General features: G+C 39.1%; 3 protein-coding genes across 3 annotated transcripts; all 3 read left to right on the top strand.

Annotated features, from left to right (window-relative positions):
• The first annotated feature begins 39,209 nt into the window (after nt 1-39,209).
• LOC106655954 lies at nt 39,210-43,061 on the top strand. Its single transcript, XM_014376564.2, has 9 exons — nt 39,210-39,317; nt 39,408-39,642; nt 39,729-39,989; nt 40,071-40,463; nt 40,719-40,735; nt 41,330-41,443; nt 41,515-41,749; nt 41,812-42,078; nt 42,199-43,061. Exons 1-9 carry the CDS (start codon nt 39,210-39,212, stop codon nt 42,603-42,605), a joined length of 2,037 nt encoding a protein of 678 aa, XP_014232050.2. The 3' UTR covers nt 42,606-43,061.
• A 253-nt stretch (nt 43,062-43,314) lies between these two features.
• Nucleotides 43,315-44,977, top strand: LOC106656101 (pancreatic triacylglycerol lipase-like). The gene is made up of 4 exons (XM_014376772.2): nt 43,315-43,403; nt 43,460-43,810; nt 43,902-44,144; nt 44,216-44,977. Exons 1-4 carry the CDS (start codon nt 43,355-43,357, stop codon nt 44,620-44,622), a joined length of 1,050 nt encoding a protein of 349 aa, XP_014232258.1. The 5' UTR covers nt 43,315-43,354; the 3' UTR covers nt 44,623-44,977.
• Nucleotides 44,978-53,241: 8,264 nt separating this feature from the next.
• LOC106656126 (omega-conotoxin-like protein 1) lies at nt 53,242-54,331 on the top strand. The gene is made up of 3 exons (XM_014376812.1): nt 53,242-53,353; nt 53,702-53,809; nt 53,984-54,331. The coding sequence occupies exons 2-3, from the start codon at nt 53,711-53,713 to the stop codon at nt 54,125-54,127; spliced, it is 243 nt and encodes an 80-aa protein (XP_014232298.1). The 5' UTR covers nt 53,242-53,353; nt 53,702-53,710; the 3' UTR covers nt 54,128-54,331.
• Nucleotides 54,332-72,089: the final 17,758 nt, after the last annotated feature.

Raw genomic sequence — 72,089 nt, forward strand, 5'->3', positions numbered from 1 at the left:
TTCGCCCGCGTCGATTTATGTGTTTTACCAGCTCAAGATGTTTATGCATTTCTGCTTGTCTTTTTTCTACGATGAGTCAGAAACTTGATTTATTTGTGTTTAGAAATTAAGTATTTTTATTTATCTCGTTGAAATGCTAAAGCTGCTGAAAAAAGGTGAGATGTTTTTAAGAATGTTTGTTCTTACCCTCGCATCAAGGAGTTCAATTACAAAAGATTGACCTCATCAGGGCAACTTTGGTATTAATGGAGGAAATCCGGGTCGCGTTGCCTATAGTGAAAATTTATAGCTTTCTCATAACAGGAACTCTTCTTCGTGCGTTTCAGATTTAAGTTGCTTTCCAACCCCCATCGTCTGTCTCTTCAATTTTTCCTTTCTCTTCGCCTTGCTATTCGTACATCTACATGTTAGGCACATATACTTTATTTCGACGACCCCCCAGTTAGGTATTAAATGCGTATTTTGAAACCCGCTCATTTTTCATTTCTTACATATCTTGTGATGCTGTCTTTTTCCTCGTTTTTGTCACGTTTTTATTTATAATGAAATTAATTTATTTCAAATTACTTTGAATTTTTTATTTTATGGACTATTAAAATAAAATGTTTTTTTTTTTTTTACAGATTGTTTGGCGATGAAACCATACACAAAAAAATCAAATTGAAAACACGGAACAATGGAAGAAAAGTTCAATACATAGAACAAATTCAATTTTAATACTTAAAAATGTTGTAGTTTTAAAGTTAAATAAAATGTATAGGAATGATAAAAAAATTAATTATCATTTAATCCAATCCCTTAGTTTGTACCTTAATACATCTAGACAAAGTATATTTAGCTAACTTTAAAATACATTAGAATCTTAAAAAAAATACAATCTAGTGAGAATAAATGAGTAAGAGTGTCTGACTAGAAATCAAGCAAACCTTTTTGGTATATGTTTCTGCAAAGTCTTGGACACGAATGTGTTTGCTTACAGTTAAATGTATGGGCGTCTATACACAAATGCACTGGAACAGAGGAGAACTCATGAGAGGCTCGTACGATTTTGCGTGTTGCTAGTTTCGTGAAATTCTCTGTGTACATCATACAGGAATACACCGACGTCGCACACATAGATTCGTGGTAAATATGTAATGTTTATAATACATATAGATATAGACGTGCATAGATTGTATTCGCTGAGCTCGAAACAAGCTCGGCAGCGCTACGTCGCGTATCCCTTTCTCTGATGATGCACACACATACACGCGGCTGCGAATCTACATGTTATACGTACGTACGATTACAACAGTCCGAACAGAAATGTGCAATTTTCGAAGCTCCTAAATGCATAATAACGACAGAGAAGGGGCAGAGAGAGGGAGGGAGACAAAGAGAGAAAGAGAAAGAGCGAGAGATACACAGATATAGAACGAGTAAGCGCGCACAGTAGCGTATTAACGTACACATACGCGTACGTTTACGCACTCGGTATACGGCTTACTGGTTAATTAGCGCGAAATTTTCGCTCGTCGATGCGTGATGCGTAATCTTTGCGCGAGGGCTTCCACTCGCTCTGTCTCTCCCTCTCCCTCTCCTGCAGCTCTGTACCTGCAGCTGCATGAACAGACGTACACACACATAGGCTAGCGCGATGGAAAATTCACTTTTTGGGGACGAATCTCTATGGGTTATAGTATACTCTTGTGTTTGCGCGCGCGCGTGTGTATATATATACGCGCCGGCACAGCCTCGAGTCATAGTGGTGGTGGTAGTATACAGTCAGCGCGGTTTTCAAAGTGCAGCACAAATGCATCGGTTTACAGTTATACCGTATATATAAAGTCGGGCGAATTTTCAAATGAGACGCGGGCGCGTACTAATGCGCCCTGCTGATTATACCGGCGGTGGCGCGGCCGCTGCTACTGCCCCGGCCTCTTTTTACAGAAAATAATGTCATTTAGAAATGGCTTGACTGCGGTCATTGGCCATTCAAAAGATTTCCGTGTCCATCGGTTAATGGCTAATGGTAGATAGAGCTCGACGAATTTATTTATATCCGCGTGCCCCCCGAAATCAGGCTATTTTTCCTAATTATCCAATTGAGAAGCTGCAGTCGATCTAAAAAAGGGCCCGATAAATATTTACATCGACGATAATTCACGGGATTTCTTGATAAAACACGATTCTTTTATAAAGAAATAAAGTATTACTTCACGCTACGCCAGCGTAAATCTGTAGCAAAAAACGAGTAAGTTGATGTGCTTCGTAAAAGAAGGGCCACTATACGTAAGGGTGGCTTGTGGGCAGATCGGTTTATCTTGCCTCGGCACCCCCACCCGTGTCACCGCCATTTATATTCTCTCCTTCTACGTATAGTCCTATGGTCGTTGTTATGCTCTCCCACGGGCATGTGGACGCATCATTAAAGCAACCGAGGATTTTTCGCCTCTAATATCCACGCGGTCTTATGTCGTTTTTCCTACTATTCGCACCGGTCACGCGTGTTTCCCGCTCCTTAAGGGACACGTGCTTTTTCTTACACGGCCTGTGCTTGGCGTATATGGTTTCACATCGACCATTCGTGGTATTGCCTCCGCTACCAATAATTGCCGCAAATATCGTTTGTTTTTATACTATCACTTTAATCTTTATCTCGGCATCCAGGTAATTACGCTGTGTTCGCTATTGTTTTGTAATGGCTTCTAGAAGTTCATGATAATGAGTGTGAAAATCGTTGTTAAGCGTTGAAGGTATAATATTGGGGATGAGGTGAAAAGTAAGAGCATTCCAGCTAGAAATTGCTTTTTCTTCATTTATCATTGAACTATTCGTTTTTGTTGTATGATTTTGAAAAATTATGTAGTATCTTAAACTCAAAAAGAATAAAAATGAATAAACATTTTTAGATAAAATTGAAATCAATTTTTAATTCTCAAAATATTTTCGTCAAAGCCTGAGATGAAGTTGATTATTCATTTTCCAAGCATGAATAGTTTTTATATGGACAAATTGAATTAAAATCCAAGAATCTTGATGAAAATTTCAAATTGTATAAAACTTTCCTGAAAAATAAAAGATAGGCTATAATAATTTATTCACATATCTGTTAAATCGTAAGTAAACAATTCACCATCAAAAAGGAACCTAGAAATAAATCAAGCAAGAAAGTATATACCCGATTCTTAGTTGTAAATGAGATTCACTCGACCCTCCGCATAAAAAGATGAGTCTCCCGGACAAGATCTCTTGGCAAACAAGTCCAATCCGGTCGATCCAGTCTAGACCAACGCGAAGCCGTCCGTATTTCTTTATGAATATCTAGTCGTTTGTTCGCGATGGTCTTTGCGTTGTATTATTGTCGTCTAGTCTGACCAGCTGTGCTGGACCCCACCTGGACTAGGAGCGGACAGGTCGGACCCCCAGTGGTCTATCTTGTTTTCGGATGCTGTAGGCCCCTCTTTTCTCTATCCTAGATACGCAAAACTGGACCCCCTCAGACAAAAACTAGGCCCTTATATGGAAAATGAATTTGTAGCTAAGCGTCGCGAGAGAAATTCCAACGGTCAGTTCAGTGCGAGAAGTTTACTGAGTAAGATCTATTTCAATCTTTTTGCTCGGAGTTGCAGAAATATCTCAAAGCACCGAGAAAAAAGTGGAAAGAAGAAATTTTTCAGTAAGAAGAGTAAGAGTGAGCATTTGAAAAATTGTGATATTTTACTTTTAGTTTTAGTCTTATAGGTGGGTTGAACATAGGGTCGCAATTATAGATACCTTTTAAGAAAAGAATTATTAATAGTGAGTGAAGTTGTGTGAGTGAAGGCAAAACCAATACATTGCCGTAAAGATACAGCTCCTCGGGGTAGTCATTGGCAATGAGCTTGTTGAACGACGAGCTCTAATTTGTAAAATATACAGCATCCGCGAATTCGTCGCGGATCTATCGCGGGAGCGTATAAACTCATCGATTATTGCTATGAACATGTGCGTGCATTCAACTATATACAGACAAATAATTCTATTGATCAAAACGTTTCTGCGATGCAGCAACGCAGTTCTATCTGTGTGTATAATGAGTGTGCGCGTGTGTGTGTGTACAGGCTGCGCAAGTTGCTGCCGTATTATAAGGCTCGCGAGTAATTTCGTTAGTTTACATCAATCGAGGTTTAATATTTGGCTCTGCGCTCGCGTTAGCATATAATACATTATGAAATAAACTATGCAGGCTGCATACTGCTGCTCGGCTTACATATGTACGCGTGTGTGGGTGTGTATTCGTATGGAACTATGCGCAGCTCGAATCCGACGCTACACGCAGTTTTATACCCGCGCAACTGTATGCGTGCATGCGTGCGTGTGCGCCGCAAGTTCGCGAGCTCGCGAATATTATGCAAGCCAGCTAGTATTAAATAAATAGATATGTTGTGTTTCCGTTCGGTCCTAATATAGCGGCTGCAGCAGCGCCGGCCGCCGATCATAATGTACGAGAGTGCGTTTGATTTCGTATATGCTTGTAATAATTACTGCGTGGCACATAGAACGCACGCGCGTGTAATTGCGGCTCGGTGCCTCTGCCGTCATCGATGACTCTGCGCCGCTGCTGCTCTGGATTTGTCATAAGGCTCGCAGAGCGATGCACGTTATTAAACGTAAGTTTTTCTGCAAAATATCATAATGATGATTATTATTTCAGCATCTATATGTGCACACGCGTGTACAGGGGCTGCTGCGTAGCGCTGGCTATATAGCTGAACTCGCGTCAAGCGTCTAACTACGGTTGCATTGTGAGCGGCGCGGCTCAGGCGGCGTGGGCGAGTATAAAATGATTGAGTTTCACTGTTCAACGAGCTCGCGCGCGCCTGCAAGAGTGAGGTAGAGAGAGAGAGAAAGCTAGTGGCATGAATATTTCCATGCATACGCACATAAGCTTTGTCGGCGATGGCCTGTACGTGTGCCCGTGTGGTAGTTCACCGACGGCCCTTTCGAGAGTCTGAGAGTATCCGCTATACATACATACTATGCATTTTCGTGACTGTGTGCAGCTGTGCTGCGCATGTACTCGCTCAACTTGTAATACATCTTTTCTGGATAATTAATTAGAAGTAGAGTTTAACGAGCGAACTTTCGAGAGAATTAATTATTTTCGGATTATGTTGCAGCGGAACTGGCGCAGTCTAAGCGCGCTGCCCTTTTTATAAATATATGGAAAAAAGTCTAATTGAATAGCCGTTATAGCGGCCCGCATATATACACTAGGTATTTCGGCGTGAATATTTTTTCCGAGCTATTTATCGCGATGCGTGGCACGAAATAATCTTCGCTCGAACTTTTTCAAGCGATAAAAAGAAACGAAAAAGCGGCGCCGTCGGAGATCGAAATGCAACGAGTTATAGAAAACTCAGTCGATGCATTTCGATATTCAGAAGCAGCCGGAGGCGGGGAGATTATCGGGCGAGCGAAGGTGCGAGATATGCCCCGTGCCGGAACAATAGTTGATAAAAACGAGAGGAAAAATAAATTATGGCGCTACGAAGAAGAAGAAGAACGCCGATAAATGTAAAGCTCGAAAGCCAATAGGGATGGTTACGTAATCGCCCTGGCGGCATGTAGTTATTTTTAAATGCAAGGATATCGAGCGGAACTTACCTCAAATTCCTACAATCGTATGCGCTTCTTTTAATCGGCCTGTGCTTCGCACATCTGTACGCGCTTATACTCCGTGTGTGTATAGGAAAAAGTTGCCGATAAAAGTATTCGAGCTTGCTGTGTTTATTATTTCTACTAGCTCGATGCACTCGCGTATTTTTTCGCTTCTTTCGTACTTTTTGTAATATCGTATGGAATAACGATCGACGGATGAGATTTTATTTTCAATCGTGATTTTTAAAAATGAAAAATACAATTTTGTATTATGTATAGTATGCAGTATGATAATCGACTCATATTTGAGAATTAATTTAGTACATTCATGTAGATCGAAATCATCGTATCATTAGGGGAAAAAATCATACCCGCACTGATCGTTTGATTTGCGCAAAGCAGCAAGTATTACGCAAACGCAATTGAATATTTATCAACATTCGAGGTTCAGTGGCATTACTGTACTATACTCTCAAGTGGGCTTTTACAAAGCATTGTTAGTAGCACGTTGCTATCTCATTGCTCTCTGATCTTATGCGCCGCGGCAGTTCTACACTTGTCCGCGCAAACGCTCGAAACAAATGGGAGAAAGAGAGAAAGAAAGAGAGACGCACATACATCAGCGTGCAGCCTTAAAATTACTGCAGTAATGGGTGCTTTCCATTCGAGCCTTCAAATTAGTAGCACGAACAATCGCTCGATGCACTCGCTCTTCTCTTCCGTTATACGTGTGTGCGAGCTTGCACGTTTACGGCGCTGCACACACGCACACGTAGAAAGGCTTAAGCCCCTCGAGCGCTCCAGAGGAGAGAAAAAGAAAGTGTGGTAGCCGCCGTCGCACGCGCGTAGCCTGCGCAACTTCAAGGTGAAAAGCGAGAGTGAGGTCAGTAGTGTGGGAGGGTGTGGGGAAGAAAAAGAATTCTGCAAGAGGCGCGCCACCGCCGCCGCCGCCGGTGCTGCTGCTTTATACACACGATATAAGCTCTATCTCTCGACGTTCTTTTTCTCGACCGCATGTGCCTTGGCCTGAGCTGTACCGAGCACGAATACATCTATGTCTATATATGTGCGCACACCACCACGACAATTTCCTCTTTTCTCTGTTCTCAGGGGCACGTCGGCGTGTTTTCTGCAAATTACTTGTTGCGCTCTCAGCTACTGCCACCACTGCTCTTTTCGTTTCTGCGTTTGCCCGACTTTTTTCTACCCGACGCTGGAGCCGTGTTGATCAAGCGTTTCTTTGATACGTATTTTTAACGATTGATTTGATGCCGTATAATTTGCCCTCGCTTTTCATGTCTCTCGCGCGCGCATTCTCGTCTTTCATTATTCTGTTGTCTATTTGAATTTGAAATTGCATTTTATTAACTTTCAAAGAGATGAGACGATGTTATATATCCATTACTTGTTGTTTTCTTTCTATTCATTGCGGTGTTCCCGAACGGTGAACATTTCTTATTATTCTATGATATAAAATCTATAATGACAAATGGGTTTCAAATCCTTTGGCAAATCAAATCAACTAATATCTATACATCAGCCGATGGGGTAATCGGTCGATCAAACACGCATCGAGATTCATTATTGGTCAAAGGGTACATATTCGTTTGATTTAAAAGAAAATTCACCGTTACAGGCGAAAGTCAGTGAGTAAATATTTTACATCGTTATTAGCAGTTCGTGCGCCCGATGCACAAAGTGCGGACGGATAATCCAAAATCTTTAAATACAACGGATAAGACTTCATTCTATCTCCTCCAAAACCCTTTACGTATGCACATGGATTATCGGAAATTCAAAGTTCATATTCACAACTGTCGAGCTGCACGGAGCAAGGAGGTGGGCGCGCAAACTGCGCACCGTTCGTATTCCGTCTTCATTTTGCTCGCGCAGGAATCTGCTTGGGAAAAAGCAAGTATGCGCTCTCTGCACGTATACGTCGTTCGGTAGTATTGTAGTGCACGCAAAGCTCGCCGAACTATATACGGAACAAGAGAAAGAGAGCTCACATCCGAGCGAAATTCATTAACTCTTTTCTCTCTCTGGGAGAGCGTGTAATGTTCTCCGGACATTAACTTTGCAGGTATATACGATTATAATACTCCGTATGTGCATGTAGTTATACAGTCGTCCTCCTAGTTAGGATGTATAGGTAGATATAGAAGCTGAGTACTTGGCTCGTGCAGCATATATAGAGAGAAAGAGAGAGAGAGAGAGAGAAACGTGCTGTATGGATTCGACCTAGGGGGTATTTTCTCGAAAGTTCGACGTCGGCAACATCGTCACCGAACGAGAGAACGAGAATATAGAGTGAGAGAGAGAGAAGCGTCGCACGGCCAATCGCAGTAACGCCGTTGCCGCCTCGTCCCTCCTCCTCCCACACAAGCTCGTCGCGTCTCCGCAGTTCTACTATAGATTCATATCAGCATAGGTAGTGAAAAGGTAGGCACATAGGGATTCAGCACATAAGTTCGACTCAGCGCCGCATATATACGGAGAGAGAGGAGCAAGTAGAACGTGCAGCGAGATAAGGCTCGACCGAGAATCGCTTTTAATCCAATAGCGTTCCTTAATAATCCAATATAACTGCGCGTGGGCCCGCGATTCCGAAAGCTAAAACCTCCTTCCAGCCTCTCTTCCCCCCGGAGTCGTGTGCGCAGGGCTCTGCGGAGCCTCTCTCCTAGGCCAGCGCGCGTTTCTAAGCAAAGTGGATATAGGCAAACGAGCGCCTATATATACTGCACAAATACGTGAGATGAAAATGTAGAAAGGAGAGAGTCTACGTATGTATAGCCGTAGACTCGGAGCTTCTCTCAGTTCTCTTTCTCTCCCTCTCATCTTTTCGGCTGCCATGTTTGCCACCCCGCCTTCTCTTAATATCACTGCGCGCACTATTGCTGCAGGCCACCCCCTTTTCCTTCGACGCGGTCCACGGGGGTTTTAGTGAGCGCGCTAGCTGCTCTATTCAAAGGCAAAAACAGGCTAGCCCCCCATCCCCCCCGATCCCCCCCTTTCCTCGCTTCTGCTGCCGCTGCTGCTTCTCGACCCCCCTGCGCCTAGAACAGCTTCGTATACCTATAGAGAAAGGCGGGTTAGGATATAGAAAAGTTGCTGCTGCTGATGCCGCTGCTTCTATTATACGAAACGTAACGTCGTTCGCTTGGAAAATAACTATGCACGCGGGCTAGATGTGCGCCACACACACACACACACACATACCCCTTCTATTCTGCGCTATTACAAATGCTTACCCCCAGCAGCAGCAGCAGCTATTCGAACTAGGAATTTAACAAGTTTAGCTTAAATGAGCATTTCTCCATGTTCCTATACGTACTTGCTCGCATTGAGCTAGGAAAGTATATGAAAGTACGCATTATATCGCGTTTTATTATATAATGTTCCGCCGACAATGTATATATACATGTATGTGTATTGTCTGCAGTTCATACATCACGTACACAGCTCGTGCATGCACACACACATACATATCGCCTGCTTATATGATACATGGAAGATTATGAAATTATTAGTTCGTAAAGAGAGAAGAGAAAGAGGGAGAGGAAGGTAGATAGGTATAGGGACACTCGCCCGCCGTGCCCATGCTACTTTGAGCTTTAGCATTATATTTCGAGGTATAATAATATGCCGCTACCGCCGCCGCTGCTGCTGCTGATCCAGTTTGGCGCACAGCAGCGATATTTTCCAACTTTGTTGCGGTCGCTCGATCTCGCTATGTATATGCACCATACATGGCGCCGTATACGTGCATACAACTTTCATGAACGAAGCTTAGAGGGGGAGGGAGAGTTGTTGCTTCTGCGTTGCTGCTGCTGCTGCTGCTGTTGTTGCGGCCTGTACCGAAGTTATTTTGCATAATCTGCAGTCCGTGCGCGCAGCAGCGAGAAAGAGGAGATGCGGCTCAAAAGACTTTGCAGCACGAATTAGCGATGATGAGAGTTCCCAATGAAGGAGTTCGTATATTTCGACTTTTTCAACGAGAGCTCGAAAGTTTTGATTGCTTCTGAAACTATCTCCGCCAATTCATCCTGAATTTCTAATGCCTCGTAAAATGAGCAACAATTTCATGCGGACTAGTTGTCATCGCGTGATTCTTTTTCGATCGTTTCACTTTTCCTACCACTAATGCGCGAAAAAATTATTCGTAAATTTTTCCATTCGTAGATTTAATTAAAATGACGGTAATTTACCACCTTGGAACAACGTATAAACTGGCCGCAAAATAGCGCGGACAGTTTTACCGTTAATTCTCGATGGAAGCAGAATTGAAAAAAAATTGCGTTCGGCCGGAGTTAGTGAGTCTTGTTACTTGCGACTGATTTTTCACGGATGAACTAGTGTGTGACTCGCTGTCGGACAGCGCACGGCAAAATAGAGTTTTTTTTTGTCAATCTGCCTGTGATATTATACTAGTAAAATTGACGCACGCTTCAATAAAACCTTCAAACAGCGTGTGTTACATTTTTATACATATACACACCCGCACGGACACGCTCGTGCGTGCCCACGCACACAACGCACACTTGTAAGCCGAGCACTTATGAATGGGTTATGTTCGCGGTGAAACGAATAACATCAATTTTTCGCATTACTCAAAAAAAAAAAGGGAGAAAAAAAAATACATAAATGTCCATGAGAGATAGAAATACGATGCGTGCATGCACATGAATATTTCGAGAATATGCAATGCGCGCGCGCGCGCTATCTGATTTCGTTGCGCCATGTAAAACGAGTCTTTTTTTTTCAGTTTCCAACGCGAATAACATTAGAATCGAGTTGATGAGACATAAGCGCTCACGGAATATATCAATGGAAGTAAAAATGTTGCCTCGAATCGTTAATCTTTTCGTTCGTTCTCGCCTACGGCTGCAGGTCCTCGTTTAAACAGCAAACGGAATCGCACAAATTGAAGCAAATATTCGTACGCTTATTATCCGTTTCCAGGCGAGCAGCATAAATCGCAGCGGCGGCGGCGGCCAGCTGGGTCGCTGCGCTGTAAGAACGAAGCGGCGAATATGCGATTGGTGCACATGCACACACGTACATACGCGCGCCGTCTATGCCGAAGCGAACGAGCGAGAGAGAGAGACGCAGTGCAAGAGAGAGAAGAGCAATGTGACATTTTGTCGAAACCACGGGAAACTGCAGCTTGTAATGATAACGAAGTCGTCTGTCCGTCGCGTCTATGTGTATTGGTGTATGTCCCGGAGGGTCGCTGCTACTCGCTAGTCGCGTAATTTCGCACGAGAGGGTGGACTCTCTCGCAACAGAAGCAGCAGCACATATATTCGCGACTGTGCACGACACACAGACACACACACACACACACACACACACACATGGACACATAATCTATATGAGAGAACGAGTGAGAGAGAGAGACTGTATTACGCCACTGCTGCTGCTACTGCTGCTGCTGCTGCTATTGCTGCTACTGTGCCTGAAGGAACTGAACCGTCTCGAATTTTGCTATTCCGGAATACTAATGGCCTGTACATGTATATGTGTTCGCTGTGCCTGGACCTTCGTTTGCATTGATATATCGTCGCCTCGCGCTACTGCTACTGCTGCTGCTCATTTCCAACTCGAAATATGCACAACTCGCGTCTGTGTGTAGCTAGAGCCGTGCTCTTGTGTGGGNGGGGGGGTGAGACATTCACGAAAACTTTGTTTCCTGCATATATAGCTTCGAATTTCTGCTTCTACGTATGAACTCGTTTTACACTATTATACATATAGATTTATTTAGCTTTTTGCCTCGCGCACGCTTGCTATAGAAGTTACTTAATATAAATTTGGGTGATGAGGCTTGGATTTAGCGGGAATGATAAGATTTTAGATTCCAATTTCATATGGAGGCAAAATCATATAAATGTTTGTTTATTTTACGATACCGATTGCTAGTTTGAAAAAATTTACCTAAAAACCTATTATTATTATTATGTTTTTCTTACCTATGCAATTGGAAATGAAAAAATAAAAAATTACTCATTTTTAAGGATTTTTGTACACTGCGGATGTATCTGTCACTCAACCTCGAAAAGCAAGTTTTGTTACAAAAGTGTTTTCGGCTTTTGATCTGAGCGCACTGTCTAAACAAGTTGAAAAATTTTAAGTTATTATGCCCCAGAATTGAATGGTTTTGAACCAAACTGAATGTTTTAAATGTCCAATAATTTTTGTGAGCCCTTTAGTATTCGAAAAATCTAAAAAAAATTAAAGCTCTGTAAATTTTTTCAGATTATTAATGTCAAAAACAATAAATATAATAATTCGAGTGTCTCTTATTCACCATTTCAATATTTTACAAGAAAATCTAAATGACCTTACGACTTGAATAAAAGAATTTAGATACTAAAGGGTGATCGGGTATTTGTACCGACATAAATCCGAAAGTTATATCTTGTAGGTGAAATAAAATATGCTTTTTCAGTTTAAGGTTTTTATGAGGGAAGCAATTACTCATCCGAATAATAAAGAGTAGAAATATTTCTCATAGATTAACCCATTTCTTTTTAGCATGATAAAATATTCAATATAATATAATTGTTTTTCTGCGAACTTTGATGAACTGAATGTATGAACATTAAACCATTGAACCGATGCACAATACCCATCAAAATGACAAAAGCACAAGTAACACAAATTCAGATATAGAGACAAGAAAGAACAATGAAGACCAAACTGTGCAAGTACATAAAGTGACCATTTCTAAAGCTTGAGAATTTGCCGTTATCTATTTCTTTAGAAAATCAGTGCACGGACAGCACCAGCAACAATCATAAAGGAAGCAGTTTTCTTTGAAAAAAAGCTCGCAAGTTTGTGTACTAGCAGAAGCCAAATTCTTTGGTTAAGATTTAGCAGAATTTCGATTGAAAAATTTCATCGGCAGTGTGAAAAGAAACACATACGAGTAATATATATATAATACGACGCAGTCGTAGGTGCGGCGCATGGCCATTTCGCGAAGTCGACTATACGTCGAGAATTCGCGTCCCAAAGCGATTTGTAAGCGCGAGCTAAATTATGGCCGGTGCACGCTATAGTCTTGAAGGGGCTCGGGGGCGTAAAGAGAGAAAAGTCCAATAACTGCGCGGCGTGCAGGCGAGGAACGAGTGCGAGCGAGCCATACACACGCATACACGCGCTAACTCGAGCGTCGTATATAGTAGTCGTACAGCTGGGCATTTCTGCTTCCAGCAGCCGCACACTCCTCCTCGAGCCCCTTTGGCTCGCGAAGCGCAAATTTCCTTCGTCGGGCAAAGTTATTCCTCACTCGCTAAACTCCGAGAGCGAGTTGTGCGCGTATATAAAGGACCAGCAGCGCAACAGCGCAGAGGCAGAGAGAAAGAGAACACGGTAGATATTAATTTGAGCGCCGCTCGGCCCTGGCGTACCGTTATATAGGCGTAGTAGTATAGAAGCAGCCGAGCCAGCAGCTTTCTCATTCTCTCTCTACTCTGTCTGCTTTCTGAGCTAAGAAAAATGCCTAGGAAGCGAAGAGAGGCAAGGGGAAACGGACGACGTACGAGTAGACTGCCTAGTAGTAGACCCTCGACGGGCGCGCATGTACACGCTTAGAATTTAATCTCACCGCTACCTACTACTACTGCTACTCCTCCACTCGCACTTAGGTGCGCGGGGGAAGGTATAGCCTCAGCTACTACTACTACAACTACTACTTTCGCTAGCCACACACGCCAGCTTTTCGTTTATCAAGGGGTTGCGGCTACCGCGCGCGCTATATATGAAAGGAAATACGTGCGAGAAGCTCGAAAGCAAGTATATATGTATCCACGTGTGCGTAGTGTGTGTGGGCGCTCGTGCAGAGTAGTTGGCTTGTTCGACTATATACCTCCCATCAGCTTTTCGGGGGAGTGAGTGGTGGTGGCTCGAGCGCGAGCCCGGGCGAATAAGAAGACCAACCCGAAGAGAGGAGCTCGACTGCCTGCGCGCTGCTCGAGGAGGGGCACGTAAGAAAAATGCGAGGGAGACGTACGTATACATACATATACGGAATATATAGCCGTGAGGTGGCTGCTGGGTAGAGCTCTTTCGGGGGTGTCGGACGCTCGGCCGAAGATATATAGACGACGCTTGCTTTCGCTTGCTCGCCTGCTTCTCTCTCTCTCTCATTCTCGCGGGAGATTGTTGTGCCCACCCTCTTTTTGCATGCGCGCGGCTCGTGTGTGTGTATGTATGTGTGCTTCCCTTCGTCGTTCTAGCTAGCCTTATATTATACGAGTAGAGCTCGTAGCTCTCTGCGGCAGCGCTGGCAGCCATTCGGCGATCACCCGAGAGATAATTTTCGCCCGAGCTGCTTTCTCCGATATAATGCACGGGGCTTACGGAGCCTGCTTTTGACGCATGTCGTTGAATTTTGACACGAGTGTTTTTCGAGTCACTAGATTAATCGTAAGCTCTTCCGTGATGATCGCTCGCTCAAACTTCTCAACGATTATTAATCAGCGACTCGAGTCACCGTCGTCGTATGTTTGAAATATTGATGAAAAGTCTTGCCACTAATTAAAACATTGCTCTGATTTCACAAGAGAGCACGAGAGTCACTTTTTTCAGTGCCACGCGTAAATAAGATAGAGGTTTTATTTTTCAAGGTCAGCGCTACGTGGCACTGTTACGTACCGCTGAAAAAGTCACCGACCGACCTTCACTGCGAAAAATGCGAGGGGAAGAAAAGTGAATCTTATTTTCCCAAGGGAATCGTATTATTTTACCTCCTTATTCAATGAATCTAGCGACCGACCTCGCGAGACCTAAACTATTGCTCGATTGATAAATTGACATTTAACATTCGGTACAGACATCGCATCAATCTATACAGTAGGCCTATAAGTCAGGCATACGATGGCGACGTCGATTCATCGCGCAGGACTCGTAGAGCGTCGGTCTAGCCACCGACTCGCAGTATACACGGACACTAATGAGGCGTTCGCGAGATACAGAAAATTGCTCAAACCTAAAGCAACGAATGAGCTAACGTTAGAGGTACACGTGTATCAGATGTTTGTACCTCGTGCATGTTTATACGTACGCTACGTGTACAAGCTTTGACGCGTTCATCTCTCTAATTTCCATTCATAATTAAACAAGCAATTTCCTCTCGTTATCTCGCAAACCATTAATCCCCAACGCAGAGCCCGTCAGTTGTGAATGTATACCGCGCGCGTATATGCCCAGGCATTCATCTCCACCTACGCATCCACACATTGACTCTTATGAGCGGAGCGCGTCCAAGATTAAAACTTGACTCCGCGCTAAGGAAAGATTGACCTGCCTCGCCTTAATGAAAAAGACGAACGGATAATGTGACGCAGCACAAGCCGGCGTATTTGCGAGAGTCAAACCCGGACGTGAAAAGGTGCAGATTCTAAGGATTGAGCTGCAAAAAAGTAATGTTGTGAGATCCAGTGATTTTTATACACAAGGTTAGCCAACAAGGCATAAAGCAACCCGGACGGGTGGGCATTATCAGACACTAGACCAGGTACAGCTTGAAGAAGACGAAGCCAGGGCCGCGTAGTGCCAAATAAGTAGGGGTGACCCGAGCGACAAAGAGTGCTGCTCAACTGATATCTGGGTTCTCGTGGGCTCCAATAACCTTTTGCGGATCTAAAAGGCTGTCTTACTAGGATTGGACGTTCTGTGTTATTTTTTATATTTTAATGATTATTTAAGAAATTAACTTGATGTTGCGTTTAAAATCGTAAGTAATTATTGTTTTTTGCTTGACTTTTGTAGTTGTCAACAAAGGATGCATAAGCATAGCTAAGATAAGCGTTTGGGCCCACAGCTTTATAAATGTCGCTCATCGCAATTCATGTAAAATAAAAGCCCCAAGAGCTGGCTTTTGTAAACTAGCTTTCGCCATTCGATGCGGGGCCAGCGTCGAAAAGAGAAGACGAAGGTGCTGGGAGCGTAGTCGGAAAAGTGGTCACTGCTTCTACTTCTGCTGCTCCTACTGCGAGGAGGATGCTTTTTCGGGCGTCGGCACAAACACAATGAACGACTCTCTTAAGCATGGATTTAAGCACGATCTGCCGCATTGGTTGGTTCGTTGTGTGAGTCACACAGTGTGACCTCGCCTGACAGAGAATGAGAAAGAGAGAGAGAGAGAGAGAGAGAGAAACAGAGGGTGTCGAGGGGGATGATAGTAGCCTGACTGTGCAGTATAAATAGGTATAAATCGAGGCATCCTAGAACTTGCAGGCATAGAAAAATACGAGGGGGAGTGAAAGAGAGAGAAAGAGGGAGAATAGTCGTATAGCAGTTAGGTGGAGATGTCCTCCCGTTGCTCTATGCCGGAGCTTTGCTCCCGCCGCTATACCTATATCCAAAGGGTATAAAGTTTGAAGCCGAGCGCATAGGTGAGGCGCCGAGGGCGAATTCTCCGCGGGAATATATGTATCCGTGCTCAAACACCGCGTATATAGCATACACACCTCTGCGATCTAGGAGGTGGAGTGAAGGAAGACTCCGCTGAGGAGGGGTTAAAATATATACGCACCGCTAAAGGGAGTCTTACAGATCAATAAAGCTAACCATCCTTCCCCTCAAAATATATGCGTTTATATGCATACATTTTCAAGTATGCAGAGTTCTGCCATTTTCCTTCTAGCTTATCGCGGTTCTAGCGATTTGTTAATTTATGATGTATAGCGTAAGTTAGAACGAACGATTTTTTATTTTAGATGCTGTTCAACTGTTTAGACGAAAAATTCAAGACGTTAAATATTTCGTGTATTTTTTCATTGGCCTTAGATACGTTTTCTTCTTTAATTTATTTGTTAATTTTCAATACCTCTCACGCAAATTACTGTGCGTTTAAGGTCCATATCCTATTTTTTATCACATGCATGTCCGTGCCAACATACAAATGTCTAATGTGACGAAGAATCATAATACGGTTAAGTTTCTCAATATTTCTTCAAGAACAGATTTTTCATTCCACCACGTTGGTAAAGAAATAAAGAATTACTTTTTCTTCGTAGCATGCACTGCTACCCACGCGAGAGCGAATGTAAATGTGTCGGAGATAAAGCTCAGAAGGGGTAAAAAGAGAGAACGAAAAGAATATTAAATTAGGTGAGATGATTGTCGAGGTAAACGCAATTTGTTTACATACTGCTCATTTCTATTGTTTGGACTTACGCTAAGGAAGAGTATAATTAATTTGTTTTTGCTTTTTTTCCTTCATTTTTTTTAAATTATGCTGCTACAAGATTAAAATAATCGGTAAAAATTTTCATAAAAGGTTCTCTTCTTGTAAGATGTGAAAAAACACATGGTTATTCTTATTTCAGAATCCATTGCGCCCATCATAAAATTCAAAAGATAATTTATTTATACAAAAGAATGAGTGAAAGCTTGTTACTTGAAAATTAATTTATTTTGTTGAATTACAAATTAATAGTTTTCATTCAGATTTCATTTCTTTATGCCTACATGTAAGTTCTCATGGAACTTTTTTTTCATCTACGTCTAACTAAACGAAAAAAAATCTACCAAATCTAATTAAAAATCATAAGTCAAGAAAGCCCGATGAAATAAAATTTTAAGATTCCGTAATAAAATTAAAGCGGCCACTGCACGAGAGGCGAGGTTTTCACTTTCTCTAAATTAAATATTCCAGAAAAGAAACTATCTTAATTAAAAGATTAGCCAAGGCAAACGAGTAGAAAAAAGGGCAAGCACCGCAAGCAAGCGAGGAAAGAAAAGAGGCAAAAGCAGCGCTTAAAACTCTCTTTCCCTCACACGTGCTTTTATCTTTACCTCCGGACGCGTGTGCATACATGACTGTATAAAATAGCCCAGAGCACGGGTGGCAGTAGCGGGTGCTGAGAAAAAGGTGAGAAGGCTTATATTTCTTACAGATATATGTGTATATTTTTGCAGCACGCTCTGACAATTATATACGTTATAAAGCCTGGAGTAAGAAGAAGCTGGAATATAACCACGGTAAAGCTCAAAAGTCTGTCCCGGCAGCTTCCACGTCTTTTCTTGCTTGTCCCCTCGTTGGCCATAGTCGAATTAAACAACCCTTTGCTTGATATATACGCACACGCATACACGCACACGTTTATACAGAGAGACTTTTCTGAGCTTTCTTTCTTGGCTTGATTGCCCCCCTAGCAGTTGGCGAGCAGCTCTGGTAAATAGACGGATACATAAGGCGTCCCCTCCAGACGTCGACTACGTTCCTTATTGATCGTACTTTGCGCTGCTGCTGCTGCTGCTGCTGCTGCCCGGGCTACTGCTGATATGCTTCTCTCTGTCTCTCCTTCTCCTTTATCCTCGGGCAGCGAAGCAACAGTAGTAGTACGTAGTAGCGCTTAGGTCCACCTCCTCGTTTTGCTTTCTCTCTACCTCTACACCTTCGTGCGCGCTAGGGAAGAGCTGCCTTTGTGGCCCAAGCCGTCTGCCTGTAGCCGAAAACCCACCCCGTCCAATAGGCGACCAACTAGCGAACCACCCACCTAAACTCGAGTCGTATGTGCTTGCTTCTCACCGTCCGCGCCGCTTATACCGCACTATCCCCCCGCGCGTCCCCTTGCCTCACTCTGCGCGTCCTATCCTATACCTTATGTACGCCCGCGCGCGCCGAAGCTATATACTCGTGTACGTGTGTGCGGGGTCACATTAGAGTTTCGAGCGAGCTACAAAGGTTCTGATCCTCGAGATCTCTCTTGCTCCGCGCGCCTCGCGCCTCCGCAAGCGTCTCTTGCCCATATACGTACTTGAATGGCGGGGCGTCGCGACGCAGGGGGAGAAGGCAGCAGCAGTAGCACCACCGCCACCAGCAGCAGCGGGTTAGTATCTGAGGGTATTATCGCGTCTCGGCTTACTCTCTTTCTGCGCTCGTATACACATCGGGGCTATACCAAGGGGGTTTACACAGCATTTGTACTACCTTCATGCACGCACACGAACAGCTTGTTTGCGTCTTCTTCTTCTCCTTCTTTTATTTCTTTCATTCGACTTTTCTCCGTAATGCTCGGGTCGGAGTGAAAAATAGTTGCTGTTGGTCCATGCGATAACACTGTAAATGATTGTTATGTTAGTATCGTCGATCGACTTGTCGTACAAAATTATCGATAAATTCATCATTTTGTTTGTTATATTTTCGATTCAACGCCAAACATTTGTTCAAGATATATTCCCAAATCCTACTCGCCATTAGTAAAACTTTACTAGGATCAGCACATTATCGTCCGTGATTGGATTGCCACGCTTCCACAGTCTTTTATCCTTTTCGACGGCTGGGTTTTGAGACGTTAGCTATATATCATTAGGCCGCTTCAGGGGAGAGAGAGAGATTGTTAAGCTGTCTAGTGGAAAATTAATTGTGACTGGGCGCTTTTCAAGAGGGAATCGTCTGCTCTCAATCTTCCTCCTTTTCTTTGCTTCCGCATTGAAAATGGTCGTGTGCCGGACAATGACGCATCGCCAGCTTTCGTCACTGCTTATGCTGAATTCGGACACGCTTCACACTTGGGTTTCATCGAAGATTTTGATAACCAAAAAAACATACTAATTGCTTGATATCTCTTTAGGGCCGCGTTTATTCATTATAATTAATTCAGTATCATTTCGAATTTTCAAAAGTCTCATTAACCATAGTGAACCGAGTATTGATCGACTAGGAGGTATGCATGTTTTTCATCGCGCTTTATCAATTTCGTTTTTGTAAAAAAATAAACCATGTAAAAGAACATGGGAAAGTCATGAAAAAGGAAAGTGCAGCCGCGTATATTTACTTCGCTCGAGGAACCGGTGTGTTGAATAAGCGAGAAAAATAAGAAAGTTCTCTCGTTCTATCGCCATCAACTCAATCAACGCAAGCCAACCATGAGAACAGCGTATATAAACCAATTCAACAGTAGCACAGCGAGAGAGAAAGAGAGAGAGAGAGAGAGAGAGAGAGAGAGAGAGAGAGAACAAATAGACGCATTCAATAACCGGCGGTGAAAAAGCGCGAGAAAGGAAAACACAGTGTGTATGGGTGGGCTCGCGCGTGCACGCGCGTATGTGTGACAAACGACAGGAGAGAAAGAGAAAAAGTAGAGGAAACTTCGCCCGGTACGAACCGCAAGAAAAATGAAGAGAAAAGTGGAGGAGGATCCAACGCTCCATTAAGCTCTCAGAACAAGCGATGCAGAGAGAGGATATACACATGGAATCTATATATTGGAAATCGGTTGCTCTTCGCAAACAGGTGCCAAACACGTGGTTGATCGATTCTCTCTCTCTCTCTCTCTCTCTCGTACCCATTGGCTCTCAAAGCATATGATTTCTCGACCCAAGAACTGTGAATGTATGTACTCGTACACACAAACGGCCATTTTTCATGCATATTTTTTACTCCGCAATGAACATGCACATATGTATGTTGTTACAGACTACGCTCATGCCCCGTTCTCTAGCTTCTTTTCTTTTTATTTTTTTTTTTATTTCTTTTCTGTATTTTACATCCATCTCTACCTATCTATATGTGATGTCCGCCATCTATCCTTCAGTCTATACGAATATACGTATAAGTGAAATAAAAATCTGTTATTGGTGCAACGTGCGACCATATCACTTAGACCGTTGCAACCTTGGAAAATATAAATATTGTTCCATAATATTTATACAATGTCGAGAAAACGTTTTACTTGACGCAGTAAGTTTTAATATTGCGATCAAAAGTTTTAATTGGAACAATCATTAATCAAAGAACGCTCAATTTTAAACGATCTCAGCAAATTGCAGAAATGTAATCTATTACAACAAAAATAATTAAGAATTTACCTCGTCAAGTGATCTGGTCAAGTTCAGATAATTCGTAAAACTGATTAAGCGGTGGGTAATCAAATCATAAGTCCCGTGTACCGAGAATCAAAAGTTGATTAGCCGAAAACAAAGAGAGTTTTTGGCAATGACTCTGCGGTAACTATCTTTTTGTCAGAGTCGACAAAAAAAAATAAACGTCAACAATAGATCGTTCTTTCGATTTGTCAAAACTATTACCCACAGTTAAACTCTCTCTTTCGTTCAATTTTTTTTCGTTCATTTGTAACAACGTTGGTGAAAAAAAAATCTCATACAATCCGCTCAAGTTAAAATGTAAAAAGCGGTGTGCACGCGCCCAGTGCGCGCGGGATGAACACACATACACACGCACATAGACGAACACAATAGCCAGTTATGCCAGCTTTTTTTCTTTTATTTAAAAAACAGTGCCGAGCTTTGTACATATCGATACATACGTAGCACGCGCCCGCGCGCAAGTACGATTTTCTACTGTGCGTGCAGTTGTAGAGAGAAAGAGAGGGAGAGAGAGAGAACTTTTAACAAAGTTTGACCTTTTTCAAGGTCGCTCAATCAGAAAGTATAGGTTCCAACAGATTTTGGATCATATTGAGAGTAGCTGTAGATAGCCAGCTGAGGCTATAGCCTCAAGTATACTTGATGTCCGTCATCTTTTTCTCCACGCTCAACACAGTTGGTGATGATAACAAAATCATGATTTCATCATGTGTTTGTCATTCATGTTATGATCAACTTTGTTCCGGTCAATATTACTCGAGTCACTGAAATTATAAAGTCGCCAAACCGTCTATTATAGTAAAACAAATTCATCAGCGAACATTATCAATTTCGTTTCTGTTATTCGCCTTATGCGAGCGTACTCAGGACTACTAAATATTCAGCATTCAGTAGTGCACGGCGCACACACTCTACACATTCGTGCATAACGATTAGAGCCAGATCGACCTCCCTCTCCTGTGCTAGGTTCCGCGCGCAAACGTAACGGTAATGTGCAGTCGTATACATCGATCGTCAGTCTGATGAAGCGCCAATCTAGATCGATTCATCGTCCCGAGGAACAAGCGGCCCGGTCTTTGTAATAGTTTGCTAATGGCCGTTCGATTGCTTGCGCCGCGCATCACACGTTTGCGCGTGGCGCGCATATGCATACTTGCCCGCGCGAGCTTACCCAAGCACATTGGCCGCCTGTGTGTTATAGGGCGAGACTCGCACTCGAACTACTACTAATACTGCAACTAGCAGGACGACTGTAGTGTTGCTGCTGCCGAAGCTGAATGCACGACTGCGAGCTTCTCACCATATTTCGAGAGTTCGACCGAAAACTCGATTATACATTGCGTGGCGTCGACACATTGCTCCTGTCTTTCTACCTTTCTCGCATGCCACATTGGTCCACATTGATCCTCTATCTCTCTCTCTCTCTCTCTCTCTCTTTCTCTCTCTTTCGCTCGCTACATCTGTGCACTCGTTGGATGGGCGATGGAAAATAGTTTCGCTTCCAAAATGAACTTCATATACACGCGTGTCATATACGCGCGAAACTTTTCCTCTTATATGCTGATGTATTACAGGATAGCGTTAAGCCTGGCTGCTGCTCCTGAATTTTAAAGTTTCACGTCGTGTACACATCTACATTTATGCGCATATGTGCTAGTCGTTCACTTTTGCGAATTAATCGAGCCTTTTGCTTAGCCCATAATGGCACGTCCCACGTATTGTATATAAACTATCTATGTATATATTTCGAGGAAAATTTATATTGCGAACTTAGCGCTGCAAAAGTTCAAAAATGACAAGTTCAAAGCTTTGCGTGCGTCCTGCGGAATAAGTACGTGTGGCACGATGCGGAAACTAAATGTGTAATGGAAGCTATCGTGACTAATGAGAAAAGTTGAAATGATGGGTAAAGAAAAAAAGCTCGAGTGACGAATAATTTTTCTTTCTCAGCTGTTCAATGGTATGAGCTTTTTCACTTGATTCAGTAACAATACCAATTGTTATCATTGATGAACTACAACAAATTCAAAAATTATTTTTTATCAATTCTGAAGCGAAAAAATACTTGGTTCGAAAAATAATTCTCTTGATATTTTAAGTAAACGTAAAGACGTATATAATTACCCGTAAATAAGCTCTTTAAACATCATTATAACGCCTTCTGTAGAATGTATAAATTAAAAATAAAAAAAGGTTCAAGTTTCACGTAGAAAGATTAATTTCTTCTGGAAACCAATCGATCAGCTCACGTATGCGTAAAACCCTTTAATTTGAAACCTGAGATTAAGAATCATTTCCATTAGCCTGTATAAACATTGGTCTCTCGACCAGACCTCCGAGTATGAATAAAAACGTACCGCTCTACCGTACCACCCTTTCTGCTTCAAGGTCCTTTTTTACGACAAACACTTTTTATCGTCGGCGACGACGTCTCACTGACTTTTTCTCACCCTTGACGCTCTTAGCATTAAGCATACACTTACGAGTTCTCGCAGTAGTATCGCGTATCGTCAAACAGTCCGACGAGTAATCCCTTTTTCTTGGTCTAGATCTATTACAGTAGCTGCAACGACGACCAAGTCGACTCTACTGCTATCCCACCTTCTAATTATGTTTACCATTCTGAGTGCTGATTGCCACGACGAGAGCTTTTTTCTTCTTCTAATTAGTCGACTTGGTAAGTCATCCATTTCCTGGCGAGGTGCGGTCGCTCGGCTGCCTCCACGTATGCTGTCCATGCAAATATGTAAGTTTGTACAGCGACGTATGTGAATGTGTTTCAAGCTCAATAAACTGTTCAAGATGCCAACCATTTTTCCTCTTCTTGTGTTTACCGTTCAAGTAGAGACGATTTTTGACGTTTATAGACGATGCTCATAAATTTATTTTACATAATTATTGAAATCGAATTTTACATTCAGGTTTTTGCGTGTTAAACGAAAATTAATTTTCGTGGGAAAAAATCTTTTGCTAACTATTGCAGGGATTTAATTCAAGACTCATATCTACACGAAAATCTTGTAAGTTGATTAATAAACAATAGTAATTGCACGTGCGATAAGATACGGCATCGAAAGCTGATGTAAATTTTTAAAATTACTCTATCATAAAAATCACATACCAGAAAAGATTGTTGAGATTATTATTGATAGTAATATAGGTATTATTTAATTTTAGAAATCTACAGAGCTTTAGGCAAAAGAGGCACGTTTCCTTTGAATGTTTGTTACGCATAATAATGTAGTTTATGTAAAAAAAAAGTTTTCATAAGGCTATAGATGATATTATGCAGGAATAGAAGAGAAAAAAGGTAACGCAACAGCTGTTACATCTATCAGGCAGCGTGTTTTAGCAACACCAGTACCATGAAGATGTATGCGTACAAAAAAATAAATAAATAAAAAAATTGTACCAAACTTTATATATGGAATCAATAGTTGGAAGCGTCCGGATTCGGTCCAGAGGCTCCCGACCACTTACGCAGATTACCTTTTCAATGTCAATAGGTATTAGGGACGATAAATCTTTGCCAGTGCGCGTGCGAAGGTCGGCTCACGTGTACTAGCTATCTGCCAACGAACGATTGAGGCATGCTTTTTTATATTTTCTATGCTAGTTTTGTGTCAGAGTCTCTTGTATCGAAAGCGTGCATATCTGTTCTTTTTTTGTACAACTGTAATCGTTGCCATTTATGAAGTATAGGAATGCCAATAAATGTAAGAAAGTCGTAAACAGATGCTACTTAACTATGACGATCATTCGTATCAGAAAATTATAAGAATTATGATTTGGCTTCAAAAAAAAGATTCATGAAAACAACAAAATAGTAGTAGAGAAACAAGGGAGACAAAAAAATATTTGTTTTTGATAACAATCCAGAGACAAAATATTATTTTCAATTTCTCTTGCTTTTAATAAAAAGCAAAACAAAAACAAGTCGACAAACTTTTTTGAAGATACAATCATTCGTCAATCATTGCGTCATCACGCGTATCTGTGCACAGCAGATAAAGTCTCTCTCTTTTTTCCTGTCTATGCATATAGGATCCTCTCTGCATGTGCGTACGCTTAAATAGACGAAAAAAAAGTGCACGAATTTTATGCAAGCTCACGCATGCATCTTTTGCATCCTCGCAATCGCCATCGGAATACGAGTTAAAATCCCTGGTGCACGCAGATCAGCGTCATTCACTCTCTGTCGCGAGAGAGTATGTGTGTATGCATGCACACACGCGCACACACACACACATAGAGAGAGAGAGCATCAGCATGAACGGCAGAGCATCGGGCGAAGGTGGCTGCCAAGCACGCGCGCGTAAACGGGCCGTGGAGGGTGGCTGCACGAAGCTGCTTGGCTGACGCTGCCTTTAGCCAGAAAGAGAGGGTAGCTTTGAATTTGCAGCGAGGGGGTTTGCGAGGGAGTCATAAAATCGAGCGAAAATGCGCGTGCTCTAGCCCAGGAGCAGCGGTGTTGCTGGCTCTCCGTTGCTGTATACACCGTATATGCATAAAGAATCGTAGGTCGTAGAAACTCGACGTGCTACGACTGCTACCTAAGCCACACCCGCAAAAACACGTTTTATGCTGGCTAGAGCCTCGGCAATGTGCGCAGCTATAACTCCCTTGCGACCATGATATTGTACATATTACTTTATTTCATATCTCAAGCTCGGCTACCTACGGAGTGCACTCTTAAAACTATACACATAGATAGAGAGAGAGTAGAGCGGTTGCGGTGCCCGAGCATCCTTACCTTTATGCATATCTGCTGCATCTGTATTAGAAGCTCCGCAGGGGCTTTTAGATACACGTAGTTCAGAAGTTGATTTGTATTAGAGTGGGATTGAGCGATACGAGAGGATAGAACGAAAGCAACAGAGAAACGGTATAATGAACAGAATATCAAGTTTAAGAAAGTATATGCATTTTTTTTAAAAGCAGAATTAGATGAGAGATATTTAGCATTTATAAGGGCTCAAAGAGGATGCAATTAACTATCACGGTTCGAAACGAACTAACGTGGATAGATTTTCTCTTACGCTGATGCACGCTTAAGCTCGTGCAGTTTGTTTGAAATACCAACCAAAATACCCAACAATATAATAATGGTCTTAGTAAGCAATTTTAATCTCAGCCGAAATAAATAAATACATGCTGAAAACTTCAAAAATTTTTCTTATTGCTAATCAATGCTACGAGATTTTGAGTTATGTTTATGTCGTGGAGTTCACAGCTGGATTAAAGTCAACTTCACGATTTCTCTCATTCTTACGAATTTCGTATTTATAAAGGGTTGAAGAATGAAAGAGATACACGTGTTAATTTGCTTGAATGTATCACGAAAGAGAATCGATACTCTTTATAACATACATAAACCTAAGTCCCCTGCACATACATACAATTAAATTAATTGTTCTCAAATCTCAACAATATTAGTAGTCGTAGTTCTAGTTAGGCTAATGAAAGGAACATCGGCCGTACGGATCTAGTGGTAACCAACATAAATACGGGGAGAGAGAGAGAGAGAGAGAGTGGCGGGTAGCTCGCGTAATATACATTAATAATGTGTTCGTACATCAAGCCATGCGTCAGGTATATAGTGCATAATGTACACTGTGCAGCAGTCGATAGAGTTATTCATCCATTGTATCATTCGAAATCTATATGTATACGTACATTTCGCTCACGCACACATGCATTTATGGATATGCAGAAAATACACTTACATGTGTTATCCATTCCCCCCTGCAGAAAGGATAACAATTTCAATTACGTATATACGTCGAAACAATCGACGAACGACATCCTCTTTTTCTACGATTTGAAGATGTCCTAAGATTTGGAGTACTTTTGCTGCCTCCGGCTGGGAAAAAAAAATGAAGAGAAGCGCGCGAAAGGTTTTTCGTTGGGTCGCGCAAACTTTTTTTAACCGCTGGTAGCGTCGACCGCAGCACACATACGAAAGTAGCACTTCGCAAAAGCATTTCAGATCTTCACGTGCTACTACTGCTGTGAAACGACGAAGAAAAGTGCGAAAAGTGGTGGCTTTCATCGCTCGCTTGTCTGCTCAGTCGTGTCCCGCGTGCACCGAAAAACTCTTCTTCGACTCTTATCATAGCCTCTCCATCTCTTTGCGGTATGTACGTAACCACGCTAGTGTGGTATATCCGCAAGAAACTTTCGTAACGCGTGAGCCTCTACTCTTTTTATCTGTTCGCGCCAGCTCGCAGCGCCAGACGTGGACACGACAATGTTCTTTTCGTTTTCACCGATTTTTCCGTGACGAGGCAAAAGTTTGAAATCGTACACTTGAATGTCTATATCTCCCAAAAGTGAATGAATTGCAAATACGATGTGTTTATGCAATGAACATCGATGTACCAGCGTTAATCTACATATTACTACGCGCTGCAGAGGTAAAGTGTCGACATCTTAAAAAAAAATTGCAGCGACTGATCATTTTATTGCGATCATAGTAATTGTGAATAAATGCGAATGTATCCAATATTGAGTATTGAAGTGTTGAAAAGTTTGTTCGTGCTTGCATATAACTGACAAAAAATACGTGGAACAGCACGTATGAATGTGATTTATCCTGTGCGCACACACGAGTCGAGAGGTACTGCCTTGCTTTATTAATAATCAATTGCCACAAAGAGAACAACAGACACGGCTCGGTCGTGCAACGCTATCATTAAAAGAACAAACAAACATGCAGAAAAATAACCATGTTATTTTGTGCCAATAATATTCTGCCAATAAAATAACTGAAAAAAATGAGAGAAAATACCGAGAGCAGCGGGCCACGATTGCAAACGTGAGGTTCACGAAGAGACTTGACGATGGGTCTGCAACATAAGTCTGCGATATTCATCTACGGGGCCATGCAAGTACTCGAATGCTTTTGTATTAGAAGAGATCCAAGGCACGAAAGCAGCTATGAGGTTTTTTGTTCAAAAATTCACAAGCTCTGTTAAACGAATGCAGGTCTATTCATGCCCAGGCATTCTATAACCTGTCCATTATAGCGATCATGATATTAGCGTCAATTTCAGTTTGATTGACGCACACAAGTTCGCTATACGTGTGAGACTTCATATTCACACACACACATGGACGGAGAGCAGTGTTTTCGCGAAAGCCCCTTCATACGCACAAGCTGGCCATCGTTTGGACTGGCTATACGAGTATTGACCACATACATACACAACGTATAAATTTACGCGTGTTACTGCTTGCGTGTGTTTCCAATTAATTATTGCAAGAGAGCTATCGGCTCGCACGATGCTATAGCCGCGCGCGCGTCGTTGTGCTCTCTCTCTCTCTCTCTCTCTCTGTGCGTATTGCACACCGTCTATACTACCCTTGTGCGCGCGAACACGTGCGCCCGCGCCTGTTTCCAAAACTGGCCAACCGAACTTCACGCGGCGCGTTCATTATTTCAAAAAGCAGGCCACTAATTATCTTAACTCATTATCACTTGTTTAAATAACAATGTGGTAGCGAGCATAGGCATATGTACTAATACTCTCCCCCTTGCTCGTGTGCTAAATGACAATTTATTATATCAATCGATGCTCGCTCACCTTGGACGTTTTGTTCGCAACTCTTGATTTCATTATTTTTTCCTTTATAAGCAAAGATTAGAGTACTTTAAGAATACGCTGTATACACGAGGGAATATTTTGGCATGATTCTTGATGAAGCATCCATTTTGATTTTTTTCTTACTACGAATGAAGAGTTTATATTTGCATTGGAGGAATTTCACTTACGAAACAGTTTATACATTAAAACAAAATGTCTTCCATCGGCCATTGTAAAGCAATAATTGCAACAGCACTCTGCATTATTAAAGTCAGTTGGGGAATAGAGCGCATACATTCGTTACACTATGCTATTTTACTCTAATTGTCTTTCAGTCGGAAGCCGTCATCAATTTCTATAAGTCCCTGTACATACGAGGCAATGGACGCACCAGTATACAGAGAAAGAACAAGAAAGGCAAAATGCAGATACAGAGAGCGAGGAAAGGTCAAAACCCTTGCTTACTTATATTCGGGGCTAGTGAGAGATACTCGGTATTTCTCTTAGACTATATACAAAGGGGGGTCTACTACTGGTTCTCCTGCTGCTGCTGCTGCTGCTGCTGCTGCTGCTGCTGCTGCTGCGACGACGATTCGAAGAGAAAACAACTCTCTGCGTGGGTGGACTTTTAGAGTCGTAAGGGACGGCTTTAATTAAGGCAAGTGGAGGAAGGAAAAATCCTGAGGGAATTTATAGAGGTCCAGTATACGGCTTTTTGCTAAGGGTTGTTGCTAGCTAAGGGGACATGTTGCTTCGGAAGAAAAGGGTCGCTGCTTTCTCTGAGTCCGAATATATGCGTAGTTTAGGTATACGTTGGAAGCTGCAAAGTATAGAGGCTTTTTCACGATAGCATAGAAACGGCGATGAAAGCGGCTAGAGAGGTAATTTTGATCCTTTAAACGACTAAAGTAAAACGTTCACGAGCAGAGAAGTCAATAAAATTGGAAAAACATATTTTGCGGGAACAATTATTGTCAATGAGTAAAACTATACAAATAAACTTGAAATAATTCATAATATGTTCTCATGGAAAAATATTACTACTTTTATCATCTTCTATCTGAACAAGTAATATCCGTGAATCTTTTTTTTTTTATTCTGTTACAATAGACAAGTTAAATATTAATTTAGTCCATCGTTTATTTTTATAATGAATCTTATGTTAAAATTAATTTTTTAATTTATCCGCATAAAAACTCAGACGTTTGTTTACAAATTAATGATGTCGGCAGCGTTTTTACTCTATAAATAAAATTCGCTTGCGATGCACAGTTGATGAAAAATTTATTTACAGTGAGAATATATTTTAGCCGCACGACGTCTAGACAATAATCATCCTGTTTTAATAGTTTATGAGCATTTTCTTTTCGTTGATCGAGTGAATTTATGGAAAGTTGTTTTCTTAATATTTTCATCATATTTTCCTGTTGGAAATCTTAATTCAGTTTCATAGGATAGTTTGTAGAAAAATGATTTATCCGTAAAAAGTTATCTATTTAAGTAACATTAAGAATTTTAATGGATTTGGTGAGAATGACAAGATCTCCAATTTACGGATGAAAAAAATACACCGACTCTCAATGAATCATTGACGATTGTTCCGATCGTTTTAAATCAAAATAACTCAAATCCAAAACAAAAGTGAATGAGAATGAGATAACAAATGATGCGTCGACTATTATAAAACTCAGCGATTCTGTTCAGTTCAAACACCCGAGCACACGTACACACGAGCACGCATAGTCGATCATTGATCAATTTTAATCAAATTCATTCGCTCAAATTCAATTGCGATCGTTTCCAATGTCAATAGACTACTTTCTCCATCATATTTACCACTAAATTATAGTATCGCTTTGATGACAAAAATAGGAAAAACACAACGGGAGAAACAATTTTCTGCGTCGATGTAAAAATAACTGAGCAAGTTATTTATTTTAAATTTCATCTCGCGTGCTCGTAAATATGACAATACTGCCTATAGGTATTTATAGACATCGGTGCATTTTTTAAATTTCGATATGGATGTTGAATTTAATCAAATTGTTTGTTTATTTTGTGACATTCGTTAGGTCAACGAAATAAATAAAATCACTCAACGAAGTATATCGATGTTTCGTTCTTCAATGTTGCATTCTGAAATGTTTCACAACGGTAACTTAAACCAAAAATGTTTTTATCCATAAGACCCATTTAATTTCATGGGTAAACAACGCATGGAATTATACGTTTTCAGCAGAAGCTGTGGTATCAGCATCAGCTTCTACTCGCTATATCCACTCGGTAAGTGTTGAAGAAAGGTTTCAGTTCTAACAAGCGAGTGGACGAACGCACAGGCTAGTGGTACAGAGAGCAGCGTGCGGTGTACGGGTGCCGTTAGTTGCAAACTGGAAGAGGCGGGAGGGGGGCGAACAGGCAAGGGTTTTCGATTAGAGTAGAAGTTGTGTGGCGCATCGACTACGAGGGGGGGGGGGGGGGANGAAGAGGGGGTAGCGAGAAAGAGCAAACGGGGGTGGGTGGGTCGTTGATCGTACCTATGCGTCCCGAGTTCGTCTATACCTATATCTTAGCGCGTTTATATGACAAAAAGTAGAGAGAGAGAGAGAGAGAGAGCGAGAGAGATGATCGATATTTTTGACTGCAACTTAGTCGACGTTTAATGAAAGTTTAATCACTTCGGATCGATTATTTCACACGAATGCATTTTCTGGGAAAACTTCATCGTTGATACAGCCTGACAGCGTTAAAGTCCGCACGCCCATGCATATACCTATATAGCTGTATGTGCGCGCGCTTATAAGCCATGGAAGCGCACGGCAGCGAATTTCAGATAAAACGGGTGGCTTTCGCCTCTGTACGTCGGTCTATGTATACGACGTACACATTTCACATGCGTATTATAGAGGAAACACTATTAAAATAAACTAGTTATTCGCGTCTAACTTTGGAGCTGCTTGATGAGCTTTTTTTTAACTCTAAGAGTCGGTGTGATTTTACGACGAGCACCGTAGTACGCTATGACGTTACAAGTATGAATTATCGATACATTTCTTGCATAATCCTTATAAGAACTATGACTATAATTCACGATATAACCGATAAGATCCGATGAAAAAGGGCCAATAATCGATTGAATCGAGTAAGCCAATAATTATTCAGACTGCTCGAGGGCAATTTCGTATCTTAGAGATTTTCATCCAAACATAAGCTTGAAACATCTTTTTCGGACAGAAGAAATGATTGTGCGCTGGAAGCGAAAAGCAATAGCTTTGCCCCCTTCTCTTCCTTCTCCACTCCATCTGATTTGAAAGGGCTACTGCAGTACTAGTACGTACGTATGCAAGTACAGCGATCTATCTCATTCGCAGACTCTCTCTCGCAAACTGCATTAGCAACAGCAGCAGCATCATCAGGAGCAGAGGTGGCGGTGTCTGCTTTCTGTGTACGTGCATTATACGTATATATACGGTGGATTGCGGAGCTACAACGTGAACTCACATGTACTGGCAGTGGCGAAGCAACGGATATACGAGTCAACACACACGCGCGCGCGCGCGCAGAGGAACGAATCGCGCTTAGCGCGGGGCTTTGCTCGCTTGTAACAGATGGTACTTCTGAGTGTCAGATGCAGAGATCCGCGACCAGGCAGACAGGCAGGCACTCTTCTTCTCCGCGCGCCAAGCTCGCTCGCGCGCGCGTCCAGGGTATCAGCAATGCACGCGACAATGCACGTGCAGCAGCCAACGCAGGTGGCAGATGACGAAGGAGTTGATGCATATATAACACGCGCTGGCTAACACACGCACGCACACACACAAATATACAGAAACGGCCGCGTACATGCATTTACGCCAGGACAAGAGATGCACGTGGAAAATTCGCTAAACCTGCGCCACGCGACGCGCAGCTATGTACGTTGAGCACATTTCTGCAGCTGCACGCACATTGTCTGGGTCGCGAGCTCGTTTTTCGCACATTTGTGTTACTGAGTCTTTCATTGGTCTTCCATCTAGAAACGAAAACTAGGCTAGATTTTGTTTGGCATACACAATTTCAGTGAGATTCTACGAATGATTATATCCGTCGATAACAGCCGTCGATGGCCTTGGTGATAAAGATACTGAAAAAAAACTATGTAATTGTAATGAACCGAGTTTAGATCGATAATGGAATTTACCGCCACCTAGATTCTCCTCTATTAGTTGAAAAAGTTTTAGCAACATAAGTTATTATTCTTTTGTTTGTATACTTTTAGGGGACTTTACACTTCCATATGATAAAAGAAAAGAAAAAATAGACATATTTTTTTGATTCTGTGAAAGAATAAACCCATTTCAAACTCGCATTCGTCAATTAATAAATAATTGTCATAACTCGCTGTATCGCTATTTCCGTGCGTGAGAGTAGTTAGCAGTCTATATCTAAGGTTGCTGCACGAAACAACACGCGAATTAATTAAGATATTTCTTTCTGTCCCATATTGATGATAAACCTTTGAAAAAAATACTTTTTTTCTAGTTTTAACACGAAATGTTTTCATAATTGAGATTTAGTAAATTTGTTGACGTCGCGGAATTCTTGCGGTACGAGACCACCTACTTAGAAAAAACAAAATCACCCGAGATGTCGATTAAATCGGCCGATATTTATCATCTAAACATCGTACGATTTTCGAGCACGCGAGACAGTTCGACCTGTTTCTAGCGAATCAAACTTAAAATTAAGAGAGGCGCGACTTCGGAACTGGCGGTAGAGCATGTAACTCCGTACATCATACTGTCATGCTAACAACGAGCTCCACATCTTGTCGATCGCGCGCTTACGAGGTATGGAGCACGCGAGCGTCCTCGTATATACACACTCGACGTATGTACGGGCATGTGAGTCGCGTACGGCCGGCATCGAGATATATACTTGGTGTAGGCCGCGAGGCAAGCTTGGGTACGTCCCGCGTGCTAGGCACACGCGTTCTCTGTTTCTCTCTCTCTCGCTCACTCGCTCACTTTCCGGGGACGCGAGCGCGCGTATAAGCCTCTTATCACGATTCACCTTGTCTCGTTACGTCAGGTCACGCGTTTCGCGTTCGCTCGCGAGTACAAATCAATTATTTGCGCGCTCGTAGGTTCTGCTGCTACTGCTACTACTGCCACTGCAGCTACGACTCCAGCTCCGCATAGCTCCAGTTGTGTATATGCGCCTGCAGGATAGTTACAAGTAGTACACGCGTTGCAGCTACGCAGGGAACATACGAGCGTAATGCAGCGTTATGTAGCGTTATATGTAGCTGTGCATGGGGAAAGAGTCTCGTCGGAGCTGCAGCGTATATTTTTTTGCCACTCGGCGCGTATACAAAGGTTATACGGCGCTGGTGCGTACGAATGATTTTTAAATCATCGCAGCCACGCAGCAGCAGCAGCGGCGGCGGCGATTATCTGCGCCTACCTATCTCGCTCGACTTTTCATATTAAAATACATCAGGGCTTGCGCAGCGGCGTCGAGAGTGAAAATCGTACGAAGCGCCTACTGCTCTCGCGCGGGTATGGGTATCCATATACGCGCAGCAGCCGCTCTAAAGTCTCGTTTCGCCTGTACAAACTCATATTCGCTCACCGGTTGCAAATGAAAAGTGACGACGAGCAAATACGTTCTCATATTATCCGCTCTGCTCCGAGCTTGCATCAGGTTAAAGGTGCGGCGCGCGAGCGCAGCACATATATTCGCAGACTCGCTGCACACTCGTACACATTTACACTCTCATCCAGCAACGCATACACACATACATACAGACACATAACGAGAAACCGCAGAGGAGATATAGCATCAACTTATCGTCACACGACACTCTACTACTGCGCGTACAGCAGCTCTCGTCGCAGTACTAATGTCGCTATAGCCGGCCGACCGACCACCTCTGCCGCACCGAGCTCGCAATGATTTCTGTGCCTTATATTCTACTATCTAGCTCGGGGGCGCGTTGTAGCGACGCGCGTTCAACGAGCCCCGCTACATGCATCAACTGCTGCTGTGCTGCTGCTGCTGCTGCTGCTGCAGAAATCAAGACGAGTGCTTCGCTGCAGCGGCTTATCTCGACGCGCGCGTGCTTCCAGCTTTTCTTGATACGCTCACCTGCCAGCCGGAAAATAATCTCCCGTCGAGTTTAGAGAAACGAAGCTTTTTATTTATTTATTTTCTATTCGTTAACTCGCGCGTCTATCTGCTTACATCGCTAATGACGATTTATGCAGAGAACAATACTTTTGGTCATTATCAACGAGAGGCAGCATCTCTGAACGATTAAAAAAGCTCGATCGAACCCTCGGTGAGCTTTTAGCGAGATGTATAACTTGCTCGTGTTTGGCGTGGACCGCAATTTTTTTCAACCACCCAGGTATAACCCCGGCAAGTCGCCAATAAACAGCCTGTTTGATCGGCGATCTTTGCGTAGTGTATAAAAATGACCCATGCGTACACAGCGAGCGAGCGCCCACTTTGCGCACACATATCCGTACATATACGTGCTCGGATATAACCGGGGTTTAGGGTGATGATATTTTTTTTCCCTGGCAAAAGAATTTTCGGTTGTGGTTATGAAAATGAAAGGGTCGTTGTGTGTGCGTGCGCGCCCGCACTATGGGTGACGAATTATTGCCTTGCTTGATTATAATGTACCCACGACCGTACGTAGGCTAGCGTTTTTAATTGATCGTTACGTGAAAAAATTGAGCCTCAATTGTTTTTAAATATCTTTATAAAAATGGTAATCATTTCGATACTTATTTTATATAATTTAACGATTCACAACGATGGTTGAAAAAAGTAAGTCATCCTGAAATGACTACAAGAACTTATTAAATCATGTTCTTAATCGGAAAATAATTAAAGCGATACACGAGAAATTAAAAAATTTATCATTAATTGCGTAAACGAAATCAGCAATAAAGAAAATAAGGCAAAGACCGGTATCTTGAATTACCAAAATATTCACGCACGCTCGAAATTTTTCAATAACGTTGCCGTAACTGCGCGTACACGAAAAAAGCGCACTTTGAATGCTCGACACTTAGCTCGATCGACGCAGAGCCTCTCGCCAATGTACAGGAACGAGCGGCATTGACGATAATCAGGCGCGGGCTTTTCGCGCGCGCGTTACATACGTGTTCTTAAAAAAGTCGCCCCAATCAAGCCCGTCGTCGCATCGAGCGATATAACAAGCGTTGGCTCGTCGGTGTATATATAATAATGTAGTCGAGTCACAGGCTGCAAAAGAAAGGCCTCGCTCGAGTCGTCGCATTTAATAAAACAGCAGTGCGGGGGCAAGTTCCTGTGCTTGCATGCAAAGCTCGCTACTCACTCAGTGATTAAAGTCTGGCTCTCTCGCGCGCGCGCGTGTGTAGTAGGCGAGGGTAGGAGGGCTGCGTTCATTAACTCGGATCCGATCGACGGGATTGTAAGTGCATTTCTCACGCGGCTATCCTCGACAATGAAGCGGCTCCTAGTGTGTGTGTATATTTTCTCTCGCTCTTTTTTTCCTCGCTCTCGCATTCAGTCATAGTAGTGCGGCGCTTAAAAAACGTCGCCGCCGCCACCACCACGGGGCCGCCGTCAGGCAACGACACAGCCGGACGCATTTAACTCATCGATCTGTCTTTTTCCTCTTTTCTCTCTTCTCTCTATACGGGCGCTGAGTGTGTATATAGGTGCCTATACACGTATAGGCGGCGAGCACCACCAAGTGAGATATAAGGGGGCCCACGCGGCAGGGTGATGAGGTCGTCCTCTCTCTCTCTCTCTCTTTCTCCCTCTACAAAAACAATAAAAATCTTTTGGGTTAATCGAAAGTCGATCGACCGCGAGTCGCGAATGGTCGCTGCGCCATTGTTCGCGCCTAGCGCGATTGGAGTGCTGTATAGTGGCGGCTGAGGCGATTGAAATCTTTCTCCCTCTTCCAGCCCTTGTTGCGCTGTATATACGTATACATACAAATGTGTGTATATATAACCACGTCTACATATATGTAGCTGGCTGTATATACACACGACGCCATAGGCAATGCACTATGAAGTCAGCAATGTGGCGACCCTCTTCACCTCGTATTCCATTATACCTGTTTATTGCAAGCCCTCGCACTCCTGCGTCTATGCATGTGTGTACAAACGAACTCTCTCTCGTTCTCTTCGTTGTTGTTTTTTCCTCTACGCGGCCGACACTATGTATGTGTACGTATGCGTGTGCGTGTTTTTGTTCCTTCACTCACTCACTCTCTCTCTCTCTCTCTCTCTCGCTCTCTCCACTCGCTTGCGCGTTTGCATAAAAGCCTGCCTAGCCAACGACGCACTCGTTGGGTTGCATCCTGCTGCTGCTGCTGCTGCTGCTGCTACCGAGGGAAGCAAGGTGCAACGTGTGAATCCGTGGGTGGGTGGCTGCCACTGCCGTTCACTGCAACTGCATCTGTGGGTGTACGGCGTGCTGCAGCGCAAAAGAGAGAGAAAGAGAGCTAGAGCGGATGCAGTCTGCCTATATATACCGTGTGCGTGTATAGTGCGCGCCTCGTATCGGGGCTCTTTTTCTCTGCCTCTGCCGCTGCACACTGCACCGGGGAGGGCTCTCTACTTTTTCGTCATGGCGTCCGTTCGCGTTGATGATGATTTTTTTTCCCCACTGACTTTACCTTTTTTCACATTTTCCTATACCGTGATATTCATTTTTTTTGACATATTTTAGGATGAGAATCCATGAATAATTATGATTCGATCGTTTAATTAAACATTTCATTGGTTCACGGACTTTCGGATTAAAATTTACTTGCATTCACTCATTATCAATACGACAGAATAAGAAGTGAAAATTTTTGTTTGGAGAAAAATTTTCGGGTGGCTTGCAAAGTCCACATCTGACATATAATTAACATTACAAACACTACGATTGGATTTGCAAATTTATTTCAAAATCAGTTTCCGGATAGATAATATTTTTCATCTGATAATAACTCGGTTGGTACAATGAACACGCCTTATCTTTTGTGTTTGCACAAAAAACTTTCAAGGAATACAAATTACAATACGGATCGATCCAAAGCCTCAACTCGTAAGTTTATTTCCTATATTTATCGCATTATATGGCAATTGATAGCGGCATTATAATTCTCAACTCGATCGGTTTCCTCGATTTACCATAGCCACGAAGGAATTCCAAAGATTCGGCCGAGCATCGTTGAAAAAAAAAATTTACCAAAAAAAAGTGCAGTACGAAAAGTCGAGCTGCGCACGAAGCCGAGCGTTGCCGGGTGTAGTGCACGTCAATGACTTTGCCCGGGATCATTTTTCAAAATGTCTACCCTTCGCTGCGACTGTGTGCGTAGGAAAGAGAGAGCCGACTAGTATCGCACAACTACTCTATTGCGTGTATGCAGGCGCGCATGTATACGTGTGCGCCCCCGCAGCACAGCCTGACTGATACTGCTCCGAAGCCTGCCGAGCAAGATGGCGTCGCATGGCAAATCGATGGAGGCTAGTCGCCGCATATATACAGACACACGTAAACGTACGTGTAGGTCGGTGCAAGCAGTGCCGCTTCCACCCCGCGCACTATTCGCAACGAGCGCGCCGGGCGAACGAGAGGAGGGCTGCTGCTGCTGCTGCTGCTACTGCTGCTGTTGGGAGCGAAGCCCTCATTTTCGCGTTCGTGTCGACGGATCCTCTCTTTCTCTCTCGCTCACTCTCCCTGTATAGTCTTATATAGCCTTCACAGATACACGCGAGAGCTCGTGTGTGTCAGTGCGTATATGCATACAAGTGCAGCGAGGGTGGATATATAACGCGCTCTCGCTGCCGTCAGGATTGCTAATGCAGAGCGCGACGAGCGATAGATAGAGAGCAAGAGAAAAAGGGAGAGAAAGAGACGATGGATATGCAGCCGTATTGTATAGCCGTTGCCATAGCTGGAATCATAAGGTCGTCATAATATTTTGGCATCTGAGCGTACGTGACCTTATCGGTTTCACGCTCTTTCTTCTTCGCTCTCGCACATTTTTTTGTTGAAAAGATATGCATCGTGTTTATATACACCTGTCTCGGGCGATGATATAGCAAGAAAAACGCAGGTGCAGCTCGCTTTGTGTATCTTCGCTTTTTTCTCACTCTGAATTTTCCAATCTTTTTCTAAATAATAAGGAAATAATCGATCGTTCTCGCGTTTCGCAATGGAATAAATACATTTTGCCCTTGAAGAGCAGTCGAGTAGTCGTTGCGCGATTTTAACAATGCAACGCGATTATTCTAATAATTATTATCTACTAAAGCGATATTGGCATAATCAATGGCTTTTGCAAGACTAATAATGCAGATTGAGTTAAGTACGATACATATTGTAAAATTTGCAAGTATTTATCGAGCGTTAATTTTCTCGATAAAATTGCAAAGTGATTTCGGAATCGAACGATAGAGTAAAAAATGTAGCGATGAGAGCTATTATGATTGTTAATAAAGCCCGTAGTCGTACAACTCAACCCCATAAGAACTCAATGCATACTATGGCTAGTCGCCTTTTCCTTGCACTTATTTCAATTCTATTGCAATAATCACAGTTGTCGCATATTTGTTTTGGCAGAGGAACAGGTACGTGTTAATCTATTTTAATCGAGATGTCTATTCAACGAGTTGGCTAGGTAGTGGTGAAATTATTTTGATAAGCTCGACTGACCACCAAAAAACACTTTACCGATTCGATAACGGCTAGTCGAGTTCGACAAAGATTTGGAAAGGGAAATTCGATCACGCCGATTGATAATAATTACGAAACCCGGGCGCTACTCGCAATTTTTTACAACTCGCCGTGTGTGCGTACATAAGCTCGATAATATTAGCATAATAATTGAACAATAAAAACGTCAAAATCGTCGTTATCTCCGAGGCTTTTTGCAATGGTAGTTCATTCAAAACGATCAATATTATTATTATCTTATCGTTCAAGCATCTCAGATACATGCGAGTTATTTGCACGCCTCCTGCCCCGTATAACGAGGCTCGCACGCACACGCGCGCACGCATAACGCGAGAGGCGCGCAGGTTCTGCGGGGAGCGAGGCTAGAACGCTCGCGCGTGCATATAAATATCGTAGCGAGCCGACGAAATGTGATGGATGTGTGTGCTTATTGACAACATGAAGTTTCCCGCGCTCGCTGTCATTCTGCTGATCGTCGTATCGCAATCATCGATTTCAAAATGCCAAACCGGCTCTTATTCGGCGCTTTCCTGTGCACTCGGCAGAGTACATACCATAAACTACTATATTTCTTTGACGTTCCGCTTATTTGTGCGTGGTTGTAATTGGTTTTCCATATGTTTGTGTGTTCTTTAGAGCCTGTTTTATCAGCCAGCGATCAAAGTTGCCAATAACGACTTGTACAAATCGGAGCAGATTGGAGACAATGTTATTTTTTACCTGTACACCAAAGAAAAATCCGAAGGCGAGACGATCAAAGTGGGTGACAGTGATGGCATTCAAAAAAGCTCCTTCGCACATCATAGGCCGACGAAGATACTCATTCACGGTTACATGGCCGATTCAGGTTCCTGTACGGGGTCGAAAGATGGTAATTAAAACTCGTGAATTGTGAAAAGTGCCGGATTTTTAGTGTTCAAAAAATCATACTTTGTCTTTTTTCAAAACGTCTCGCAGCTTTTTTGAAAAACGGAGATTACAACGTGATCGTGATCGACTGGTGGAATATGCAATCGCTTTGGGGCAGTATACCGAAGGATTATTTCACGGTCGCGAAGATGGTCCCAGAAGTTGGACAGTACATTGCGGAAATGATTGATTTCCTCGAAAATCATGGAATGAACGTAGAAACTACGACTCTTATTGGACATTCTCTGGGCTCTCACGCAGTGGGGATTGCTGGTAATAGGACTAGCAACAGAGTTCGTTACATTGTTGGTACGTATCAAAATATATCGAGTAAAATTGATGACGGTGATATCTTTTCTTTGCTGTAACGCTTGCTTAAAATTGCAATAGGCTTAGATCCAGCACAACCTTCATTTGATGATAAAAAACCTGGCGAACGCCTGTCATCGGGTGATGCTGACTTTGTCGAAGTGATACATACAAATCAAGGCGATTGTGGCATGGGTGAACCCATTGGTCATTTCGACTTTTATCCGAATGGTGGTTCTAGACAACCAGGATGTAAAAGTAATACGTGCTCGCACTCTAGATCCTGGGAATTATATGCTGAGTCAATAAATACGTCGAAAGGATTTTATGGTCGGCGCTGCGCGGACTTGGAATCGGCTAAAAATGGTACATGCTCTGGAGAATTAGCGCTGATGGGCGATTTGACGAAAAAGATAGCCACACAAGCGGGAATTTATTATCTTCAAACAAATGACGCGTCTCCATACGCAAGAGGCATGAGATAACTATTATTTGCTGAAAACAATTTCGGCTTATTTTTATATGAGACAATGCAAAAACATTAGTTCCTTAAGTACCGCGAGTGTTCAAGTCACGATGAATGATCCAAGGTATGATCGAAACTATCAATACGATGGATTAAAAGTAAGTGCGAATGACAATGAGTGAGTGAATCGTGCAAATTGTAAATTGAAATAAATATTAAATATATTTTTGTAATAAAATCTAATACATTTATGAATTTAATAGGTTTAGTTGAAAAAGTGGTAAGTTCATCTGTATATTATGAAAAATAACTGTAAATATTTATGTAATGTATGTATCATATTTTGATGAAATAATTTATAGAATTCAATATTATTTTGATAATTAAATAAAACTTGATTTTCTAAGATTATTTATTTTCTCAACATTATACTGCTTTGACGAGGAGTTGAAATAATTTTTATTTATTATAGTAGAAATTAGCATTTTCCAATCCTCTTTTGAAATTTTTAATAAAACATTTTTTGAAAAGGCCTTATTTAGTGCTTAAAAAAATCGGTTATGGGTCACTTGTGAACTTGTTAAAACATTTGTTTTAGCAAAATGTGAGTATGTGTGGTATCAGCTTTATCTAAAGCGGCATCCATGTACAGCTACCAATTATTACATGGTTAATTATAATAACAGCTCACATTCTAAAATTGGTTACAAATTTCTATTGTTCACATCATAGAAAGTTTATCAATGAGACACAAGCTGTACTTGCCAATTGATTTTAATCGTTATACGTGCTACTTTATCTTATCTCTTATTCATTAAGCGTAGGGTAGGATATAAATCGAAATCAGTCCAGCATAGCTTATAGATTTTAGTAGACAAGAATCATGAATTACTCCATCTTTATTTTTATTTTCTGTATTTCACCCTTTATCGGGTTAAGCGACGGCGTTCCAAGTATGGTGGTTTGTGCTTGGGGAAATCCTTCTAAGGTTGGTACAACATTCTAATACTTTTATAACTCATTCAAATAAACATATTAAAAATGTATAAATGATCCTAGGTTATGATAGAGTATGCCAATGAAGAACATGATAGCCATGTGTCAAAGGTTCTTGACGATGATGATGTAAAAACCTACTTATTCAAAAAAGATTCTCCATATCCGTTTCAATTATTTCTGAATGATGAGACTCGTTTAGTTAGCGGTAATTTTGAAATCTCTAAGCCGACTTATATTTTTGTTCATGGTTATAAAAGTTCTATAAAGTCATCCTCAAGTACTTTAATTAGAAATGGTAAGTCGTCTTAAAAACTAAAATATTTTAAGAAATTTTGTAACACATGATGATGATTTCAGCTTTATTGAACAATGGTGATTTTAATGTCATTGTTCTTGATTGGTCCCCATACCAATATTGGGGATTTAAGGGTGCTTTTCCTAAACTTTATCCCAAAGTTGTCAGTGAATTGCCAAATGTTGCAGATTATATTACTAGATTTGTCAAGTTTTTAAAATCATACGGTATGAATATAAAAACTACAACATTAATCGGGCATTCTCTAGGTGCTCATGCAGTTGGTATAGCAAATTACAATTTGGAATCAAAAGTTCCACGTATTGTAGGTAGGTTGTTTTACCCAATATAATCTTAATTAAAATATTCGTTAATTTTATGTTAACGTATTTGTTATTTTTAAGTTGAGGATATTTGATGTTACATTATAAATGTATGTTAAAATTCAGGTTTAGATCCAGCGGGACCTTATTTTCATCATAAGGGCGTTGGAGAGCGTCTATCAAAAGAAGATGCAGAAGTAGTTGAAGTTATTCATTCAGAAAAAGAAAATTGTGGTTTATCAGAACAATTAGGACACTACGATTTTTACCCTAACGGAGGAATGAAGCAGCCTAGTTGTAAAACTAATAAATGCTCTCATTCAAGGTCGTATCGATATTTCGCTGAATCTCTTACCGCAAATAATCAATTTTGGGCTCGTAAGTGCAAAGATTTAGTACAACTGAATGAAGAAAAATGTGACGGAGCCCCAGCGTTAATGGGTGGATTATTCACTAAAAATATAGAGCAGGGAATATATTATCTAAAAACAAGAGATAGCGAGCCTTTTGCATTAGGAAAAACTGATTTGTAAAAAAATGAAATGATGAATTAATTATTTATGTTAAGAAAGCTGAAAATAGTAACTATTATGTTTATAATGTTAGGGCACTTGAAAAAAATATTTGATAAAAAGTTTAAATTGCAATTAAAAATAGACAAATTAAAATTAAAATTGATAGGTTATTTAAAATTAGACTAACTTGGTCACCAATATTGTCATCGAGCAAAGTATTTGTCCTAAAAACTTACAGTAATTAAAACAGAAATCTTAAATTTACTTAAAATATACAATGATTAAAAAAAACATAAAAACCATAATTATTATTTTAAAAAAACATAAAAAATTGATAGAACCAATTATTATTATTTACGAGAACTTTGTTTCGGCTGTAGCTTGTGATAAACTAAGCGCGTGCGCAAAAAATTCATTGTTCATTTACGGTCTTACGTATCTTCGCTGATAACGCGCGAGTAAACTTGCTTATGATACACACATACAGCAAACTCATGCATACCTTTGAACGATGTAGCGCGAATTTCAAATGAATATATATTAATTGTACATTCGAAAAAAATTAATGTAGTAAAATTTTATTGCAAATAAGAAAAATATCTTTTCATTTTGAACATTAAATTATTGACAAATAAAAATGTTATTTTTATATAAATAATCTTATCTTATCATTTAAACTATTCAATTACTATTGTATCATATTATAAAAGTAGATGTCAATCAATAACTTCATCAAGACTACGAAGTAATTTGAAACGGACTTCATAATGTTCGTTTGGCTTGTTATTAATTTTCTGCTCTTAATTGTGCGCAATGGTACGTAGTGTGATTATGAATTTTCTTTCTTTCAATTGATTAAATTAAAATTTTAGCATCAAGTAACCCTCAAGTCAATTCATTTGCTAATATACAAGAAATGATATCAGAAGAAGATATTAAATTATTCAATTCGATAGAAGGAGTGTGGTTTGCTGATGATAGAGGCCATGCGGTTGAAGCCACGCTTGACATATCTATAGGACCCATGAGAATTTTTGAGGATATACAGTCGGAAGTACTATTTTATACGTATGACAAAGAATTAAAAGTATATAAACAGTTTTTTTACGGTGACTTAGAATCTTTAAAAAATAGCACATTTGATCCAAAAAAAGAAACTAAAATTATCACCCACGGATGGTTTAATTCAATGAATAGTGAATCTTGTTCATTAATCAGAGATGGTTTGTGTCAAAATATAATGTAATAGTTCAGATTTATGGTGAATAGTTTGAATGCGTTTTTCTAATAAAGATTCTTTAAATGCTTCTTCAGCTTATGTAACGAGTGGAGATTACAACATAATTGTTATTGATTGGAGTAGTATTTCAATGCGTCTTTATACCTTAGCTGCTTTCCAAGTAGTATCAGTAGGAAATTACGTGTCAAAAGTACTAGAGTTTCTGGAAGTTCAAGGTATGAATCTCAACACGACTACTCTGATTGGGCATTCATTGGGAGCTCACGTGATGGGAATAGCTGGATATTATACTAAGAATACAGTAAATTATATTGTTGGTAGGTCCATACTTATAATTTAAAGATTTCTTTACACATATTTGTATAAAAATTGGTTTTATCAAAATCAGGTTTGGATCCAGCTTTACCTCTTTTTCACTTTGCAAAAACTGGAAGTAGACTGTCGAAAACTGACGCTAACATTGTTGAAGTTATTCATACAAATGGGGGTCTGCTTGGTTACTTATCTGCTATTGGAACAATTGATTTCTATCCAAATGGTGGATATAAACAACCGGGATGTTACTTTGATTTTGGTGGCATTTGTTCTCATCTAAGATCTTATGAGTTCTTCGCAGAATCTATCACGTCAAAAGTGGGATTTTACGCTGTCAAGTGTAATAATTATTTAAGTTTTAGATTAGGTTTGTGCAAAGGAGAACAAATATTAATGGGTGGAAACAACTTACCAACAGTCTCTGGAATATTTTATTTAATAACAAAAAGTTCAAGCCCATACGCAGCTGGACTTGAATAACAATGATACATTTTTTTGAGTGGTACATTTACATTTCGGAATTTTTTTCGCTTCATCGGTAGAAATAAATGAAAATGAAATCATCATCGCTATTATTGTTCATGAATATTTCAAAGTGAATAATTTTAATATGACTCATTCGGATACTGTAAATATTACTAGCTATTAAGAGAAGAGTAACCAGTTTTGTGCACCTTGATTCACATTTACTCATTCAACGTGTATGTCGCAAAAAAAGATATACCCACTTTAGATTCACTAAAGTGTTTTTGATGCTCATAATTGCGTGAGCAAATTGATGAGATCAAATAGTAAAAATATTTTACGAATAAGATTAAAAAATTAAAAATGCCAAGTAGAGTTTTCTTCAACTTTATAAAAATGATATAATAAGGATATAATGGTCTAACTTATTGATTTTATGTGTTAATTATATATTAATCTACATATGGTTACTTATAATTTATTCCTAAAATGTAAGCTTTTTTTATACATAGTTACAGTAGAATAGGTGAAAAATTGAATTTGAAAATAATAGCAATTCAGTACTAGTGACGATTGTTGTCGAAGCGAATAGAAACGAGCGGGGCAGAGAGGGGAATACGTTCTAGCTTCTGTTTTGATTGAAAACTCAAGTGCCCTTGCGATCTTAATCAAGGGCTGGAAATTTTCAGCTCGATCGATTGGATAAACGAGAGTATATATCGGAGGGAAAGGGAGAAAAAGAGAAAAAAGAGAAGAGGCTACGTACATAGCCGCACACACGTGCACGCAAAGGTACCCAAGCATATTCGCGTTTACGCTTCTCGTTGTACTACTACTCGTTATTTCGCTCAGCGATTATTTCCGTGGACGCGTTTTTTACCATACTAACATCTAGATATAGCTGCTTCTGCTGCAACATTTCCTATACGCGATCCTTTCGTTGTTTTATCTAATCTGCGCTCTCTCCTTCCTCGTGTTGGACGGCCACCTCTACCTACCCCTCAGCTTACTGCTACTGGCTCTACCACTGCTGCTTTCAACGATGTTTTGATCTTTAAATATATGTCTGTATTTTAGGGCTTTATATCGCATATGCGTCACGCGTATGAGATGTGACTATGTATGCGATGATGCGCATTTTATCTCACTGTGATTGTATTATCCACGTATCTTATTGTCAACCTTCTCGCGTTAAATTTTTTTTTTATTACTGTTTTCACGAAATGGTGATATTTGAATCGATCGAAGATTTGAAAAGAATCGATAAAATTAATGATTGCTAATTTTTAATTTGTCGAATGTACTTGATGTTCGAAGTAGTAAAACAAACAGATATTTATTTCGAACTTTGAATGTAGGAATCATTATTATCGACTTGTACCCAGAACGTCTCTGCGCTATATATAGCTCACCCTGCGCGTATGTTTGCATTTATACATGAGCCCGTGCCAACAGTACGCGGGTAATGTGAGCGCGAGCTGTTTTAGTTGTCAAATTACCCTAAAGATGTCATTAGCGGCGCAGCTAATAAGACTGCAGTTTTATTCTCGTGAGAAGATAAAAGTTTCCTAGACTTGTACTTGTCATAAACATTTTAATAATCTAAATATTTTCAATCTGATATAATATAAATTAAAATGCTTTAGAATAAATATGTTTCTGTCCACGACGTAAAGAATCACATGACTCGTCAAGCTCTTTCATTGGGCGCATTTAATTAATTAGCGATTTCTGCAAGTTCTTTTTGAGGAGTACATTTACACTTTCGCTTCCTTTCATTTTTCCAACTTAACTTTATTCGGTGAAAAAATTAATGTGCAGTTTGCGTATTACGATCTTGGGGCTGGTTAATTAGTAAGGAAAAACTTAGCAACGTTACGGATGAGCGATGAAGAAATTTTTTTGAATGTAAGAAAAGAATTTTTTTCGCAGTCGTTAGCAAAAGCGCTGCGCGACGAATACATAAGAGCAATTAATTTTAATATGATGCTGCGTGTCTTTTCTTAGCAATTACTAAGCTTAAACTTTAAATGTTTTCTTTTCACAAGCGAATATCATTCATAAAAGTTAACTCGAATTTAAATATACTAGTTAGATTTTAATGACATTAATTTTGCTATCAACATTCTATGTAAAATATTCGTAAATATATTTTAACTCTCAAAAAATTAAAAAAAAAACTAAACAAGAGAAAACAAGATAATTGTAATTTCTGAAATAATGACAAATTCTTCCATATGGTAAACGCGGTAATTACTATTTGATCTTTCATTCGATTCTGAAGTAGTCACAGCGTACAATACAAGAGAGCATTGCCTGGTTCAAAGCTAAGCAGTGAGAGCATTTATTGGCTATCTCGCGCGTCGGGCGGTCGAACGCAGGCACATTCATCTCCGAGCTTGACGAGCTTACATCAAAGTCTTTGCCTGGCGCGTGAGCATCGGCAGGACCAGACATCCCAGCGGCGGCGCATCCTGCGGATCGTAACTCAATAATAAAATGCACTTCGATATGGACCTATGCGTTATCACTTTGCGCACAGAGAGAGAGAGTATCCGTACAGTCGAAGTAGGACCCATACATTTCGGTCGATTCGCACCCAAGCCAAATTCAACCTTCCTCTGCGTGTACGTATACACATAAGGCTTTTGCTGCGTGTGTGTACCTAAACGTACCTAGGAGAACATTCATTCGCGTGTGCATCGTTGCACTACGCACAAGTTCTCTTTACTATATAAGCGCCAGAATACGTCTGTGGCACGGCAGCTTCCCCTTTTGGATGAAGCAATTCACTCTCTCGCTTCCTCTCTCTCTCTCTCTCTCTCTCTCTCTCTCTATCTCATACACAGAAGCTCACACGTAGTATATCTAGTATATAGGATGCGTGCGCTGCAGCCAAAGTCATGTTCAGAGCTAGACTCTGGTCATCTGCTGCTAGATTTGGACGACCAAGCTCTCCTAGCGCACTTGCCCGCGCTTCGTATGTACGGTAAATCACGGCGTCACCACAGATCCAATTATCAAATTGTCCAGCTTCTCTCCCTCTCTCTCTCGCTCTTGCATTCAAACTGCTGCTAGCCAACAAACTTGTGTATATTTTAAGAGAAGAAATGTACCTAAAACCCTCCCGCAGGCAGAGTGACATCGAAGAGTTTGTCGCAAGAACCGAACTAGTTCGCGTTAAATCGTTTGTCCCCAGATTTATGTAGGCATATGTACTTCTATACAAAGGGTGCGAAGGCAAGGGTAGCTGCAATGTTTCCATTTGATGCAATTACAAAAAATCACCATTATTATAGTGTATACAAATGAAGGTACATATGAATATAACTTGGTAAAGATATACCCTTGGTAAAGATTATTAAACAGTGCACTGCTTTAAAGAGAGATAGTGAAGACCGGTGAAAATGCGTCACTGTTTGTACTAAACAAATGAAATTTTTAAATGTCGATAAATTAAACTGCTTGTGTCGTGATGTCATAACGATCAATTGAATCGTGGGAGGTGTCACGATAAAATTTAGTTGTAAAGATGAATCGAGCTAAAACATCATTTTGAACATTTTTAAAAAACCTATACGTCGAATTTAAATTACTATTATGATTTTTCCTTAATTAAAAAGTCAAGCATCGAAATACTACCGTAAAAATGTAATATAAAAAGCGATAGAACTTGAGAAATGAGTAGTTGAGTAAATATTTTTTATAGATAATTTATCACATGCAAACAAAAATGTACTTTTCGCCCCCAACGACGAAAGCGTTATCGTATAAAAAATGGTCACGATGGGAACACATATAAATACAGCTAGCATTTTAGAGTGCAGCAGTTGGTTCTATCGTGCCTTCAGTTACACCTTTTTGACATTCAAACTTGAAACTCGTACGTAAATAATCTGAGAGAAATCAAAGTGTTAATTGCCTCGTGATACTTTTATTGAATCTCTAAAATCTAATTGTTCAATTATTGTTGCATTTTACAGGTGCAAAATGGGAAAAATAGTGATTGTTCTGTGCATCATTGCATTGATAGCTGGTGTCACTATAGCTCAAGACGCCGAAGCAGTCCTATGCAGACCTGGAGGAACTATTGTAAGTTAATATTTGCAGTTTTTATTATTTCATTCATTTAAATTCTTTAATTTTTTGAGATATTTTAAGTTGAATTCGTTGTGCTATTTTTCTGATTAGCATCTATTAAACTATTTCTATCGATTGAATACTATTAAATCAATTTTGTACAAAAAATCAGAATTGATTAAAAACTGATAATGGCTGTCAAAATTAATATATTGTATAATAATATTAATCAGTAATCAATAAAATTCTTCATTTTCCAGTGTCGTTCCGATGCCGATTGTTGCGTTGGATTAGTCTGTAATTTATGGGCTGGAAGATGCACAGCACCAAAACTTCCTCCCCCAGTGCCAGAAGAAGAAGAAGTATCTGGAGAAGTTTAATAATAAATAACTTGGATCAATCTGAATAATTTTAAAATTTTAATTGTTTTCTTATGTTTATTAATTTAATGGCTCATAAATTCTTGTAGATATCTATAAGCGATTTGTTATAAAATTAAAAACCAAAATAAATATAAATATATTAAAATTCAAAGAACCGTTCATTTATTTTATAAATAAATTATGAAAATCCTTTAAAAATTAATAAATTCGATAAAAATCATTATATTACGATTTTTATTGTTCAGATAAGTTTATGCAGTTTATACTATTTAAATATAAGATGATTTTTATTTTTTGAAATATGTACTGAAACAAAAGTCGGTTGCATACTTTTATTGAAACAATGAACGACAAGAAAAGGTATGATAAATATATTTTTAAGGGTAGCCAAACCTAAGATTGACCGCTTGGAAATACGTTCACTTTAGTACAATAAATAACCAATTTTTTAAACCAATAATGCTAATTGTAACGGCTATCCTAATAGTGCAATCCGTTTCACTTTTCTTAATGATAGTAGTCATTCGGTTGTAAAGCTCGCTTGATACGTGAATAATAGTAGCACGCGTGTATATAGCGAGAGAAATCGCTTGTTGACTCATGAACGCGGTTCGCGAGATCAGATCTGTATCTTGGACCGGAAGACAAGCATCGCGCTGCGACATTAGCGATATTTGTAGAGTTATGATTAAACCAAATCGAGAGATCTTTACCATAGACACTCTTCTACATAAGCCACTATGAATTATTGTACAGGTGCACGAGAGGACATTATTCTTGGATAGCAGCTTTCTCAATTGAAAGAAAACAATAAAAACAAATAAAAAAAAAGTTTTTATCATACTCAATAAATACTGGCGTAAAAACTAACCAAATTATATGGATAAAGAGCAAATGCAGTATCACATTTGACATCAAAAACGTTATCGGAAGTATTAAGTTTTGCTCGAATACTTAGCTTACTACTTTATTTTATGAAAAATCGTTTGATGCTCCCGTCCCCTTCCCTGCTGCAGTTACATTTTTTTCGTGTTTAACCCATTAGCGCCCAGCCGGACACTTTTTTCAACTGAACTTTAGGCAAAAATCTTTACTATTCAGAATTTTGCTAAAAATTAACGAGTTCATGTATCTAACGGGAAATTTAATGCCCTTTTCGAATATGGCTTCAAAATTAATCTTAAAATTATTGTTCAAAAGTTATAAACAATTGAACAAAAAAAAACACGAATTGAAAAAAAAAAATTGTCTTCAACTCGAATTTTAAAACAGAAACAGGCTTGATACTTAGGTCCCGAGCACATTAAAGGTGTCCATGGGATGTAAACTGAAAATCCCAATATCCATAATATCGGAATTGGACATTTTTCATAAAAAAATGGCGCTTCGTAGAAAAAAGACCGTATATGAGCTAAACCAATTTTTTTACATGACAAGGATGCATTTAGGAAAAAAAGTTATATTGTAAAAGTTCTTAGAATTGTTCAAAGAACAACCCTGAATTTTTTCAGAATTTTTGGTGAAAATTTTTGAATTTTCGGAAAATGATGAAATCCAAAAAATCCAAAATTATTCGAAAAATTCAAAAATTTTCACCAAAAATTCTGAAAAAATTCAGGGTTGTTCTTTGAACAATTCTAAGAACTTTTTCAATATAACTTTTTTTCCTAAATGCATCCTTGTCATGTAAAAAAATTGGTTTAGCTCATATACGGTCTTTTTTCTACGAAGCGCCATTTTTTTATGAAAAATGTCCAATTCCGATATTATGGATATTGGGATTTTCAGTTTACATCCCATGGACACCTTTAATGTGCTCGGGACCTAAGTATCAAGCCTGTTTCTGTTTTAAAATTCGAGTTGAAGACAATTTTTTTTTTTTAAATCGTGTTTTTTTTTGTTCAATTGTTTATAACTTTTGAACAATAATTTTAAGATTAATTTTGAAGCCATATTCGAAAAGGGCATTAAATTTCCCGTTAGATACATGAACTCGTTAATTTTTAGCAAAATTCTGAATAGTAAAGATTTTTGCCTAAAGTTCAGTTGAAAAAAGTGTCCGGCTGGGCGCTAATGGGTTAAAAGTTAATGTCACACAAGTATACTTTTGTAAATAAATTAGTCAAGGTTTTCATGTAGTACTTCATGCTAAGGTTGGATACAATATTTTATAGCACAAGAGCTTAAAAGTAGCGCCAAAATTTCGATTTGTAGGTTGCAGTTTTATAAAACTTATTACTAAGGTAGGGTAATAAAACTGTTAGTAATCGTACATCAGCTAGTTTTTGGACGTCACGAGTTAAAACATATTTGAAACGTAAAAATCGAAACATAAAAATTACATTTTCACAGAATATGGTGTCCGATAAATAGACAAAAGTTTAAATTTTGAGTTCTAGTTATCGGTCACTTCTATAATTTGTTTTTTTGTATTCGAGCTCTAAATTTTAATACATTTATATTTTGTTCTATCTATGTATTCAAACATATGATGAGTTTTTTTTACTCGAGATTTTTATAACCGCTCAAACCTTGCCTAGCATACTTTATAGGCAATATGGCAATCCGTATAGGTTAATTTAGATCAAAAAAACTTAATTAAAGAAAAAATGTTCGTTTAATAGTTGAAAACCTATAAATCATATGATTTATCATTTGAAAAACTCTTGATCACCCGGTCTGGCCTATCATCTGTTTAGTTTCACCTGGAGAAGCAGATTTGGTTCAGTCGAATGATCAAAATTCGTTCAAAATAAAATTATCCTACGACTCTCGATTCAAAAACTTGTTTTTGAGCTTGTCACATAGCTATACTAGGAGTTAGCAATTACATTACTTCATATTTTGTACCCATTCACTTCAATCGATTCCAATATTAAAATTATTTGAAAGAAAAAACGTGTTTGTATTTTTTGATAGTCATTTTTATTCAGAGAAATCAAAATATATATCTACCAAATAAAATAAAGAATCCAGAAAGTTTATTATTTTTCATTGGGTCTAAATTATCAAACTTGTTTATTATTCACACTTTTAGTTAAATTAAACTGGACCGGCTCCCCCAACTCCTCCAACAATTGGAATTTTTGATTTTGTGCACCGTCCAGCCCATAAGTTGCACACGAATCCAAGACAACAATCAGAATCAGCTGCGCACTGAAAATTAAAATCAATAATGTAACCGAATTTTTTTTTGTCAAATCGATCAATTAACATACAATAAATCCAGGCGGTTTGCAGAGTGTATCTTGAGCTGACACAAACATTACGCCAAAGGCCAATACGACCAAACACAGAATAATTGTTGATTTGTACATTTTGGAAGTCTGAGAAAATACGAATCATTGAGTAAGTTTTATTTATGTAGATGATTTCATGTTCAGATTAACTTTATAACAAGCTTTGAATTTTATATAAAGGTAATTCATATAGTTTTTTTATTAAAACTATACAATTCTTTTGAAATGGAATAGTAATTCTCAATATTTTTTGTAATTATTTTGTGCAACACAAACACTCACTTTTCACTAAGTTTTTCGTCGTTTTACCAGAACGTTGAAGTAACTGATGTTTGGTGCAAGAGTTTTGCGACTTTTTATGTATTCGCATTGGTAAACATAACGGCTCGTGATATCGTCTTATTTTCCTTTTTTAGAAAAAAGAACTTATCTGTTTGTCATTGATTTAATCTAAAATTATTTATACAACAATAAATAGGTAAATATTAATCCTAAGAATTTTGAGAATGCTATGCACAAATAGTCGGTTGAGAAAAATAGCCTCAAGAGAGCCTTGATTTGAAAAACACTTGATTTTTACCAAAAAATAATAATTTCTTTGGAAAAGATTTAAGTAACATCCATGAATCGACGTTCAAGTAAAAACATCTTATTCTTTATATTTTTTAGTAAAAGCACAGAAATGACCTTGAGTTTCTAAAGTCCTTTCTTGGAGAAAATTATTGCGCAATTTAAAAAAACCTAATTCATTTGAAACAAAAAAATTGTGAGATCAGCAATTTTTCATTTTAAAACAATAACATACGGGTCAGTCACGTACTCGCGCTGAAAATGGGAATTTCACGAAACTTGACCGGAATAACAAAGAGTCAGATTGTGTTCAAGTGCATGTAAAATTATTATGAAGACTAAAACCCACGATTCTTCAATGAGTCATATAAACGGAGACTCTCTCTTTAAAAGACTCAGTTGTGTGCGAGCGCTCGAAGTGATTGTATCCTATAGCTTCTCGTAGAGTGAATTTGTATAACTTACAAAGTTAAAGTAAGAATCATTAATCTATTTGATTTTCTTTAATGCTAGTGTATTTCATTTGCGATTGCGAATAAACAGTGAAATTGTATAACTTGTGCTCAATTAAGTTTCAATCAAATTTATTTTGATGTTGATTACAGTACAAGATGTGATTAAAAAATATTATTGGTTCATTCACTGAAAAATAAATAAATTTGGTTCAATAGCGTTTAAATAATTTATTTTTAAAAAATAATTTATTGCCGTATAGTAAAAGATTTGAGTATTTTAAAATTTAATTTCATGTAAAGTCAATGTATAAAAAATGTCGTAGTGAAAACTTACATTGATAACTTATACCATTATGTTTATTTTCAGATAGATAAAATGACTAAATTATTAACATTTTTGTTGACTATCTGCTTGGTGGTGATAGTAACTTCTGCAGCCACATCTGATAAAAAATGTGGTCGCCATGGTGATCCCGTGAGTAACAAGTATAATTCCTATTTTTCTGTAATACGCAACATTCTAATTAAAATTAGAGAAAACTTGAAAGTTTTAGAAATTTCAAAAAGTATTAAGCACTATTAAAAAATGACCATGACCTCCAAAACTTATTTGGCTATATTTTAATTATTGCGTATTCGAATATTCTAGTGTGTGTCTGTAGCCGATTGCTGCCCAGTGAAGCAAATGGCCTGCAATCGTTTCGCACAAAGATGTCAAATTCAAATTACCAAAGAGGAACTTTTAGCGCAACGGGAAAAGATCCTTGGGCGCCGTGGACCAGACAACAAATGAATGTGAAATCAAGAAGTAATTTTTAAGTTTAATTTTATTTTTGTAATTGTGTGAATCTCATTATACAAGATCTGAAAACGTGAATTGCAACGAAAGATCTATTCGATTTTTAAATGATGATATTTCGATTTATAAAAAGCGAAATGAAAAGTTATATCTTCGTGTTCAACTTAGTACAAATAAATACATTTGAAGAGATTCAAATTTTCTTTAAAATTATTTCTTGTCTAAAAAACAAAATTCATCTTTTATTGGCATTATTAATTTTTTAATGACGATAGAGCCTGCTACGCATGCGTATATTTTTAAATAGTTTATGTTTTTGACTGTAAATGGTGTTATTTTCAGTCTAGTAAATATAATATATCAAAACAAAATAATAAAATAAAATTTATAATATGTAAAAAATGCGTGAGGAAAAAAGTGGGAAAATCCGTTGATTCGACTTCTTGATAAGATGTTTTCTCGCCAGATGAGTGAGTTCACAGGCCATCGTGATATGATGACACATATATAAGGAAAAGTCTAAGGCTCGTTGAAGTGGCAAAGCCGAGCCTGTGAGCTGATTGTGCTTCTTAAATCTGCAGACGTGGTTAAAGAGATTCATCCCTCAAACTTATCCTCCTTTTGCTAGGGGCGAGCATGTACATGAAAGTTGAAAAATAAAGCAACTTTCGTCAAATAAACAAACATTACACGACAACGTTTTTCGGAGACACGTGAAGTGAGCTAAGAGATGACGCAATTGCGCGAGCAGTGCAGCAATATACACGAAAAATGTATGTACGTACGGAAAAAGTATATAGATAGCGCATAAGCCGCAGGGCACATGTAGGCAATGTGCTGAGGTCTGCAAACCCCGAATTGACAGAACCTCTTTGTTTTTTGTGGACGAGAAAAAGCTGGTGAGAGATAAAGAGAGCAAACGTTTGTTGTTTTCTTGCTGTCAAAAAACTCATGTTTTAGCTGCTGGTGTATTTCTGCGCAGCGAAAAATCTGTTGCTACATTTACAACTTCAACGCACATGCACCAAATAAGACTTAATTTACGAATAAGGTTTCTCTGATTATCAGTAAAATCTGCGTTTCAATACGAAGAAGGAATCATTTTTGAATGTCCACTTACTATTTAAACTCAACTTCCACTACATTTTTGAATTTAAATCTGGTTGTCTTACAGATGAATAATATTTATTTTCCATTATGTTTAGCATCAGAATGCTGTCATAGCTCGTATATTCAAAAATAAAACTCAAATGTCAAGATTTCGCAAACCGGCAAATTAAAATATTTATTTAACTTCTTGCATTACAGTGAACTGATCGATAACCCTGAAGCATAAACTGCAGATAAATGACGTCTGTGTGAAATTGGTTTCCCGAGATAAGATTTCAAATTATGCGTAATATCACTAAGATTAAGCCAGATTACTTTATTTCTATTTAATAATTTACATAACCGATGAGTAGAATATTACTACATAGTTTACGTTTAAAAATCATGTCGTTAAATTTAGTTCAGAGTGCAAGTGATTAGGTAATTTGAATTATTTGTTTAGAAATAATCGGAATAATAATCCTCTTATTTATGTGCATTTTTGAATTATATATTGATTTGAAAATTAACTCCCTTAGCTACATACGTCGTATGAATAGAAAATAATAATTCATACAATGTAATATTCTTCTTCTACGCGACATGCTATCTCATATGTGTGTAAATGCAAAACGTGCCTCGCGCGATAGCGATCACTGCTTAGTGGTGTATCAGACATTGTATATCTTTGTCGGAGAATTTTTGAGCAAATACGGTGAAAAATCTACTCGGTTCATGTACGTATCTTACATACATTTATATGTATGCACGGGTCGAAGGGCTAAATGCAAACTTATCGTGCTTATGTTCCATCTGGATAATAGCACAGTCAGATATTTGAATAAATTTAATAGTTACAAAGATGCCCTCGTTCTTTGCATACGTGCGCGTGACGTCCAAGGACACTCAAGTTAATGATGAAGAGTAATGAGTGTCATGTTCTGAATAATTTATCATCAGACAAGCTTTAAAATTGACGCTTTCGAAGAAGCTTTATTCGATGTGTATATGGTGCATACACTTATATACAATTGTGCGAGCACTATTTCAATCTTAGATCAGCGCGACAGTTCGCGTGTGCGGCAATGTATTCACGAACATCATAAAGTTTTTTTTTATCGGTTAATCATATAGAGCGTGGATTGTAATGCACATATGTACGCTGCCGACGATAAGATATTCTTTAGTTGCGTATTTTTAATATCTGCAAAACCACTTAACTTGAAAGAATGAAAAAATTGCTGGATTATCGTTGCTTGGATGTGAGTCCTGAAGCATCATACTGGTATGGATCGATCAAATGTTAATGCTATCATTTTACAAGGATATATGCATAATATGTAGAATCGTTTGTAAAATGATTTATACAATTCTAAGATAATGGTGAACTCAATTGATAGTCAATTTAGGCTGCCTCATCAATTTCTTCGATACTGACGACTTTGCATCGTTCATAAAATATCTTGTTAAGATGCTCCACATCTTTCATTTTTGAAATCATCATAAGTAAAGCTATCCTTGATTCCCTACGAATCATCAAAACATCTTGTAGAGAAAACTGCGTTTCCGATTATTAGCCACCTCTGCCTTATGAATAGAAATCTCTTTGTCGTTCTCTTTTTAAGTCATTTAATAAGCACTGTCGATTGTTGTACATATACTAATTCGATATAAAGCAGTAGCTATATATACGTTTTCCTTCAGGCTGCAAGCTTACCTCATACCCCCTTCGAGCTTTTGCTTTATAAACGGTCTACGTCTCTCGTTCGGTCATTCGTCATCGTGTCCAAACGATACTCAGGCATACACGATGCATCTCTGGACAAATGCGACGTGTGTGTGTGCGTGTGTGTGTGTGTGTAAACGAATATAACACGAGTTAGCGTGTGTGCGCGTCTCGTCGGTGGCGGCCGCTTGTAGCAGTCATTAGGCATAGATTCAAAAAGGGGTGACTTAGCTGAGCCACCCAGCGCGAGATATATAGTCGACCCCGGGAGGGCTGCGCTGGTGCCATGTATGCATGCGCTTGCCACCGCTGCTGCTGCTGCTGCTGCTGGCTAGCTCTCTTATCCGCGGAAATTCGGGCGCCTCGTCGCTACCACACTGCCGTTCGTTGCATCGTGGAAACTGCAGCGCAGCAGCAGCAGGAATATAGAAAGTTGCACGCGAGTTGTTAAAGGGGGGAGGCTCGAGAGATGCAGCAGCAGCGCACAGGCAATGGTATACATAAAGCAAGAGAAAGCGAAGGGTAAGAGGAGGGTTGTGCAGACTGGCTGCAGTCTGGTTGCCATGGCGATACCCACACGCGGGCCTGTGTGTGTGCGTATATAGCGTCACTGGACATTCTCATCCTCGCGCGTCCACCGCCGCCGCCGCCGTTTCTCTTTTGCCTCTTCCTCCTCGTCTCTTGCCTGCAGCAGCCTGCCTGCCTGCCAGCCACCACCGTTCACTCTGTTCTCTACTCTATCTTCTCTTCTTCTCTCTCTCTCTCTCTCTCTCTCTCTCTCGTACGTGCAGCATTCTCTCGTTCCTCTCTCGTTCCTCTCTCGTTCCTCTCGTTTGTGCTGGACTCTCTCCTTTTCATTGCTGCTGCTGCTGCAGTGTCCCTCTACTGCTATATACCACTCCCTTCGCGAAAGCAACGCCTCGAATATATAAATGTACGTGTGCAAGGGTGTGCGAGCGGGTGGCTTGTAGGAACAGACACGAGAGACGGAGAAAGAGCGATGATCCTACAGAAACCTCTCTCTCTGTACATATATAAACGAATTTGTGCAGCAGCGCACCAAGGATCACGACTCGCAGAATGGACGCGAGAAGCTTTAAGCTTCGGGTGAAAACACTGATCTCTTATTACCCCAAAGCTAATCTACTGGATTGCGCATCCCAAAGAGCTCCTCTCTTGTAGCCGGTGTTTATCGATGTCTCCGCTTGATATCTGCAGTCCAGCCTCCATAGTGCTCTTGAGTGATGGTCTTTTCGCTTTTATGCTGGAAAACTCATCTTCGCGAACAAACAGATCTTTTTCTGCGATGTTGTGAACAGTTTCATGATTTAAGGGTAACATGAGTCGAAGGACAGTCATCTTATGAAACTTGCTTGTCTGGTGATTGTTTGATAGTTCATCAATATTTTTATATGTAATAACAAGTATAATATACTTTAATTAACACTAATATATAAAATAACTAGAAATTAAACATAATATAACTAGACTCATTCAGCAAGCTTCACCCGCTCGATATTTGCACTAAATTAAAAAATGAATATTAACTAATTTTTTATGAATTTAGATTATTTACCAATTGCTAATTTTCAAACTACTAATAATTACAATCATAAATTGTTCTCTCCGAGTAATAGCGTTAAGCCAAGAAAGTCGCTGCAGTCTACATAAGCACTTAGTCTCAAGGAAAGATTGCCAAAAACTCTACCCCTTGAATTGACTTTTCCTTGTGATGAGTAAAATGAGAAAGGCTACGGCATGGCTTAACATCAGCCAACTGGGCGCGACTTAGACCATTACTTTTTTATAAAAGATTAATGATTAATAATAGTTTTTATCTGATCTCAAATTTGACAGTGGAATAAGACCAAACTGAAAATTGTGATAATGGGCCCTTGCGGATCAAACGTACCATCCGTTAACATATGAAGAGTGCATCACTTACGTGTATGACTGTAATTTTCTTTAATTTTAAACTCAAAATAAACTCTTCATTGAGTTGCGTAATTTGCAAAAAGTGCATACTTGCATCATATATTAAAGAACTGAAATATTTCATGCTTACTTATGCCAGTCACCTATCCAAGAATGCAAAATATAAAAATGCAATGTTCCTCGAAATATTCCGTAAAAATAAATTCTCTAAGTCATACGATGCACATACGATTGGAAATTTACAAAGATGTCAATATTGCTATCATTTTCGTGTGCGTAGGGAGACGTACACATGCGAAATCGAAAGAAGCACAGTACAAGTAAAGAGATAGAAAGCTTGTGATAATTTTATGATTCAGCGGGGAAAATACTTAAATGCATGGATTAATTACACAAAACAAAAACTATATAAATAGCTCGATCGAATTGATAGTTGGTGAATTTAAATTAAGTCGACGAAAATTATTCAATATTCCGAATTATTGCAAACTTATGAGTTCATTAACTTTGTAATGTTGCGTTATTCAAATATTCAATATATATGGAATAATAATCATATTAAAATATTTTAAAACAAAAGTGATTGTCAAACGTGATTTTCATTAATTATTTCGTTAATTTACACGTATTTCTTGTTAAAGGAAAAAGAGAAACATAAGTGTTTTTAAAAAATTATTTGATTTCCGGTGAAAGTAAACTTTTGCACTCAAATGTAATCAAATATCGGTGTATTTACTTTCGACGCAGTCACCGGTCATCGAGCGGCGTTCTCAAGTATCATCGTTTCACGCGAGTTAGCATTGGCCGGCTCATCGTTTATACATATTATAATATATCGACACATCGTATCGAAGCTTATCACGAGAGACAAATAGAAAGAGAGAAAGAATGTGTGTGTGTGTGCGAGAGAGAAAGAGAGAGAGAAGTGACGTATGCGTATTGCACCTCGCCGATGGGTGTGAGCGCGTGAGACAGAACAACGTACCCCTCTCGATCGTTTTTCGCACTCCCCTTGTCGATTCATAAACACACCGTTGGCCCAGTGACCATGGCATACACTGGCGCATACACGTACACACATCGAAGCTTACAATATATATGCAGCAAGGCGCGTGTCTCCGTAATGTACAGGCTCCGCCGTATAATAGCCGTGCTGCGAATGTGTGTGCGTGTATGTGTACTCTGTGCGAGCGGTTATCAGGGCCGATTGAATGCCTAAGATTCTGAGGCGAGACCAATTGCCTTTGCTCCGCAGATATCTATATCTATCTCTGGAAGCATATATATAAAATATAGACACATGTACAGGTATCTCAGCTGTGACCAGCTATAACCGATGTCTCCTATATAGTCCGCATGTCTATGCCTGTTGCTTTGCGTCATTGTGCTTTGATCGTGTACGCATATACATATATAGTACCACTATTACTGGTTATCCTTGATCGACTCAATAGACCGTTTTACTGTCGTTAGAGCTTGAGCTTCCTTTATATAGTCAAGTGTTAATGACGAATACTTGATCTTGATGTTTCTCGATGGCCATGAGAGTAAGACTCATTTTTTTAACACATCCGACAATCTACTTAAGTAACTCAAAGAACTGCTTAAGGTCAATATTGTCTCAGTGTAAGTTTATAACATATCATTAAATTATTCATGAAAAACTCACAAAAAAGTAATTGACAATGGTTTTTGTTCAGATGTTGAGTAATAATTAATCTTGACAAGAGGACCCTCTACAAAGCTGTCGCAATTTACTTGAGCCAGCAATGCGTTGACGTGCATGCATCAGTGTTAAACTATTCGAGCTAAACCGCAGTGCGGATATAGCAAATGCTCGAATGTTAAGGGGGACTGACGCTACCTAGCTTTAAACTACCTTAACGAGGTGACGTAAGACGACGATCATCAAGAGCCGGCTAACTAGTAGACGCCTGTTGAGCCTCGTCCCGCCTAGGCCACTACTAACTATACATGTGCCTACGCGTCAAATGCAGCACAAATCACTCTCACGCACGTCGCACAGCCGCACCTACAGGCGACAATAGCTCTGTGTACCCGTGTCTCATCGCGCACACAAGCAGCCTGCTGCGCATGCAATGCGACATACGCGAGTGTTGCTCGTATAGAGGCGCTCTGTTGGTGCGCGTAAAACTTGCAGGATAGAGTTGATAAAAATGTCTTGAATGCTCTTGGCCTGACTTAAAAACGGTTACACCATTTGGATTTACATAAACGTCCGTAGACAACAAAAATATCTGTACATTACTATCGGAGCGTTATCGTAATCGAGCTTGTAAGCTTGTATGTTTACCTCGACAATTGGGAATGAGCCATAATGCTATTGTCGGCGCGCGAGGGTGCCTAATGGAGCGGGTAGACTCTCTCTTACGTAGATGCACGGGTGTATGAGAGTAATACTTGCTGCTATATAACGAGCACGTGTATTATATACATTAGGGTGGTCCACTTTTTCAAAAATTTTTTTAATCTTGGGGGATCCAACGGAATCTGAAAGTTTAAGGTTTAAAATGAATTTTCCCGTAAAGTAGAGCTAAAAAAAATGATTTTAGATGGTGTCGATGGATTTTTGAAGTTTTTTTTTTGACGTAAAAAAATCGCAGCCGACAGGAGGCACTTCGATAGTTTGCCAGATTTTCTATAAAGCCATAATGGGTTTTGTGAATACATTTTCTTTTGTATTTTTTGCCGTAGAATCGAATGCCATCATTAGTTTTGGGCTATAAAAACGATTTCAGTGAAAAAATTGCGATTTTTGAATTTTTTTCTGTTGAAAAATCGAAAAATTCGTCTTTTCACGTCTGGCAAATGAACAAAAAAAATCGTAGAAGCTTTTAATCTACGGATTTAGTTAGGAAATTTCATAACGAATCGAAGCCCGTCGTCGGTTTTTGCCTACAAAATTATTTTAAGTCATAAAATTGCGATTTTCCGTAGCTATGATTACGAAAAAAATCGAAAGATGCGCCTTTTAGCGTGTTAACATACACTGAATGTAGCTGTGAGCATTTTAACATGGTTTTTAATGGGATTTTTGGCGTAGAATCGAATGGCGTTGTTACTTTTACGCTACAAATCCATTTTCAACGAGAAATCGCTCCTTTTTGAATTTTTAAACATGAAAAATGACCATTAGGCGCCAGAAAATCAACTAAATAGTCTAGTAAGTATTCAAACATGTTATTTGTCGGGATTTTTTTCGTGGTATCGAATTTTGTTGTTACTTTTACTCTTTTAATTTATTTTCAGCAACAAATTGCCTTTTTTGTAGTTTTACTAACGCAAAATATCGAAAAATGCTACTTTTGGCAACGTAAAAATTTATAAAATTATCTGATCATATTTCTTTTATAAGTAAAAGAACGTGATCCAAATAAGGCAATTTGTTGCTGAAAATAAATTAAAAGAGTAAAAGTAACAACAAAATTCGATACCACGAAAAAAATCCCGACAAATAACATGTTTGAATACTTACTAGACTATTTAGTTGATTTTCTGGCGCCTAATGGTCATTTTTCATGTTTAAAAATTCAAAAAGGAGCGATTTCTCGTTGAAAATGGATTTGTAGCGTAAAAGTAACAACGCCATTCGATTCTACGCCAAAAATCCCATTAAAAACCATGTTAAAATGCTCACAGCTACATTCAGTGTATGTTAACACGCTAAAAGGCGCATCTTTCGATTTTTTTCGTAATCATAGCTACGGAAAATCGCAATTTTATGACTTAAAATAATTTTGTAGGCAAAAACCGACGACGGGCTTCGATTCGTTATGAAATTTCCTAACTAAATCCGTAGATTAAAAGCTTCTACGATTTTTTTTGTTCATTTGCCAGACGTGAAAAGACGAATTTTTCGATTTTTCAACAGAAAAAAATTCAAAAATCGCAATTTTTTCACTGAAATCGTTTTTATAGCCTAAAACTAATGATGGCATTCGATTCTACGGCAAAAAATACAAAAGAAAATGTATTCACAAAACCCATTATGGCTTTATAGAAAATCTGGCAAACTATCGAAGTGCCTCCTGTCGGCTGCGATTTTTTTACGTCAAAAAAAAAACTTTAAAAATCCATCGACACCATCTAAAATCATTTTTTTTAGTTCTACTTTACGGGAAAATTCATTTTAAACCTTAAACTTTCAGATTCCGTTGGATCCCCCAAGATTAAAAAAATTTTTGAAAAAGTGGACCACCCTAATATACATATACTCGGTCTCGAGTACGTACCACTCTCTTATTGGGTGCAAAATAGTCCCCCTCTCCAAATATCGCACTTACATGTCCTTGTTTTGGCGAGACTGGTATACGCGACGCTTCGATTTTGCTTTTTTCGCGATTTGATTGAATAGTTTTTTTACTACACTTTACATCGCGCATACTGACATGCGTGAGGTAGTATATTTTTCGTCGAGCATTTCAAGATGCGATTCTTTCAGATACCTCCCATGAATGTTCATATATAAAGGTCATATATAACTCATTTATCCTTTTTGGAAAACTGTCACACTAGAAAAAATGTAAGCAACGCGGTTTACACTTCTTAGTGTAAAGTTTCTATGCTATGAGTAACCATAGATAAACTATAGTATGTAATCGAAATGACCAAACTCGTGCAGAAATTTGGTCACATGCAACCTTAAATTAATATAAACGACTTGGCTCGGGCAACTCATTCGATCTTTGCATTTTCAATCAGATATTGCCTAATTAGCAATTTTTTCGTTTTTTTAATATGCAATCAGAAGTAACGGAACTGATAGATTTTATGCAGTTACTTTGAAGTTTGAATATGCAATCGGAAGTAACTGAATGAACCGATCTTCCACAAAAGCTTTCGTTGCATGTTTCCAGGAAGCTGTAAACAAGCTTCTTAGGAGCTTCCCTGAAAGGCTTTCTTAGGAGGTTTCACGGGAAAGTTCCGTGCTATGTAAGGAGTCACTTGCACGTATTTTCCAGCGAGATCAAGGACCAAAGAAATAAGATTTTCTTGAAGAATTCATTCAAATTTCAAGCTAGAAAACGTATTGCCCAGTGAATTCGCAATTGACCTTAAATTTCTTTGCATATTTTACTTGTATTTATATGGCTAATTAATTATTTCGTCTGCATGTTTACATTCACTCGCGCGTTCGCCGCCTTGCGTCGATTGATATAAACACGCGTCGGCGGCTTCTCATTACTATTATTATTATGGTGGACATCAATACGTAAACGTCGGGAGTTGTGCAGGCGCGAGTCTAAGTGCACTAATATACCTGTACATTGTACACGATGCATTTGATTTATCGTCTTTAGCTACTGTCAACTAGAAATTGGATCTCTGTTAAGCGTTTTTCCAGGAAATCAAAACCTAATAAGAAATATTATATCTCATAACGGGTGAATGTGAGCTTGCGCCAGGATCCTACAGCAAGAGCATGAAATGATTTTGTACCCATCGTGATTCATTCCTATTTCTTTTAAATAGGTATTATATGGAAACACGCTAATGTAAAGATTGCCTCGCTCTAGCTTAGAAATGTACTTACGATAGGTGTGTAGAATTTGCTTGTACCGTACTCTCATCGATTTCTCTGCGACGTAGCCGGATTCGGTCAGCTTATCTTCTTTTTCATTATATCCTTCGTTTTTCTTCATAGCCATTATTCGTTGACCGATTAAAATGAGTGCAGCTTCATTATATTCAGATGTTATTCCGATCGATTCTCTCTTTTCCGCGCTACGTGCGTATGACGAGAGAACGAGAGGATATTCGCGCATACATGAATTTTCGTAGCTCTCAATAGCGACACTGGTGCGTGCTCGCTCGATGGAAAGAAACAAAATGAAGAAAAAGAGGAATCGACTGGACTCGATGAGATATGCCAGGTACATGTACGTACGTATAAGCGACGGGTCTAGTAGCCAAGCCGTGCAACGACTAATGACCTTTTTGCATAATGTTTTTGACGCCAAGGCTTTACTCTTTTGCCCTCGATGCAGTTGCGTACGATAACTGAATACTTATGAAGCGTGTGCGGCACATCGCGATATATATCCTTTAACGCTAATTGGAAATTGCCTTTGAGCATGTTGGCTCGAATCGATTCTTGTCTGGCACGTTGCACGTAAAATCTGCACTGCTTGCTCTTTGTTATTGTTTCCATCAACCCGAGTCGAATTAACTTTTTGAGATAATTACATTTCTTTGCCTTTCCTACGTACTATTGTTACTAATTTTTTTTCGATACAATTAAGAGCGCATTGGATGCAGCAAAAGAATGTGAACTCGTTATTCTACAATTAATATAAATTTTTAGATCTTGTGACAGATATTTGCATGCAATTTTTTGAAAATGTTTAGATACAGGGATGTATATAATCTGATTATTTACTGAAAAAAAACTAATATTGTGTGTATGAATATCGTTATTGATCAACTTACCATATTTACGTAATAAATAATTACAAGAACAAAAAAATCGTTGGATTAAGTTTAGCATGACTGAAGTGTTATAAGATCCTCTTTTTCGGGAAGTTGCAGTACAATTACGCACAGTTTTGAAAAAAAGACTTGCCTCAACGATAAGACACCCACATAAATATGAAGATATGCATGAGCACTTATTTGTTAGAGAAAAAAACAGTTGTGACCGTTAAAAAACCTTCATATTTCCTCGAGTAAGAAAAGATAAGAAGTTGACGGTTGGTCTTTAGGTATTCGACCAACGACGAAGGCGGAAATCAAGCTCATGATCGTTAAGAAAGTAACCGTTGCATAAAAGGCACGCGTATATTGAGTATACGCATAAGCATTGCTGAGGTACACCTGTAATTTCTCGTGGGGGTCAGAAGGTATTGCGATCCATAAAATACGTAGCAGAGTCGCTGCAGCGTGTCGAAGGTAAGACGCCGTGTCTCTGCTCACGCTACGCGGTGGGTTCCAAGGATTCGTGAAATAACACCTAACGGTTTTCGTTCTTTTGTCCGTGACGAGGCAGCAGCTGTGATTGATATTGTTTGCTTGGACGTAGTTTCATGTTATATCTTGTTCAGTACATTTTTTTTCCATTTTTATTTAAATTGTGGAGTTGAATTTTTTTTTATTTTCAAATTCTGTAGAGGAAAATATTTATTTTACATAAAACTACGATTTTAATGCCAACGAGATTGACTTCATTAAATGGAGGTCTTTTATAATCCTGATGTGATGCATTTACTAAACTTTTTTTTAGAAATATACATACACTAACTAATAAAGTAAATATTTAACGAACGGGCATTGTTCTACCTCATGGTTTCGATCAGATTATACGCTTGTACATTCAAAAACGCTATTGGAGGTAACAAGCCATTGCAAATACTTTTGAAAATCCCAATAACATTTAATAAAAGTTTTTGTTACAGTCGAAAATTTCAGCTTTTTATTGAGTAACGTTAGTGAATGAAGATATGTATTTTGATCATTATTAATGTCAACGTCATAATAAATAATTTACTTCTGTGAAAATGATTTTGGTATGTCTTAATGATTAAATTGAATGGCTTTTGCACATTATATTAATTTTTTTAAAAAACATGATTTCTAGTTATACTCGTTTGGAGTTTTTTTATTGCTATTTAGTTTCGTGTACATCATCTCAAATTTCATTCTGCAACTGCGAGAAAACGTAAATACAAAGAAGTAACGAAAGCTCCTTAGGAATACGTTTTCTCGCTATTACAGTATTGGATCTGAACTGGTGTTTAGGTGACACACCTGAGTTTATACCTATATACGAAAAACATGAAAATTAAGGATTAATATTAAAATTTTTAGTTTCTGATGTTAAAATATGTTTTTATAGGTCCTTTTACAACAAAAAATATGTCTCCAGTTCCTCTTATTATTAAGAATCATCCATTATTCATGTATATTAACTTGTTATTTCCAAGACATTGACTGCATGATTTTGAATGCAATTTTTCACAAATCCTGATCCTTTGGGTCTCAAAAGTTTTGTAATAATAGTTATTTATGTAACAAGTGCCCAAAAGGCGTTTTTGGGCACAAGTGTGCGGAAAAAGACACGAGTGCCGGCCATGCCGGCACGAGTGGGTGTTTTTTCCGCACACTGTGCGCAAAAAGCTGGGCAAGTGTTGCATACAAAATTTTATGCAATAGTAGGCGAAAAATACGTTCATTTAAATGAGGCGTTTGACCGCACACCCGTGTCCAAAATGGGGCATTTTACCGCACACAAGTGTCCAAAAACGCTTTTTGCGCACTAAAAAATGTGCGAAAATAGTATATTTTGTAACAAGTGCGCGAAGCAGTTGACTCACCCAGGAGTTGTTTTCACCCGAGCGTAGCGAGGGTGCAAAGACTTCTGGGTGAGTCAACTTCCTCGCGGACTAGTTGCAAACGATATTTTTTAACTCTGCTTGCGAGAAACAAGGTTTTTCTGACGCTTTAAGGTTAGAAAACCCTAGTTTCTCGCAAGAAGAGTTAAAAAATATCGTTTGCAACTAGTCCGCGAGGAAGTTGACTCATCCAGGAGTTGTTTGCACCCGAGCGTAGCGACATAGCCGGCACTCGTGTCTTTTTCCGCACACTAGTGCCCAAAAACGCTTTTTGGGTAATTGTTACATTAAATAACTATTCCACTTAAGTGTAACAGAATTGAAACAAAAGGCTTGGAAAAATTTTTTCATACTAACTCTTATGAAAAAATTCTGCAGAGTTTTCTGCAGGATATGCTGCATAATTTTCGCGCCCACAATCTGCTGGATTTGCTAAAACAAAAACATACGGCAAGATCTTTCTGCACAATTCTCTGCAGAACGTGAATTTTGCGACTTTAGTGAATGCGAATTTCTACAGAATTTTCTGCAGAACGCGAGGCAAAAATTGTGGAAAAGAAGTGTTACAGTTTTGTTCTGCAAAATTTTTCTGCAGTTTCATTAAGATATAAAAATTAAATCTTAATTAAACTCGGTTTAATCAAACTTAAATAAGATACAATAAATAAGATACAAACTTAAATATCACACAAAACTATTATGTAATTTTTTATTGCAGATTACATGGCACAATTGTTTCCTAAAACCCGAAATTGGAAAGCATTATTCAACAGTGCAGCTAAAAATCGATGTGGTCGTTAATCAATAAGTTTTAACATTCGTTTAATCGTTACAGTTAAAGTAGTTTAAATTATATAATTTGAAATTGAATAATTATAAGTAATAAAAAATAATTGTTTCAATGATAACATTGATAACTTCGAATGTTTTTTTTAAATTCTATTGACTTATACCCCTTTACGATCATAGCCCACTAGTTTACCATCATCATAATTTTGAATGTAACGGAATCTAGACATGTCTTCATAATATGATCACAATATGTTGCAATAAATTCATTTAAGGCTAGCTTCGGAATTGCGTGAAGAATATTCAAAAAAGTTTATGACTCCTTTAATATTAAAAAATAAAGGGTTCCTAAATATTGTATTTATTTTACAATTTGATTCCTATACACGTTAATTTATAGGGATTTATCCGTGAAGTATTCGAGCTTAAAGTTATACATTATTAGGCATATAGAGTATAATATGAACATGTCTATAGCGTTAATAATACCCTAAAAAAAATATTTTAAAATTGATTAACTTAAGCGTGTAAAGACGACCACAACAAAATTATTTACGAAATTCTAAAAAATAAGCATCCATCAACATTTTAGATATTTTTCAATACTAAAGGGTTTATTAAAACATGCAATCTATTTAACTCGCACACTTGATCAACTCATTCGCGTGAACCACACTTTCACTCTGTGCCACCTAGCGGCGACACGGCTCACTACAATACACACATCAATATATAATAATATGTAACAAATGAAATCATTATTAAGTCACTGCCACAATGCAATCAACAGTATTCTGATTTGCATCTGTAAAAGTGATAAATCAAAAACATACAAAAAGAGGTAAAGTAAGTAAATATATAAATGATAAACACACATAAAAGATTGCCAGTGCTACTACTTTGGCTCGGCACAAATCTCATACAAGGCCTTTGCAACTCCCGTTTTACATTAACTATTTTTAATATTATTTTGAACTCTTCCTACTAATTACAATAAAAATGCTCATGTCGCCCCCGCGACATGACCCTGAACAACGCACTACAATAAAAGTGAATTAAAGAAATAAAAAATGATTATGTACATCACCTTTGTCTATCGACATCGGATCATCAGGAACAGCATCAGCAGGTTCTTGATGAGCAATGTCAGCGGCCTGGATCATCCCAGGATGGACTGCATCGGCTGCAATGTCATTGCACGCCAAATCGTTTTGGACTGCAACTGGATCTACTTCTAGAGCGGCAACAACAAATCAAGACCCCCCTCACTACAACTGGAAGCTGTTCAACTTTGGATTCATCATCATTTTTGACTGTCTTACTATCTTAGTTAATTGTCAAAAGTGTGAATGTTGAAATAGTACTTATGCAAGCTGATTTTCTAGAGAAGTTCTGTTTCTTTGAAAAAAATTCGTTAAAATTTTGGAAAAACTTATTTCATGCCAAAGAATTTATAAAAATTATAGTTTATTGTAATGACGTGTAATGCGGAAACGAGCATTCTTTATTTGTTGTACAAGGACCTATAAAAACATATTATAACATCAGAAACAAACAATTTTAATAGTAATCCTTAATTTTCATGTTTTTCATTTACAGGCATAAACACAGGTGTGTCCCCTCAAGTGTTTGCGCTCAATCTTGAGTTTTTCTAAGAATTCTAATTTCTGTATTCAATTTTCAGAGATACTCGAAAAAATAGATATTTTTCAAGTTGTAAACTAGAATGAACCCTCTATTTTTCCTTACGATAGGGCCACCGAATAAATTTAATAAAATAAATGATGTAGTATTACTGAACATTTAATTTACTTTTAATTTTTATGAATAAATTACATTTTTCATTTTGAAATTGATATTGATTAATAATAATTAACAAATCTATGATATTCCATCATCTTTTGTATTGGTACAATTGCCCTCACATTAATTCCCTTTCATTTATGACAAGAAATATATGGCCGATTCTCTGTGAAATCGAATGGCCAAAAAATTTTTTTTTCTGCAAATATGAAAAACTTGCTGTTCCCGATGTCAGAAATGTCCCCAAATTTTATTAGAATTTTTGGGACCATCTATCACTCTTTTTCAGAGGCCCGAAGTTGGCCATTTTAGGGTTTTTTTAAAATTCATGAAAAATCACAAATATTAAAATAATTCCTGGAATAAAGTAGAATGATTCAAAAGTAAAAGTGCCCAGCAGCTTTTTTGTTGGAAATTGTCCAAATTTTCAGAAAAAAAATATGCCAAAGTGATTGAAACAATCTAGGTAAGTGTAAAGCAAAAAAACTGCCAAATGGACATAAATGATGAAATCTAATCGAGTTCGAACCGGACTTTCATTTCCTAAACTATGTAAAAAGCTTCCCAAAGATGTCAACTACTGCCTGATAAAGTTTTGTAATGGGCCTTAAAGTTTAACGCAATGTAGACAACAATGTGTGGCGAAAAACATGCAAAAAAAGGCTGAAAATGGCTGAAAGCCTCTGAAAAAGAGTGATAGATGGTCCCAAAAATTCTAATAAAATTTGGGGACATTTCTGACATCGGGAACAGCAAGTTTTTCATATTTGCAGAAAAAAAAATTTTTTGGCCATTCGATTTCACAGAGAATCGGCCATATATTATCAAAAATAGATGTTTTATTTAACTCATTTAAAGATGTAAATTTTCTAGTTTATAATATATATAGTAGACACGATAGTCATTGGTCATTAAATAATTTACATTCATACAGATTTAAGAAATAATATTTTTTAAATCATAATACAACAGAGACATTTTTAATTGTCATCTTTTATTTATATTTCAAAGCCATACAACTAGTTCATAATATTTTTTTGTTCAGTTGTAACTTGTTACGCAACAAATGAAATTTTTTTGTCAAAAACACATTAGTCGAAACAGCATCAGTGTATACGTGCATAACACCCAAATTTATATAAAAGTACACGCGCGGCACATGCTATGTTAATAATAAAGAAATTCAGGCGCACGGAATGAACAAACTCACCTCTTGCCGCCGAAAAAAAAAATCAACAACTACCAACACCGGAAACCCACTGAGACACAGTCCACAAAGCAAAGCACGTTGGCATTCGCAGGCGCAAAGAAACAAGCAAAAAAGCATGTTTATGTATACTCGGCAGGCAAGTCTCTTATGGCTGCACACGTACCTACGCACGAGAACGTATTGGACTCGCGGAATATTTGAATCCACCGCGTACATATACGTACGATGCATATGTGTAGGCCAGAGTGGTCCGGATATCTCTCTCTCGCTCGCGCGCTGGAAAGAGGACGAATTTTAATAAAAAATCCTTGCATACATGTGCGAGAGGGGTATAGGTGAGCATACATATAGGCAGGCGAGCCGCGCGGCACCGCTGCTTCTGCTCCTGCCGAAAGAAGAAAAGTGACTAAAGAGAAAATTAGCCATCAGTAGCGAAATGGGGCTCAACCTCTCTCGTTCTCTTTCTTTCTCATCTGCAGGGCTCTGCCTTTGATTGCGTTTCTCGCTCGAAAGCAAAAAAAATCCGCCCGCACATGGCGAGACCGCTGAAAGCTGATGGTGACTCTTTCTGCGTTGTGCGATGTTTATATGATGCTTTCGCGACGTTGTTATTACGAATGCGGCGACGGGCTCTCTGATGTGCTACAGCTGTATGCAAGCAGATTTTTCGAGTGCCACACGCCAAAGGAAGGGGGTACTGCGTGGCTAAGCTATATTATGATATTACAGCGATGCGATGTCGTGCGTAGCGTTACGTATACATGTACAGACAGCTATACACGTCTGTGCGAAGGGAAGGGCTTCGTAGGATTGCTAATACATTGAGCTGTCAGCTACAGAAAATAGTCAGTAAAATGTGAGAGGGAAAGAGGGAAACGCTGTCTTTACTAAATTTTCGTGTTTAATGTGTAGCTATGATGACTAGAGTTTTTTGATATAGTGACCATCTGTAAATAGTCAAAAATTAATTCAAAAAATTAAATCGCAATGGGTAAAAAAAACGCTACAATGAGCTATTACAAAATCTTGAAAATGCCCATATAACAAAGGAAAATG

Source organism: Trichogramma pretiosum, unplaced genomic scaffold, assembly GCF_000599845.2.
Source record: "Trichogramma pretiosum strain Unisexual culture from Peru unplaced genomic scaffold, Tpre_2.0 scaffold7, whole genome shotgun sequence".
NCBI lineage: Eukaryota > Metazoa > Arthropoda > Insecta > Hymenoptera > Trichogrammatidae > Trichogramma > Trichogramma pretiosum.

Coding starts and splice junctions, on each gene's coding strand:
- LOC106656126 (XM_014376812.1), top strand. CDS start 53,711: ATGACTAAATTATTAACATTTTTGTTGACTATCTGCTTGGTGGTGATA. Junction 53,810..53,983: donor GTGGTCGCCATGGTGATCCC/GTGAGTAACAAG, acceptor CGAATATTCTAG/TGTGTGTCTGTAGCCGATTG.
- LOC106655954 (XM_014376564.2), top strand. CDS start 39,210: ATGAAGTTTCCCGCGCTCGCTGTCATTCTGCTGATCGTCGTATCGCAA. Junction 39,318..39,407: donor TTTCCTGTGCACTCGGCAGA/GTACATACCATA, acceptor TGTGTTCTTTAG/AGCCTGTTTTATCAGCCAGC. Junction 41,750..41,811: donor AAGTACTTTAATTAGAAATG/GTAAGTCGTCTT, acceptor TGATGATTTCAG/CTTTATTGAACAATGGTGAT.
- LOC106656101 (XM_014376772.2), top strand. CDS start 43,355: ATGTTCGTTTGGCTTGTTATTAATTTTCTGCTCTTAATTGTGCGCAAT. Junction 43,404..43,459: donor GCTCTTAATTGTGCGCAATG/GTACGTAGTGTG, acceptor TTAAAATTTTAG/CATCAAGTAACCCTCAAGTC. Junction 43,811..43,901: donor TTGTTCATTAATCAGAGATG/GTTTGTGTCAAA, acceptor ATGCTTCTTCAG/CTTATGTAACGAGTGGAGAT.